Source organism: Vicia villosa, linkage group LG7 (genome assembly GCF_029867415.1).
Source record: "Vicia villosa cultivar HV-30 ecotype Madison, WI linkage group LG7, Vvil1.0, whole genome shotgun sequence".
In the NCBI taxonomy this organism is placed as follows: Eukaryota; Viridiplantae; Streptophyta; class Magnoliopsida; order Fabales; family Fabaceae; genus Vicia; species Vicia villosa.
In genome coordinates, this window is record NC_081186.1 from 127,743,235 (window position 1) to 127,815,323 (window position 72,089).

The following is a 72,089-nucleotide window of genomic DNA, read 5'->3' on the forward strand; positions in this document are numbered from 1 at the left end:
TCACTTAAGCATATGAGAATGCTTGAGCTCCTCAAAACCCTAATTTGCCTGAGCCTCTTGATCAGTCACCTACCTTGAGAAACAAACAACAAACAAAACACATTTTTTTTTTATATTTTTGGTTAGTAAATGATATATGAACAATGATGATGATGACAATGATGATGACGATCACACTATTCTCAAAATGAGGTGGGATCTCAGGGTCAAAAATTGGGGTACAACAAATGTCAACCAAGACACGGAAAAAATGTCCAAAAGGTCTATCTAAGAGGGGTTTGTTAGAGGATGAATCTATGCAAATAGGGGTGCCAAGGCTGTTGGCTATGGTGAAAATGATTTTGGGTATCCAGTATTCCTGCGCAAGACCATGAATGCGAACCCAGATCTACGCAGAGCTTTGGTTCATATTCGAAGGGACAAAATCTTTTGTCTATGGGAAAAGTTTAAGAATTTCAGGGTTGAGGTTCCAAGAGGGAGAGACATAGACTCTTCTAACATCTTTAATACTAGAGAAAGAAAATTAAAAGAATTCCTTACCTAGAAAGGTTACTCCCCACTTTGGAAGCGAGCTCCACAAAGCTTAAAGTTTAATCTTTAGCTATTGCACAGTAAGTGGGGTGGATCTGTTCGGCCAAAGAATCCTTCCATGTAAATTATGTTTGCAGGAATCCAGTCCCATGAAGTATTCATCTTTAGGAATTATGATAGAGAGTCTACCGCCCTAAACATAAGGAGTGAAAAGGTGACTTGTAGGGATGTTACAAACATTACCGATGACTTCAACGAATATTTTGTTGGGTTTTGCCAAATTAGCCTCAAAGCTGAATGTTTGAGAAATGTTTTTAGGATTGGTTATTACTTCTGGGAACAATGCGTAAAAATCTATGGAGAAATGACGGAGTTAGTGGGAGCCAGGGTTAACAATTTGGGGACGAAGAGGTTTAAAGAGAGGGCAGACATTCTCTCTAGAAAAAACATTTTTTTGACTTCAATCCAAAACCATATCAACTTTTTTTAAACATGACATTTATTTTTTTTCAATTTTGATTTTAAAAAACAAAAACTATTTTTAAAGACTTACTAGTTTAAATGTGAAAATAAAGTAAAAAGAGTAAAAAGTTGTAAGAACAGTGTTAGAAAAAAAAGAAGAGAAATAACATAAATTTAATATATGATTGTTAAAGACAAGTGTAAAGAAAGATAAATTTTGTATAAATGCTCTCTTTGTAATACATTGTTGATCTCATACTTTAGTCACGTATAAAATGGTGAGTTTTATATGTGTTTCATCTAATAGGAGAATGAATATATTTGTTACAACTTAAAAAAATGATTTAAATTTATATTTAAAAATATATATTTTTTATGAGTACTTATTTAAAAATAGTAGAACGTATTCTTCCTCTTAATTGGTGTACTTCTTTAATGCTCGCCAGTCTTTTCATGTTAATGATAGTGTGACACTTATTTATAGGGGTGTTTCAAAATGAAACCGGCCTAATAAAAAATCGTAAAACCGAAACCGTAAAAATCGCATTTGGTTCGGATGTGTTTGAGCCATTTTTTAACAAACCGCGCGGTTCGATTCGGTTTGCGGTTTGTATTTTACAAACCGAACCAAATCGCATTATGTTACAACCCCTAAACTTCAATTAACTTATATCCATCCCAAAATCAAACCTATTATGCCTTAGCCTTACGATTATGAATGATTTTCTCTTCCTCACACTTAAGGTTTCAGTTTAAGTCTTCTCAAATCTCTCCTAGCGGTATTGCGTCTTTTTCTCATTATTTTCTAATGTTTCATCTCTTAAATTCTTTCTTTTTCATCTTATTATTTTTATTCTACTGTTCTTTCTTTCAATTACGTTTTTAATGTTCCTCTTCTTATCTAATCTCTCATCTCTTCTACTCTTTCTTTTTCATCTTCTCTAATATTTTATCTCCTCTTTTTTTCTATTTCATTATAATGTTTTTGATATTATTTTATGCTACTATTTTATGTTTTTTATTCCACTTTTATCTAATTTTATTTTTGTATATTAAATGGAAAGCTGTTATCTAAATATGATGAATTTTGTTGTTATTTGATAACGCATAAATAACTAAATACAAAGTTAAGTTGTCATCAATACTAGTAACAAACCCGTGCGTTCGCACGTGTTCTGGGCTCTGTTTGGTAAGGCATAATTTTGAGCTTATGTCTTATAGCTTATAGCTTATAAGCTCATATGACAATTTAGACCTGTTTGGTAACGGTCTTTTCATCACGAGCTTATAGCTTATTTTACTAACTTATAGATTATTTTTCAGACGCTATTTCAAATAACGTTTTAGCTTATAGCTTATAGCTTATCATTTTTTTCCCTTTTTTATCCTTATTATTTTATCATAAACTCATTTTTATCCTTTATAATTTATTTTAATTTCAAATTAAAAAAATTATGTATTAAATCTCTTTTTATGTCATTTTACATTTATAAGTTACTTAAACCGCTAATTTTACCAAACACTTCAATTAACTTATTAGTTATCAGTCCCAATCATCAATCATAAGCTATAAGCTATCAGTTATCAACCATTAGCTATAAGCTATAAGCTATCAGCTAGCTTATCAGTCAACCACTATTTTTACCAAACAGACCCCTGATACTAGGGCTGGACAAGAAATTGTCAACCGACCAAATTCGATGCAGTCCGGGTGTTTTCTGAGTGAATGGATCGAGTCGGTTCGATTTCACGGGTGGTCGGGTGAATGAAATTGGGTTTAAGCAGACTATTTCGGTCGGTTCTGATAGATTTTCAAGGCCCATCGGTAACCGAAACCAACCGAACCCAATAAACTATTAGGGCCTTCCTCCAGTTCCAACAAGCCCAACCCAGTATTGATCTAAATCCTCACGCATTTCAGACCTAACTTAAGACTCTTTATTCAATTGTTTTCCTAACCCTAATTTCTTCTTCATCCTCTCCCCTTCGTCTGCGCCAATTGAAGGCCATCTTCAATATTCCTCTTCATCCATTTATGTTGTTCAAAGAATAACTTAAGGTTTGTTCATGTCTTATCTCCATCTTTGTATTCTTATCTCCATTTCACTTTATATCTCCCTGTATATTTTTTATCTATGAGTAATGTTCTTGATATGCAGTTTGCTAGGAAGTGGAACCATTTAATTAATGTTGCTTCTTGAGGAGTAACTCAATTAGATGCTTCGAGAGTGGAAAGCCAAGATCAATCTCTTTTGCAAAGGCATATGGAAAAGACACTCGCATCCATGAATGTGAAATATCAGAAGAAAGTGGTAACATTCAAGTCAGATCCACTAAGTTTATTCAATTTTTAAAATCATATTATGTGTTTGTGGAAATTTTTAGTGAGTTTTATTATTGTTATCATTATTGCATAAGCGCACTTTTTTGGTGGCAAGATAGCTCTATAAGTTTATAAAATCTGAAGTTTAAACAAAGCAATCAATTTTCTGTTTGTGATAATTACCTCTTAACTCATCTATCATGAAAAGATACACTTGGTTTTTTTTGCTGTAGCATGATAGAGTTTTATGTAGAGATTGAAGCTCACACTTGGAGGCAATGGTTTTCTCTTGGCACTACCTTCCTATTTTAGATCTAGTTTATTTTACATGAATAGTTATAGTATTTTGTGTGATAATGGAAGCATCTGTATTTTATCATTGTCCTTATAATTATTCTTTACTTATTTTTTCTTGCTTTCAAATTTAATCACTTCACATAGTTAATTTTTTTTTTTGTTAATTGCATAAATAAATGGCTCAAGAACAAATAACCTTTGTTAATTCTGGCAACGAAAGTAAGTAAATCTTTATCTACCATAAGGTGTATTAGTATTTCTAGTTGACTCACAATATGATCTATTAGTAACTAGAGAAGAGAAGACAGCTATGGAAACTTGTTGGTTGGTAGGTAGGAAATTGATTTTGTTATTTTATGTTTCTTATAAATAACATATCTTTTGTTCTAAACTTGAGGAGTAAAGGATTTTGGTTTGTTTAGAACTTGTTCATTTTCTTTTGTTTGTTTAGAACTTGGTTCATTTTCTTTTGCTTGTTTAGAACTTGTTCATTTCCTTTTGCTTTTTTAAAAATTGTTTATTATCATTATATTATAGTTTGACTATTGTCTTGTTGTCTATGCAGGCAAATCTTGTTTACAATATGAAAATTTTCCTGTACTGGATCCAAAATTTGTGTAATAGTTATCATGGACAAGTAATACAAACTTCAGTAATCTAACTTTTATAAAACACTAACAATTTACTGTGATTATCTATGATGGGTTATGTGTGACTGGGTATTATGAATGAGTTATGTTTCCAGCAATAGGGTTGAATACTTTTCTGGAGGAAATAGAACTAATCTTTGAGCATTTCATTTATTTCAGTGTAGGCATATTTCAGATCAACATTATTCCATTGTAAGTGTTTTAGTTTCTTTGTTTATTATCATGCTCATAGAATGTTCTCATAAACTACAACTCATTCTGCTGGAGATTATAACAGCTTTCTCACAAACTACTTCAAAGAATCATGTCCTCAAGCTGAAGAAATCATTCTTCAGGTAAATATAAACTCTGCACTCCTTAAGTACTTTTTTTAAAATATTTTTTGATTTAGAGTTGATTGATGGTCATACTTAGCAAAATCTAAATTAATGGTTTTATGTTAAATCAATAAATGTATTTTTTTTCCTGATAAATCATTTTTCTCATAAATAAACCATTACTCTTATTTATCCAGTTTTAGTGGATGATTTAACATAATTTATGAATTTTAATGTTGAGAGGCAAATCAAATATTGATCATTCATTCAATATTAATTTATCATTAATTGAGTTGTTTTTTTTGTTGACAAAATCATTAATAGAATTTAAATTATTGTTACTATTAATTGTTGATTAACTTTTGAATTTTATCATTAATATTGATCTTTTATTCTATTAATTTATCAATAATTGATTTTTTTTTTGTCAAAATCATTAAAAGAATTGTTATTATTTTTACAATTCATAGTTTATTTTAACTTTTGAATTTTATTACTTGATTTTTCATTTTTGATGACAGGTATTGCAAGAATGAGTTGGAATAAGTATGGACAATTGCATGAATTAGTTGGAAAAAATATGGACAAAACACTATCTCACAATAGGACTGATTTCAATTTTGAATAAGTTGTAATAATATTATAGATTTGAATATCACTAAATATTAAAATAATTTTAGTAAAAAAATTGGATTTATTAGCATTTTAGATAACTTTATTTTTAATAAACGAACTAGAGATATAATAGTGTCATACCCCAAATTTGTCCTACCCTTTAATTTCTAACTGGCTTTAGCTTCGCATTTCATCTGCATATCCATTAGGTCATTTAACATCACATACATCATTAATCAATAAATTTGGCAGGGGATCAAGGGTCTTGAAGAGTATGGTTTCTCTGTCGCTTTGGGGCTATAATCATAACCTAAGATTGTCTTGACTGGTTCATTCATCAATCAAGATTTTTGGAGCTGAGGTTTTGATTCATTGGTTATTGGAAGTTTATCCTTCATCAAGTCACAAGGTTATCATTCTTCAAAGTCTACTGAGGGCTGGAATCAGAGTTTTCAGAGTTTATTCCTCTCCTGTGATGTGAGTTACCTGAGAAGCATATCATCTGGGATGTATGAGTGTGCTAAGGTTCAGCTAAGAAGTAATTGGCTTGTATATCAAAATCTCCTTAATGATTCTTCAACGCATTATTGTGGTGGTGGTTTGAAATACAAACAAAAGGGCATGGAGAATTGACTTGTTCATTCATTTGGATCAATACAATTTGCGGTTCTCATAAGTACTGGTTACTTCAATGGAAGTTTGAAGGTGAAGATTTAATAAGTGAGCCAAGTTTTATTTGAGTTTGCAAGTGGATTTTTCATGACGTTATTGTGGTGGATTGGATTATGCCCATTGAAACTTAAAGTTGATTAAAATTCAAACATAATGGGAATAAAGCCACGATTCTCAAGTGTTTGTGTGTAACTTCTCAAGAGTTAACAGCAAGGCATGCTAGTGCAAATTTTGAAAGAGAATTGCAGTGAATATTGAGAATACATTCATTTGAAAGGAAAAGATCTCCATTACAACATTCCAAATCCAATCCATTACATAACAATTGTTACAAAAATTACACACAAAAAACATCCATTACAAAAACCAAAAGTCCATAAAACCCATTACAAAATTTCAACAAAAAGAAATCATAAACTATACCTACAGCCAGCTTCACTAGCCTTCCCTACCGATTCACACCTAACATTTCATTTAACTATATCCATAAACCACAAAATTCATTACCAGCCAGAAGACAGAATTACTAAACCTACAAAGTCAGCTTCTAAATACCCTGCAACCTCTCTCCATCTTCATCCTCGCGCTTTCACCAAGTTTCAATCATCCCAAGAACTCCTTCAAGAAACAAATTCCAAAAAAAACTGTAAAACAGAGACAAAGTCATGCCGCCGTGGGCCAAGCTTGGCGTAAATCAGTTCAATTCCAAACCATGCTGCCAATATTTCACCTTTCAACAAACCTGCAGCATACAAAAGAAAAGAGACTCAGCTCACATTAATCAAAACCAACTTGCAACTGACCTAACTAACTTCAAAATTCAGTTACAGAATCCAACTAATCCTAACAAACTAATTGCCAGCTCATCAAACTTATAACAGAATTTCAACAAGAAAAGGGAGGGAAGAGTCAAACCTGAACAGCTTTATATATGAAACTCTCCCAATCTTCAAAGGCTCTCCCTCCATTTTCACTCCACAAATCAATCTCCATTCAATCATTGACGCCATTTTTCACATCTTCAATCTTCCACCTTTCCATTCTCTCATTCTTCACACGATCATTTCCACCACATCACAATCTTCATCTTAATCTTCTTCTTCACATTCTCCTCTCCATCTTCAACCAACCGCCATTTCCATCTTCATCATCCATTCTCTGCTTCACCTTCAACACCTTCACACTTTCTCCGATTCAATTGCATCTTCATCTCCAACTTCGCTTGCTTCGATTCTGATTCCTCCATCTCCACCTTCTCTGCAAACACGTCCATTCAATCTTCATTACCTGCAAACAAACATCATCATCGCAACGGCAACAAGAACGGTGCAATCGCCATAAGAAAAGCAGAGAAAATCTCCATCTGGAAATTGAACCAAGGTTCAAAACAGAAAAGAAGAGGAAATTCGAAGAAGAAAAAAAAAAGATTCACTCACCTTCATATGCCGAGCCTTTGATCCTCAGCGAGTCCACGATCCACTTCACCAACGACTTCAACGCAATCGCCAACGATTCTCCATCAGCATCTGCAACGACAACAAAGCTCATCATTGATAGTCACCGCAACAATACAACAACATCATCATATGGAGTTCGCTGCAAACGAAAAGGAGAAGAAGATCGCGCGAGAGAGAGAGGATATCGAGAGCTGAGTCAAATCGGAGACGGAGAGAGAGGGACGATTTCGGATCGGAGAAAAATCATGTTGTCGCGTTTGCACCATCGCCGCCTGCCACCGCGAATCTGAGAGGAAAGGGAATCGGACGGCGCCGTTCACCGCGAAGGAAATCGGAGTCGAATCAGAGATTAAATCAGAGATATGCGAGAACGGTGAGGAAGAGAGACGAGATGATGATGATTGTTTCGTGTTCTTGATCCACGGTGGCCGGTAATGTGATCGGAGAGAAGGATTTGCGCCGCTGAGTTTGCAGAGAGAAGAACGTGGAACTTGAAAGGTCACAATTTCTTGACCTAATTCCTCTTTTATCCCAATCTGTATTAATGTGAATTTAATTGGGGCAGTTAACACCTAATTTGTTCATTAATCGTGATTAATTGAATTAATATGAGGCTTAATGTGAGTTGAATAATCTGAAATTGCTTAACACAAAAATCTGAAAACCATGGGCCTACGAATTTGCTATAGCACCCCCCTGTGGCCCATTACGCCATTTTTTGGCTAAAAAATCTGAACAATAAAATTCTGCTTGGGCTTCAATCCCTTGGGCCCTGCGCCCTTGCTTTGCTCACCATCACTTTTAACATACACCCCCTGACTCCATTGTTTTTCTTATTAGAATTTAAAGGTTTTTTGACATAGTTTTGCTCTAATTTTTTTAGGTAATAAAATCATCTTTTTTTTGTTAGTTTTTTAGGTAATTGTTCACATAAAGAAATTCCTAAAAATAGTAGATTTGAGGTTAGTTTTGACATTAAAAAAAAACTCATAAAAATAGTAGTATTTTTTTTAGTCTAATTTTGTACTAATACTTGAATTGCTTCTCTTATGCTTTTGTATCATTTTCATGCTATTTTGGTATAATTGTTGTGTGATTTTGTTACTTGTTTTTGGCCATATTTTTGGCCTACTTTGTTAATATCATTTGTAGCTCCTTTTAGAATATATCCCATTAGTATGTTAACATTAGACTTAGATTAGAATAACAATTAGGGTAGAATGCTTAGGTTAGTCTCCCCCATTTTCATTCTTTTTTCTATTTCAACTTTAATTCACCTAACAACTACTTGACTAATTTCCCATAAAAAACACCAAGAAAACTCATAAAAAATGACTAATAAATACTTTGACTAATAAAAAGGGAAATGGAAGCTTGTAACTTCTCTTGCTTAAGGGATGTTCGAGTGCTTGGAGCTCCCTTGCTTAAGGGTTCAATTCAGGCGTAAGTTCCCAATTTCTAAAAAACATAAACCAGAGAGTAACCCGAGTTTCCCTTGCTTAAGGGATTTCCTCGAAACGCTCAAAGTCTCTCTCTCACCTCTTTCTCTTAAGGGCATCGTTATCTCCGCTCCATTGCATCCTAGGTCGATCCCTTATGCAAGAGCGCGAGCGTTAACTCCGCCCAACTAAAAAACACAAAAACAAACGGAAAATCGTTAGCCGAGCTACGGTAACTCTGATTCCTGAAAAGGATACGTAGGCAGCGGGGTAGGGCCCGTGCGAGTACAATTCTTTTTTTCCCTACATTTTTGCATTCATTTCGCATTTAGACATAGACATAGTACACACCCTTTAGATAGAAGCAAACATAGGTGGATACCATCGAGTACGATGGGCGTGAGGGGTGCTAGCACCTTCCCCTTGCGTAACCGACTCCCGTACCTTGATTCTCTGGTCGCAAGACCCTGTTCCTTCCTTTGTTAGGTTTTCTGATATTCCTTTCCCTTATGGGATAAATATATTGGTGGCGACTCTGTTCATTTTTCCCGAGCGTGCGACAGCTGGCGACTCTGCTGGGAATGTTGCTAGACCTATTGCGGGTCCATTCTTAGCGAGTCGATCCTAGCCTGCGTTTGTTTGTTTATTTACTGGGTGTTTACTTGTTTTATGTCTATACCTTGTATATATGTTTGCATGCTTATTCTTTGCCTGCATATCATGTTTATTTCTGTTTGCACATCATGCATATGGATTATATTTTGTGTTCCCTGGGGTCTTCTGTTCTGTTTTGCAGGTGGGGGGTTTGTATGAGGTAAAAGGCCCAGTACCCAGGCCAGTGACACATAGGATTAGCGTGGATGCTCATGTCGACTCCCGTAGCCCTTGCTACGATCGAGCTTGACATGGGGTACCACAACTAGGCGAGGTTCTTTCATGGAACACTGTGTCTGGCACGCTTGTTGCCTCAAACACTTTGTACCCCGTGGGAACTGTAGACCCTGGTGACCATTAGGGACCACTTGTCCGTGTCTAGACTTTATACCCGTGAGATTGGGGTGGGACAGGAAACCTTGACTCCTACATACCATTGCTTCTTCATATTTGAGGTCGGACCTTTATTTGGTCTGTTCTCATGGTGCTTGATATTCTGGTATTCAAAAAAGGCGTCGAACCCTTGATCCTGTGACATTTGACTTATACAGAGGCTTCACATCAGTTATCCAGAGATTGCACAGATCATATGGACCTTGATCCCATGCTTTTGCATCGCATAACATCATTGCTTTATCCACTTCATTTGTGGGGGATCCTAAAGCCTATTTCCAAGAAAAAAAAACAAAAAGAAAAAAGGAAATAGAAAAGCAGAAAAAAGAAAAGAAAATATACTCCATATAAAACAAAGCTTGGATTCCAAAAGAAAAAAGAAAAAAAAAAGTGTGCGGAAAGACTTTAGGATCTCTCATAAATGAAACATGCATTCATACTATCATGCATTTCATGGTTCTTTCAAAGACTTATGGGACCCTTTCTATCCAGATTTCAAGATCAACAACAAATTGACTTCTCACCGCTATGTGCTTGAAAGTTAACAATGGAACAACTTCGTGGGGTTTTGACTGAGATAAGAACGGAAATAGGGTCTGGTATGAATCAGTGTACGGAGGTTATTCAAGCCTTTTCTCTTTGACAAGAAGAATTAAGACAAGTTCCTCAGAGGCCGAATGTCAATGTTAATCTCATCCATGAGAAGGTCTTATGAATCAGAATGTTTGAAGTATTGTTAAGATTCCTATTCTTGGTAAGGAGAATTTACATCATTGAAGTATTCAAGTTTCTGAGTATTGAAATTGACAAAAGGTTCCACCTCTTGGAGGAAAGTTGGGAAGCCATATAAGTCATGACTCTACTGATTCATATGTTGTTGGTTTGTGCCTAATGCCTGATATCAAGAAATGTAATGGTCATCCATTCTCACTCCTAATGATGGATATTGAAGCTAAATTGGTAATCATCTCCTGTGCATATGTGGAAGTTGCTTGGGGCTCCCGATCGAGGGATAAGCAAGACCTGGTCTATCTTGAGCATTGTGCCATTTGCATTGCTCGAATCCCTTAAGGCATTACAAATTCCTGGATGACTTTGTCAGAATCTTTCTCCGTATGGTAATCAAGAATGTTCTACACAACGCTTCTCATTCTCAAGGTTCTACTTCATATCTCAGTTGCCTCTTCTCAGGATTTCCTTCTTAATGGCCTTCGCATGTTAACAGAGACGAGAATAATATGAGAAACAAATTGATGTGATTCTATTGCCTCGTTCCCATTCGCCTCCCTGTTTGTTGGAACTTCAATTGGTTAAGATTCGAGTATTGGGTCCTCTTCACCACAAATAGATCTCTTCAATTTGATGACCATACAAGGCTTGGGGCTCCCGCACGAGGGATAAGCAAGACGTACTCTTATCTTGAGCATTGCATCACTCGCATTGCTCGAATCCCTAAAGCAAGGCAAAAGTTTACAACTCATGGGTGACTTCGTTGGAGTTCTCTTTTGGAGTAATTTGAAGTGTTTGGAAGGAACTGCAGAAAGTATTCAAGAGCAACAAGTCCAGACGGAGTCAAGTCTCCTCAACAATGGCATTCACCTAGTTTCTTTATTGCATTTTCATTTGTAACATTTCATTGTTTGTTTAAGCATTGCTAGCATGTAAAACTTGTTAATTTCTGAATGAAAAATCATAATACATTGTTTATGTTTGTCTTGAAGAAACCCATTCGTTTTCACTCATAAAATGTTTGTGGCATTACGATACCAACTTTACTAATTGCTTGCTTAGGCAAAAAGCCGAGGGAGAATGATGAAAAATAAAAATGCAAAATCTCTAATCGTGTGTTTTTGAATAAAACCCTACTGAGGATGTACAGGCATTATTTCAAATCCCCAAACACCGGAGATATAAGGGAGATAGACCCTCGTTAACCCCTTTGGGCCTTGAAGTAGGAGTTTCTTTTCTAATCATAAAAAACCCTTATTTTAACCTTGGGGCAGGGTAGTGTTCATTTAGCTTGATCAAGTGTTCAAAACTCTCCAAAAGGATATGCATCTAAGGATACAACAATGGTTATCCTTCAAAAGGTTGAGGAATGTCAAAACCGCAACGATTATCCTTATTCCATCAAGAGATCGAGAGATGACGATACCACAATGGTAATCCTTCATCAAATCAAAGGAGTGAGGCAGTCGCAATCACCTCCAACAAATCCAAGACTATGCGAGGTCACACGACTTGTTCAAAAAAAATGGCGAAAAAATAATGAAAATAAAAAGGATGAAAAGAAAATGGCAAAAGAAAAAAGATGATGAAATTGCCGAGCAAGAACAAAGTCGTGTGACAATGAATCAGAAGAATAAAAGGTGAGCGACCGCCATGTCCAAAGAACCTCATTGATTCCTCAACCATTTCAAATTCCTTGTGAGGGATGAACACTCGTGTCGAGTTAGTTGAACCTAGGAGTGGAGAACATCACGAAGGGGGTGGGCACCAAATAATTTTGAGCCTAAAAAAATCCTTTGTTCCAAAACCGTGAACCTGGCCAAGTTACAACCCTTAAAAGTCCTAATTGAAGTAGGGTTTATTTTGAAAGCGCACTCCGATGAGATAGCGTTTAACTGACTCCCAATGAAGCGAGACACATATCCATGTTGGTATCGTATGCTCGCTTTATCTTCCATATGCAAAAATCGAGGTTGTGTCGCAACCTCATTTCATAAAAAGTTTTAAAACTTCAAGACTAACATAGGCTTTGCATTAGAATTATCATTCTTAGAATTAACATTCTTTTGCATGCAAAAATATGTGCTTTACATCAAGGAAATTTTCAATGATGAGAATTAGTGAATGACTTGATCATGTCAAAGTATAAAAGACTTGAGAACTCCAAGGAGTAAAAGCTAATCATCTCAAATATTGACCATCAAGGGGAAGGTTCTCTGAAAAATCCGTTGGGCATGAACAGTTAATGCTTCCTTTGATTACCCTGAGAGGAAGAGTTTGAAGACTCCGTTGAGCGTGGTAAAGTTGTCTCCATGTTCGTCTGACTTCAAAACAAAGAAAGCTTGAGGATTCTAGTAAGATGTACCTAATCAGGGGCAATTGAATCGAGGTTTGACCTCTCAAATTCAGCATATCTGGGGCAATCACGCCGATAAAGCTCTTCAAGCGTTGATCAATCTGGGGCAATCATGTCGAGGAATCTCTTGAGTTCAACCAATCTGGGGCAGTTACGTCGAGATTCGACAAATCTCTCCAAGGATCCTTTGGGGCAAATTCCTCCATAAGTCACGAAGCTTGGGGCACAATTTTGAGTTTTTTTGTCGCTCCATGACCATAGGAGTTTTATTTCTCCTAGAAATTTGGTCTCTCCTCAAGCATAGGAGTTTATTTCTCCTAGGAGTCGTTCCACTTCCCTAATCAAGGCTCCTTATCTGGATCTCTCATCCCCAACATGGTGAATCGAGGGAATCTCCTCAAGCTGAAAATCCTCCAAGCAGTGGCATATGGTGAGAAGTCAGAATTTTTTCTTCAAATCAAAGAAGGTGCATCTTACAAATCAAAGTCCAATGTCTATTGGCACCTCCACATGATTCTTAACACTAAGGGGATTCTCCCTGATGTTTATCACTCATCAATGCCTTTATTTGGCACTCTGCAAATAGTATTCATTGCATATAACATTGCATCCTCAAAAGCGTAGCATATCCATCAAGTCGGATCATTACGCCACAGAAAAATTCAAACATGCATACAAAGCATAAGCCAGATAATACAAATCAACATTCAATAAAGACGATGATACATCCCCACAGAAAAGTTGTCCTTACAAACTCTGATTGATATCTGCTACTACATCACAAATCTCCTCAAACCATGGTGCCAATACCTGGTATTCTCAATCCCAAAAAGAAATCTTATCTTCTCTCTCCTGTCTTTCTTCGTCAGAATCGTTGTCTCCGAGGTTATTTCCCGTGTGCTGCGTGAAGATTAGAGTGTGAGTGAGGGTGGGAATTCAACCCACCTCATTTTCCAATCATTTGAATAACCATACTTGGTGTGTGGCAATTCGAACGATTGCCGCTCTTGAAGAGTTACACCCCGCCTTTGGCCTGAGGGATTAATGTAATTCTTATGCTTCACCAGCATCAACATCTCCGTGAATTGCCAATGTTTACCGATCAAGTCTAGTCGTCACTAGTCTTCGTGATCCCATCCCTCGTGCGGGAAAACTTTTAGATCCAACCCCCGTGTTGTGTATCCTTTGCCTTCCGTCCTGGCAAACCATTTCAAAACTAATCCCCAATTTCCAACCTCAGTGTTGATATTAATTCTTTCTTCCTTCGAACTCAGTGTTGATACCTTTCCTTTTTCAACCTCAGTGTTGACGCTTATCCTTTCCTTGTCCAACCTCTGTGTTGATGCCTATCACTCCTTCACCGACCTCTGTGTCGATGCCAATCGTTATTCACAACCTCAGTGTCGATGTTTATCTTTCCTCGTCCCAACCTCGGTGTTGATGTCCTCGACCTCAGTGTCGACGCCTTTCCTTTCACAACCTCAGTGTTGATGTCTCCCAACCTCAGTGTTGATATGCTCCAACCTCAGCGTTGACGTCCTCCAACCCCAGTGTTGATGTTTATCCTTTCTTTCAATTCTTATGGATCGTAGGTCCGTTGACCTTATCCTCATCTTTTTCATTTGTTGTGGATCGTAGGTCCATTGACCTTATCCTCATCTTTTTCATTTCTTGTGGATCGTAGGTCCGTTGACCTTATCTTCATCTTTTTCATTTCTTGTGGATCGTAGGTCCGTTGACCTTATCCTCATCTTTTTCATTTCTTGTGGATCGTAGGTCCGTTGACCTTATCCTCATCTTTTTCATTTCTTGTGGATCGTAGGTTCGTTGACCTTATCCTCATCCTTTTCAATTCTTGTGGGTCGTAGGTCTGTTGACCTTACCCTAGTTTCGAGTCATGGATCGTAGGTCCTACCTTTCCATCAAACCCGTATTTTCCAACCACAGTTTCATACAACAATCATTTCCATTGAGAACCTTGTATTGGCACCTTGGCTACGTTACAAGCTACCCCATTTCAACCCCTTACCATAAACTTTCCCATCAGAAAAAACAAAAATTTCTCTTTCCCCAGCAGATATCAAAAACAAAAATAAGGATAACACTTACACCATCTTCTCTTCATGACAAATTTCAGGTCTTGATATTTAATCATCTTCTACCTTGAATGTTCGAAAGGCTAACGCCAATCTCACCTTCAGGTTTAAGACGATTAAATAGGGGCAGCTGTCATACCCCAAATTTGTCCTACCCTTTAATTTCTAACTGGCTTTAGCTTCGCATTTCATCTGCATATCCATTAGGTCATTTAACATCACATACATCATTAATCAATAAATTTGGCAGGGGATCAAGGGTCTTGAAGAGTATGGTTTCTCTGTCGCTTTGGGGCTATAATCATAACCTAAGATTGTCTTGACTGGTTCATTCATCAATCAAGATTTTTGGAGCTGAGGTTTTGATTCATTGGTTATTGGAAGTTTATCCTTCATCAAGTCACAAGGTTATCATTCTTCAAAGTCTACTGAGGGCTGGAATCAGAGTTTTCAGAGTTTATTCCTCTCCTGTGATGTGAGTTACCTGAGAAGCATATCATCTGGGATGTATGAGTGTGCTAAGGTTCAGCTAAGAAGTAATTGGCTTGTATATCAAAATCTCCTTAATGATTCTTCAACGCATTATTGTGGTGGTGGTTTGAAATACAAACAAAAGGGCATGGAGAATTGACTTGTTCATTCATTTGGATCAATACAATTTGCGGTTCTCATAAGTACTGGTTACTTCAATGGAAGTTTGAAGGTGAAGATTTAATAAGTGAGCCAAGTTTTATTTGAGTTTGCAAGTGGATTTTTCATGACGTTATTGTGGTGGATTGGATTATGCCCATTGAAACTTAAAGTTGATTAAAATTCAAACATAATGGGAATAAAGCCACGATTCTCAAGTGTTTGTGTGTAACTTCTCAAGAGTTAACAGCAAGGCATGCTAGTGCAAATTTTGAAAGAGAATTGCAGTGAATATTGAGAATACATTCATTTGAAAGGAAAAGATCTCCATTACAACATTCCAAATCCAATCCATTACATAACAATTGTTACAAAAATTACACACAAAAAACATCCATTACAAAAACCAAAAGTCCATAAAACCCATTACAAAATTTCAACAAAAAGAAATCATAAACTATACCTACAGCCAGCTTCACTAGCCTTCCCTACCGATTCACACCTAACATTTCATTTAACTATATCCATAAACCACAAAATTCATTACCAGCCAGAAGACAGAATTACTAAACCTACAAAGTCAGCTTCTAAATACCCTGCAACCTCTCTCCATCTTCATCCTCGCGCTTTCACCAAGTTTCAATCATCCCAAGAACTCCTTCAAGAAACAAATTCCAAAAAAAACTGTAAAACAGAGACAAAGCCATGCCGCCGTGGGCCAAGCTTGGCGTAAATCAGTTCAATTCCAAACCATGCTGCCAGTATTTCACCTTTCAACAAACCTGCAGCATACAAAAGAAAAGAGACTCAGCTCACATTAATCAAAACCAACTTGCAACTGACCTAACTAACTTCAAAATTCAGTTACAGAATCCAACTAATCCTAACAAACTAATTGCCAGCTCATCAAACTTATAACAGAATTTCAACAAGAAAAGGGAGGGAAGAGTCAAACCTGAACAGCTTTATATATGAAACTCTCCCAATCTTCAAAGGCTCTCCCTCCATTTTCACTCCACAAATCAATCTCCATTCAATCATTGACGCCATTTTTCACATCTTCAATCTTCCACCTTTCCATTCTCTCATTCTTCACACGATCATTTCCACCACATCACAATCTTCATCTTAATCTTCTTCTTCACATTCTCCTCTCCATCTTCAACCAACCGCCATTTCCATCTTCATCATCCATTCTCTGCTTCACCTTCAACACCTTCACACTTTCTCCGATTCAATTGCATCTTCATCTCCAACTTCGCTTGCTTCGATTCTGATTCCTCCATCTCCACCTTCTCTGCAAACACGTCCATTCAATCTTCATTACCTGCAAACAAACATCATCATCGCAACGGCAACAAGAACGGTGCAATCGCCATAAGAAAAGCAGAGAAAATCTCCATCTGGAAATTGAACCAAGGTTCAAAACAGAAAAGAAGAGGAAATTCGAAGAAGAAAAAAAAAGATTCACTCACCTTCATATGCCGAGCCTTTGATCCTCAGCGAGTCCACGATCCACTTCACCAACGACTTCAACGCAATCGCCAACGATTCTCCATCAGCATCTGCAACGACAACAAAGCTCATCATTGATAGTCACCGCAACAATACAACAACATCATCATATGGAGTTCGCTGCAAACGAAAAGGAGAAGAAGATCGCGCGAGAGAGAGAGGATATCGAGAGCTGAGTCAAATCGGAGACGGAGAGAGAGGGACGATTTCGGATCGGAGAAAAAGCATGTTGTCGCGTTTGCATCATCGCCGCCTGCCACCGCGAATCTGAGAGGAAAGGGAATCGGACGGCGCCGTTCACCGCGAAGGAAATCGGAGTCGAATCAGAGATTAAATCAGAGATATGCGAGAACGGTGAGGAAGAGAGACGAGATGATGATGATTGTTTCGTGTTCTTGATCCACGGTGGCCGGTAATGTGATCGGAGAGAAGGATTTGCGCCGCTGAGTTTGCAGAGAGAAGAACGTGGAACTTGAAAGGTCACAATTTCTTGACCTAATTCCTCTTTTATCCCAATCTGTATTAATGTGAATTTAATTGGGGCAGTTAACACCTAATTTGTTCATTAATCGTGATTAATTGAATTAATATGAGGCTTAATGTGAGTTGAATAATCTGAAATTGCTTAACACAAAAATCTGAAAACCATGGGCCTACGAATTTGCTATAGCACCCCCCTGTGGCCCATTACGCCATTTTTTGGCTAAAAAATCTGAACAATAAAATTCTGCTTGGGCTTCAATCCCTTGGGCCCTGCGCCCTTGCTTTGCTCACCATCACTTTTAACATACACCCCCTGACTCCATTGTTTTTCTTATTAGAATTTAAAGGTTTTTTGACATAGTTTTGCTCTAATTTTTTTAGGTAATAAAATCATCTTTTTTTTGTTAGTTTTTTAGGTAATTGTTCACATAAAGAAATTCCTAAAAATAGTAGATTTGAGGTTAGTTTTGACATTAAAAAAAAAACTCATAAAAATAGTAGTATTTTTTTTAGTCTAATTTTGTACTAATACTTGAATTGCTTCTCTTATGCTTTTGTATCATTTTCATGCTATTTTGGTATAATTGTTGTGTGATTTTGTTACTTGTTTTTGGCCATATTTTTGGCCTACTTTGTTAATATCATTTGTAGCTCCTTTTAGAATATATCCCATTAGTATGTTAACATTAGACTTAGATTAGAATAACAATTAGGGTAGAATGCTTAGGTTAGTCTCCCCCATTTTCATTCTTTTTTCTATTTCAACTTTAATTCACCTAACAACTACTTGACTAATTTCCCATAAAAAACACCAAGAAAACTCATAAAAAATGACTAATAAATACTTTGACTAATAAAAAGGGAAATGGAAGCTTGTAACTTCTCTTGCTTAAGGGATGTTCGAGTGCTTGGAGCTCCCTTGCTTAAGGGTTCAATTCAGGCGTAAGTAACCCGAGTTTCCCTTGCTTAAGGGATTTCCTCGAAACGCTCAAAGTCTCTCTCTCTCACCTCTTTCTCTTAAGGGCATCGTTATCTCCGCTCCATTGCATCCTAGGTCGATCCCTTATGCAAGAGCGCGAGCGTTAACTCCGCCCAACTAAAAAACACAAAAACAAACGGAAAATCGTTAGCCGAGCTACGGTAACTCTGATTCCTGAAAAGGATACGTAGGCAGCGGGGTAGGGCCCGTGCGAGTACAATTCTTTTTTTCCCTACATTTTTGCATTCATTTCGCATTTAGACATAGACATAGTACACACCCTTTAGATAGAAGCAAACATAGGTGGATACCATCGAGTACGATGGGCGTGAGGGGTGCTAGCACCTTCCCCTTGCGTAACCGACTCCCGTACCTTGATTCTCTGGTCGCAAGACCCTGTTCCTTCCTTTGTTAGGTTTTCTGATATTCCTTTCCCTTATGGGATAAATATATTGGTGGCGACTCTGTTCATTTTTCGCGAGCGTGCGACAAATAGTAAATGTTTTTTTAATATGATAGTTGAGTGATGATAATTAACTACAAATTTTAAAATGTGAATGATTTTAGTGTGGGCCAATAAAAGAAATAAATTTTCATAGATTTTTTGGACTTAAAATCAAATTGACCCAGTAATTGGTTAATCGAAAAAAATCGACATTGTTAACCGAACCGTTCCGAACCCGAAAAAACCGATAAAAAACCGGTCGGAATTTGGGCCCAACCATCTCACCCGTGGATTGGTTCGGTTATGGAGTTTGGGCCCAAATCCGAACCGAACCGTTGTCCACCCCTACCTGATACGGGAAGTGCATTTGTTTTATATGTATATTTTTTAATAAAAAAATATTTGGTTACCCGTGAAAAAATAATAATTGAATGTATAATTAACAAAAAAATATTTTGATCAGTAACTTCATGTTCCCGTGTACAAATATTAATTTGATCAATAACTTCATGTCCCCGTGCACCTTAACAAATATTTTGATCAGTAACTTCATGTCCCGTTAATAATCAATATTTTGATTAATAACTTCATGTTTCCGTGTACAAAAGGTTTAGTAAAACATAATCTTGATTTTGCATCACATTTTATACACTAAAAGCAACTTAAAAAATATTATTAATTTCATTTTAGAAGCATAAATTTTCTTATATAGTATTTTATTTTTAAAATTCAAAATTGTAAAAAATATTTATTAAAAATGATCTATTATAAAATCATTTACTTAAATGAGAATGTTAGCTAAGTTTATTCTGTCACCAAAATACTCATTAAATGACTATTAAGATAGTGAATGATAAAAAATTTAAAAACAATCATTAATTGTAGAAGGTAAAGTAAACCGTTTTAAATATTAAAATAAATCTTTTAATTATTCCCCTCATAAAGTAATAGAAATATTTGAATTTAATTAATTAAAATATTTTGATCGGAAAGGTTGAGTATGAGGTTAGAGAAAGTTGTATTGAGAAGGTAAATGAAAGGTGTAAAAGTGTGATATAGGCATATTCCATACAAATGTGATATAGGCTAGCAAATTAGCTCACAACAGCCAGCCACTGTAATGTCCTGCTTTTACTGCAATAGTACATAGTTACGACAATTAACAATTAATGCATAGGAGAGTAGCAATACATACCTATTAAACAATTAAACAAATTTAATATACTTCATGCTACTTTTTTTTTACTAAAACTAGTAACAAACCCGTGCATATGCACGAGTTCTGTTCTGTTACACGCATTTGGATACATCATTTATTTTAAATAAAATGTTAAAAAAGAAAAAAAAATTTAGATAACTAATTGATTATTTTGTATATAAAAATATTTAGATCATTAATAAATTTGTTTCCGTATACCATTTTTGGATAAAAAATATTTGACCATAAATACCATTTCTCGTATATAAAAATATTTAAATCAATAATATATTTTTCCCGTATACAGACTTCATTTTTGTTTAGGTATCATTTACAAAAATATTTGGATCAATAGTAAATTCCGTATATAAAAATATTTAGATAAATAATAGATTTTTTTCTCGTACACAAACTTCATTTTTGTTTAGGTATCATTTACAAAAATATTTGGATCAATAGTAAATTTCGTATATAAAAATATTAAGATCAATAGTAGATTTTTTCCCGTATACCATTTTTGAATAAAAAATATTTGAATCATAAACACCATTTTTCGTAAATAATAGATTTTTTTCGTATACAAATATTATTTTTGTTTAGGTATCATTTACAAAAATATTTGGATCAATATTAAATTTTCGTATATAAAAATATATAGATCAATAATAGATTTTTTCCCGTATACCATTTTTGGATAAAAAATATTAGATCATAAATACCATTTCTCGTATATAAAAATATTTAGATCAATAATAGTTTTTTCCCCAATTCAAATTTATTTTTGTTTAGGTATAATTTGCAAAAATATTTGGATCAATAATAAAGTTCGTATATAAAAATATTTAGATCAATAGTAAATTTTTTCCTGTATACCATTTTTGAATAAAAAAATATTTGGATCATAAATACGAATTTTTGTAAATAATAGATTTTTTTCCTATATAAATATTATTTTTGTTTAGATACCATTTACAAAAACATTTGGATCAATATTAAATTTTTGTATATAAAAATATTTAGATCAATAATAGATGTTTTTCCGTATAGCATTTTTGGATCAAAAATATTTGATCATAAATATCATTTCTCGTATATAAAAATATTTAGATCAATAATAGATTTTTTTCCCGTATACAGACTTCATTTTTGTTTAGGTATCATTTACAAAAATATTTAGATCAATAGTAAATTTCGTATCTAAAAATATTTAGATCAATAGTAAATTTCGTATCTAAAAATATTTAGATCAATAGTAAATTTGTTCCTGTATACCATTTTTAAATAAAAAATATTTGGATCTTAAATACCATTTTTCGTAAATAATAGGTTTTTGTCCGTATACAAATATTATTTTTGTTTAGGTATCATTTACAAAAATATTTGGATCAATGTTAAATTTTCGTATATAAAAATATTTAGATCAATAATAAATTTTTTGAATAAATTTTTCCCGTCTACCATTTTTGAATAAAAAATATTTGGATCACAAATATTATTTTTCCTATATAAAAATATATAGATCAATAATAGATTTTTTTGTGGAAAAAAGAAGTGAGAAAGTGACGAAAGAGAAAAAAAATAGAGAATAGAGAGAGATTTGGTAAGTCTGATAAAATATGAAAATTGTATTATTTTAATAATAAAGTTAAGAACTTTATTATGCAAAGACCAAATAAAGGCAATTTTAATGTGGTGGCTGTCGCGGGGAAAAATCGTTTGTCTTTTTTGGGATGAGACACCTGATGCCTTCTTTGGGCTCGAGTGCTCAAAAAATGATTTTTCTTTTGTACCGACCAAACTTTTTATTATTTCCAAAGGAGGAAAAGGAAAAAAGCTGCAATAACCTAAAAAGTGGGGGGAGAGATCTTGGGTAAGAGGGTTGGTTATACGAAGGGAAGGTATTAGCACCCAACGTATCTATAGTACTCTATAGGTTTCTTTATTTTGTTTTTCATCCTTTGTGGTGGAGGTTCTTGTGAAATAGGTGGGACCTAAGGTGTTTGTTTGATTATGCTCGCAAAGATCATCGCGATCCTCTGCATACATATCCCTTAGAGGGAATCAGAGCATCTGTAGCTCGGGGTCTACGGGTGCTAAGGTTTGAATGGTTTTTTGTTTTTGTTTTGCTCGCCAAGGATCGACCTTGTGCCTACGTATTCTCAAAGGGATGTTGAGAAATTCAGAGCAATCGTAGTTCCCACTTATGCTAGTGGAAGCAAAGGATAAGAGACAAATGTCATCTAAATGTTCGATGTATCTAATCTATATCATCACATACATCTGTTTGATTTTTGTTTTGAAAATCTTTTCATTATAAGCCCTGGGCCATGCCGCTTATGGTGCTTAGAATGATAAAGATGTTTTTTAGCCAGCCTTGTGGCAAAAACTTTCAATGAAGTCAGCCTTGTGACAAAAGGTTTTGATTAATCAGCCAGCCTTGTGGCAAAAGTTTCAATGAAGTCAGCCTTGTGACAAAACTTTGATTAATCAGCCAGTATGGTGGCAAAAAAAGTTTGATTGATTAGCCAGCCTTGTGGCAAAAAAGTTTAATTGATTAGCCAGCCTTGTGGCAAAAAAGTTTGATTAATTGTTTGTGATGATATAGAAGAGATACTCCTATCATAGAGATGATAAATGTCTAATCTCCTAGGGTATTTGATTTGGATATTGGGGATGCTTATAAGAAGCCCGTGGGTCCTTGTACGAAGCCCAAGAGGAGGCTATCCGAGGGTCCTTGCATTGTAAGCCCAAGAGGAGGCTATGGGAGGGACAATCCAGGGTCCTTGCATTGTAAGCCCAAGAGGAGGCTATAGGAGGGTCACTCGTTTGTACAAAGCCCAAGGGGAGGCATGGTATAGTTGGTCTGAGCTCTTAGAGCGATTTCACCGGGAAACCATACTCTATGTCCTAACCTAAACTAGTGGAGATTCTTTGCACGAAGCCCAATAGGAGGCTATGGGGAACCTGGTGTTGTACTAAGTTGAACAAGCACACATATCACACATATGAACAAACATGAACAAGTATGAACAAATATGAACAAACATGAACAATTATATATATGACAAAGTGTGTGTATATAATGGAGTTTATGAAGGAAATATACCTGTAAGCATGATCCATTTGTATACACAGGGGCTCGGGACTTACACTCGGGGAGAGGTCCACTTGAGTTTATTCAAAGCTATGTAAACAGGTATTCACAAAAGGGCTTGGGACTTATACCTACATGGAGGCCCATGGTATTTTTGAGAAGATTTAAAGAAACCTTCATTTTTGGTTTGTTATTCAAAGTTAAAAATCAAATTGATTAAGATATGTACAAAACGGTGTGTGTACAATGAAATACCCAATTTCATGTACAAGAATGGGTATGCACAAAAGGGCTTGGGAGTTATACCTACGTGGAGGCCCATGTTTTATTTACAAAACATGGTTGATTGTTTTTATTTACAGACGCGAGGTTTCGCTTTTGAAAAACTGTTTGAAGATTTGTTTGAAAAGTTTATTCTTGTTTGAAGAAAAATTGTACAAAAAGAAAAGAAATGGGACTTACACTCTCTAATATTCGAGAGGCCCCTGTTTTATTTTCATAAAACAGGGTGGATGGTTCTGAAAAAAAAGATGTGAGATTTATTGTTTTAAAAACAGTTTGAAAAGTATTGTTTTGAAAAAGTTTTCTGTACAAAGAAAAACTGTAAAAAGGAAAAAGAGTGGGTCTTATACTCTCTAATATTCGAGAGGCCCCACTTCATTTTGAAAATCAATTGATCAATTAAAAGATTTAATCAATAGTTTCAAAAGGAAATGGTTTATCGTTTTTGAAAAGAATTGTGATCGCTCGTTTTAAAACGATTTGAATATGAAAGAAATCAACTTAATTAAGTTTAAAACAAGTTTTAATGCTTAATTAAGACCTAAGTGATTAGGGTTTGATCACAAAATATTTACAAGTGATTAGGTTTGAAAATTAAATGAAAAACAAATATTTAAAGTATTTAAAAACACTTAAAAATATGTCATTTTAAACCTAATTAAAAACACATTAAATAAATCTTTTTTTGTGATTTTTTTTTGATATTGTCAAAATATGTATATTAAATAAGAAGTGTTTAAAAAATGAAGGGAAAATAAATTAATTTGAATGGTTAAATTAATTGGTGAAGTTGTGAAGAAATTGAAGAAAAATAGTGATAAAAAATTGGTTTTGGTCCCTAAGGGTGTTGAACCCACGACCTGGAGGTTACTTCTCAAAACAAAAGCCAACTGAGCCACGCTTGTGGCTTGTAACATACACGCGTCCATTTAGTTATATTAACAAACAAGAATTTGAAATTTCTGAACCAAAAAACGCGCCAAGAACACCAACCCCATTTGAATTTGAAAATCTTCAAAACTGAACCAAATTGATCAAGTGAAGGGTGTATCTTACTCGTTTTTTCATAAGGAACATGATGGTACCATTTAATTCCATTTATTTTCACTCTAGGGCCATTGATTCTCTGATGAACACGAAGAACCCTAATTCTATAATTCACTCTGAAATTGTGTATAGTTGATGAATCATGAAATTGATTGAGGGCTATTGATCAGTGATAGTGCAGAAACAAGATGGTAAACCAGTTTTTCATTTATGATGCATGTATGTATGAGTTTGAAGTTGATAGGCACTTACCTCAAAAATGCCAAAGCTGGAGATCGAATTTTGCAGTAGAGGAGTTCCAGTTGTTATTTCTTGATCTGAACAGCATCAATGGACCTTATGGAACATGTTTGAATGCTTGGAACAGTTTGAATTCACTTGAGCAAGGCCATGGAACCTGAACTGCAGCTGCTTGGAGTGAGAATCGAATCTGATGATTATGAGGTTACAGATCATATGTGAGTGCTTGGATAGTTCATATGTGATGTATATGAGGTGTTGGAAGTGTTAGTTTGGACAGAAATGTTCTTGAATGGATTTTGACATGATAAGGCTCAATTTTGGTTCATGTGGAAGTGAGATGATGATTTTGAGTTTTCAGGTGTTTTGGGGTGTATGAGTGATTCAGACACATCATATATGACATTTAGAAGTTGTGGGAAGCATCACTTTGTTCAGAACTTGCAAGGTTTGGAGGTTGAGTTTTCTACCTCACTTTGAAACACATGACTTGTAATTCAAGAAAGAAGAGAGAAAACCTATAATTGTGAGGTTTTGGTGTGATTTGCAATGAAGTTTGGACCTCTATTTATAGGCCAAAGTTTCTGAATACAAAGCTTTGCAAGTTGATCAAGAATTGGTGATTTGGCATTTGAAGATAAAATGGAATCTTTACATTTAATGCACATGGTTAAAAATGATAACCATGGTTAAAAATCTCAAGTGCTTCTTATCTCTTTCTATTCTGATCTCAAACCAGAAATATCTCACAATTATTGGTGGTTTATGTCATTGCTTGCATCATTAGGCAAAATGGCTTGAAATTTAGTGAAAATGGCTTGAAATTCAAGTGAAAATGATCACTAAATGCATAATTCAAAACCATAGCTATGCTCCATATTTTTTCATGCTCTTGGACATTTTGGAAAGCTCATGTTACACACTTCAAAATCCTAGTTGAAAGTTTCTTCAAGACCTTTAAGGAAATGGGTGAAAAAGATCCATGAACTTTGAAGAAAATGAAGTTTTAAGTGAAATTTTCAAAAAGTACCAACTTTGAAGCGCCATATCTCTTAAATGGTTGATCTTATGGAAAAAATTTATATGTGTCAAAGTTGTTTATTGGATCAAAATCTACAACTTTCATGTTGGAAGTTTTTTTCAGTTTGTAGGTGAAATTTTGAGAAATTCCCTTCCAAAGTTTGGAAAAAACCATTGAAAAACACTTAGAAATTTTTCTAAGTATGAAAAGTCAAACTTTTGACTTTTGATTCTTGATTGATTTTCTTGATTTTTCTTGATCAAATGACTTCATATATCACATATTGATGATTTAAAACTTCAAAAGTCATGGTTGACCAAAATTCCCCAAAAGTCAATGGTGATCTTGTACAGCTGACTTTTTCAGACGAATCGCGTTTCTGGAGATTTCAAATGAAACAGGCTATCCTCATCAAATGAATGGTATGAATGGATCATATTGAGGCATTAGAGGATATTGAGCCATGGTTTGAGTTGTGGCACCATGTCCTGATTAAAAAGTCAGTTGTTCAGTGAATTAGGTCAAAAACCCTAATTGTCGATCTGATGAAATTGATGACTGTGGATCTTGAATTGAGATACAATTTCCATTGTATATTGTCATAGGGATTATTTGAGGATGATTGAAACCTTTGATTGACTTCCTGGGGATTTTTAGGGTTTCCCAAATGTGATCCCTGATTTTAGTCCCTGATAGTTCAAAACCCTAATTCTGATGATTTGAAATTTCTCTGTTGATCAATCCTTGTGTAGGAGATGTCTTGAGCCAATGGATTAGGTCAAAATGATATACTTGGGGTCTTGAGGTCATGTCCCAAGTCATTAGGTCAAATTCTGAGCAAAAGTCAAGAGCATGCTGTCTTCAGTCAAAACCCTAATTCAGTCGATTCAAAGCTGTTGAGTTTGTTGAAGTGAATCTCTGAGGACCAAATGTTTTTTGTTGATGCAGATGATTCATTTAAAATGAAGGGAGAACAAAACCTTAATTAATCATTACTTGTACTGATGAGTGATTTCCTGATTAAATCCTGCTGAGTCACAAGTAACAAACACAAGCTATGCAATTTGTTAGAGATGCAAATGATGCATATGCTATGATATGAGGTGGTATCTTAGGTCAAAAATTGGGGTATGACAGATGCCCCTATTTAAGTTTCTTCAACCTGAGACATGAAGATTGAAAATCTTTATTTTGATAGGGTGGAAGAGACTTAAATATCAGAAGACGCGAATTTTGGACCTAAGATACCAAAATTGCGAGTGATGCAAGGATATCTTTACCGAGGGAATATCAAAACTGACTCCGCTGGGGAAAAGAGATCGGGAAGGATGTCTCAATCCGTTTTAGGAAGAGAATCCGTTTTATCGGGAAAGCAAGTGTATGCTTCACCGGGGAATGATAGCTTTGTAAGAAAAGCTTACCTATCGACATTACCGACTATCAGCATGGGGATAGACTTGTTTAATAATGCGAAGGTGAAAGGTATGAAACTGTGTTACCGACTACCAGCATGGTGATAGACTTGACAAGGTAAAAAAGAGTTTCAAAGGTTCGGTTAATATTACCGACTATCAGCCTTGTGATAGACATGTTTAATAATATAACCAAAACAAAAGGTTACCGACTACCAGCCTTGTGATAGTGGTTTTGAAGACATGATCAATTATCAGCCAAGTGATAAAATGATCTTGGAGACTTCGCTAGGGAAATTACTGGTTATTCAGCCTTGTGAACAGTAATAAGGCCCTGATTGTCAAATGGTCTTCATGATTGATTTCCTTGAGAGGAAAAAAGCTTTTGAAAGAGACATAAGCTGCTCAGATGATGAGGCTATTGCTTATTGTCTGTTTTTCACGACTCTGTTTGAGGAATCGGAACTTGAATCTTTGGTAAAGACAAGGTTCTAACCAAGAATGAATTGGAAAGAAACAATCAAACAAGATTTTGTACCCGTGAGGAATGAACTCAACTGGGGATTTCCTCCTTTATTTTGAGAGGAGAAACTGAAGCAACCTTCTTCCACAAGGAATGATCTCAGTGGGGAACTGGAGAAAGAATATGTTCTTTTCTGCTTATGGGTGACAACCTACTTGGAGAGATGACACGCCCATATTTGTTTCTTTTTCTTTTTCTTCTTTTTTTCTTGAGGATAGATATATCCTAAACGAGTGATTTTAAAGCAAACATTGAAAAATGCAAGAATGCATAAATGATGCAAATATGTATGAATGATGAATGTCATGAATGTCGCATGCATGCTAACAATACTGACAGACAAAAGAGTATATATTGGAGAGGGACCGACGTCGCAATACAACCAGATACTTGGCAAATGTTCTTCAACACGGTGTAGATAACACAGGTGATGAATGGTGTTGCATGTTTTAAACTTCTCTGGGGAAGATAAGCATCTTTACTGGGATGGAAGAGCTTCTTCACTGGAGATTGGAAACCTTCGTCACTAGGGATAAAAGACCTTCTTCACTGGGGATAGAAGAGCTTCTTCACTGGGGATAGAAGAGCTTCTTTACCTTGAGGGATAATTGCTTCAAGAATTCTTTTATGGGACCAGAATACCGTTGTCTCAACAATTTTTCAGGGAGAATCCTTTTGTTCATCCTATGGAGACGACTGCTGATGTTCCTTCCGTTGTTCACAACTCAAAGGAAAATTTCGCTTTTATTTTGAAAAAGAAAAGTAAATTCATTTAAAACTTATTTTTTTTTCTCTTTTTTTTTGTTTCAAAAGCGAATAACACAATTAAAGCGTCATTTTGCAAGCTGAAAGAAATTAAAGATTGCAAACAAATGGGCACAAGGCTCAAATTTATTTAATAGGATGGAAATCAGCTAAAGGCGTGATTCCATAGAGTATTTACAAAAGTTGGAAATGGTAATTATGCGGAAAAGGCTACATTGAAAGCAATAACCACTATTCCCTCTAATAACTTTGAGTTCCAACTGTGCTTGTCGCTTCAGATTGGCGATGATTTGATCGTAGACCCTTTGATGGAAAAGATGATTCAGGTGACGAAGTAAGGACTAATGCAGTTACTTTGTCATAAATCCCTAATTTTTGCCTAGATCGCCCTTTCGGGTTTTCAGTCCACCGAGACGCTCATTTTTGCCTAAGTCGCCCTTTGCGGGTTTTCAACTTACCGAGCTGTTCTTTTGTTCTTTTTAGACAAAGTATTTCTTGACTGCATCAGCATTCACAGGATGTGGGAGTTCATCACCATCCATAGTTGCAAGAGTCATGGCGCCGCCAGAAAATGTTCTTTTGACAACATACGGGCCTTCGTAATTAGGAGACCATTTGCCCCTAGAATCTGGTTGAAAAGACAAGATCTTTTTAAGCACGAGGTCGCCTTCTCGAAATTCACGAGGTCGAACCTTTTTGTTGAAGGCTTGTTTCATCCTTGCTTGGTACAACTGTCCATGGCATAGAGCAGTCATACGTTTTTCTTCGATTAAGTTCAACTGATCATATCTGCTTTGACACCATTCAGCCTCTGATAACTTAGTCTCCATGAGGACTCTCATTGATGGTATTTCAACTTCTACGGGGAGCACAGCTTCCATGCCGTATACTAGAGAAAAGGGAGTTGCCCCTGTTGAAGTACGCACTGAAGTACGGTACCCATGTAAAGCAAATGGCAGCATTTCATGCCAGTCTTTGTAAGTGACGACCATTTTCTGGACAATCTTCTTAATGTTCTTGTTGACGGCTTCAACGGCGCCGTTCATTTTTGGTCTGTAAGGAGAAGAGTTATGATGCTCAATCTTGAATTCCTCACACAGTTCTTTCATCATTTTGTTGTTCAAGTTTGAACCATTGTCAGTAATGATCTTGCTGGGAATACCATATCGGCAAATGATGTTGTTCTTGATAAACCTCACAACCACTTGTCTTGTAACATTGGCGTAAGATGCTGCTTCGACCCATTTGGTGAAGTAATCAATTGCTACCAAGATGAAACGATGACCGTTTGAAGCTTTCGGTTCGATCATTCCAATCATATCGATACCTCACATGGAAAAAGGCCATGGAGATGAGAGAACGTTGAGTAGAGTCGGTGGCACATGGATCTTATCTGCGTAGATCTGACACTTGTGACATCTCTTCACGTGTTTGTAACAGTCTGGTTCCATTGTCAACCAATAGTATCCTGCTCTTAAGATCTTTCTGGACATTGCATGCCCATTTGAATGAGTTCCAAAGGACCCTTCATGCACTTCATGCATTAACATGTCTGCTTCGTGTCTGTCCACGCATCTGAGCAAAACCATGTCGAAGTTTCTTTTGTATAGAACATCTCCATTCAGGAAGAAACTGCCAGAAAGTCTCCTTAGAGTTTTCTTATCTTTGTTTGATGCCCCAAGTGGGTACTCTTGAGTTTGAAGGAAGCGTTTGATGTCGTGGAACCACGGTTTATCATCGATGACTACTTCAGTTGCAAACACATAGGCGGGCCTTTCAAGGCGCGTAATTCTGACTTTAGGCACATCATTCCAGTGACTGACTTTGAACATGGAAGATAGAGTAGCCAAGGCGTCTGCCATTCGATTCTGATCTCGAGGTATATGATGCAATTCAACCTTGTTGAAGAAAGTCAACAGACGTCTTGCATAATCTCTGTAAGGAATCAAGTCAGGGTGGTAAGTTTCCCACTTGTCTTTGATTTGGTTGATCACGAGAGCTGAATCTCCATATATGTCGAGGATCTTGATCCTTAAGTCAATGGCTTCTTCGAGACCCATGATACAAGCTTCATATTCTGCGATGTTGTTGGTGCACTCAAACAGCAATCTGGCGGAGAACGGGATATGAGTACCCTTGGGAGTGATGATGATTGCCCCAATTCCATTGCCAAAAGCGTTTACTGCTCCATCAAAAATTAGGCCCCATCTTGATCCGGGCTCAGGACCTTCTTCAGGTAACGGTTCGTCACAATCTTTCATCTTCAGGTACAAGACATCTTCATCAGGAAAGTCAAGCTTGAGAGATTGATATTCATTAATTGGTTGATGCGCCAAGTGATCGGCAAGAATGCTTCCTTTGACCGCCTTTTGAGCACGGTACTCAATGTCATACTCGGATAACAGCATTTGCCATCGGGCAATCCTTCCTGTTAAGGCAGGCTTTTCAAAGACATACTTGATCGGATCCATTTTGGAGATTAACCAAGTAGTATTGTTGATCATGTATTGGCGGAGACGTTTTGAAGCCCAAACCAAAGCACAACATGTTTTTTCGAGCATGGAGTAACGAGACTCACAATCTGTGAATTTCTTACTCAAGTAATAGATGGCATGCTCCTTCTTACCAGTTTCATCTTGTTGCCCAAGCATACAACCCATGGATTCTTCCAACACGGTAAGGTACATGATTAGTGGTCTTCCTTCAACCGGAGGAATCAATATTGGTGGTTCTAACAGGTACTCTTTGATACTGTCGAACGCTTTCTGGCAATCTTCAGTCCATACAACCCCTTGATCTTTGCGGAGAAGCTTGAAAATTGGCCCACAAGTAGCAGTCATTTGAGAGATAAACCTGGAGATATAGTTCAACCGTCCAAGAAATCCTCTTACTTGCTTTTCAGTTTTTGGTACAGGCATCTCTTGAATAGCTCTTACTTTGTCGGGATCTACTTCGATACCTCTTTGGCTGACAATGAAACCCAAGAGTTTTCCAGATCTAACCCCAAAAGTACATTTGTTAGGATTCAAGCGAAGCTGATATTTCCTTAGTCGTTGAAACAACTTCAAAAGGTATTCAATATGTTCTTCTTCTGTGCTGGACTTGGCTATCATGTCGTCCACGTAAACTTCTATTTCTTTATGCATCATGTCATGAAAGAGAGTAGTCATTGCCCTTTGGTAAGTTGCGCCTGCATTCTTCAATCCGAACGGCATCACTTTGTAGCAAAAGGTACCCCATGGGGTGATGAAAGATGTCTTCTCCATGTCTTCGGGAGCCATCTTGATCTGATTATAACCGGAGAACCCGTCCATGAAGGAAAAGACGCTGAATTTAGCGGTGTTATCAACCAGCATGTCGATATGTGGTAATGGAAAGTCATCTTTTGGACTGGCCTTGTTCAAGTCACGGTAGTCAACACACATTCTGACTTTGCCATCCTTCTTTGGAACTGGCACTATGTTGGCCAACCATTGAGGATACTCGGAGGTGACAAGAAAACCTGCGTCGAGTTGCTTTTGAACTTCCACTTTGATCCTGTTAGCCATGTCAGGGTGAGTCCTTCGCAATTTCTGCTTAACCGGCGGACATTCTGGCTTTAATGGCAAGTAATGCTGAACAATATTGGTATCCAACCCAGGCATGTCTTGGTAGGACCAGGCAAACACGTCAACATATTCTTTGAGAAGGTCTGTCAACTTACTCTTGATATCAGCATCAAGCAGCGATCCAATGGTCACTTCTTTTTTGTCTTCTTCAGAACCCAAGTTGATCTTTTCTAAAGGCTCTTTGTGAGGCAGAATAGCTCTTTCCTCGTGCTTAAGTAATCGAGAGATCTCGTCTGGGATCTCCTCTTCTTCCTCTTCTTCGGCTTCGAACACAGGAAACTCAAAGTTGGGAGAGGGCATAGGGTTATTGCATTCAATGGGTTTATCAATAGTAAATCTGCACATGTGATTTATATTTATTTCAGAAAATTTATGAATGCAAGAGTGTATGCAGATTTTTTTGAAAATTTTTTCTTTTTTTTATTTTGGTTTTTTAGGATTACCATTTCCAGAAAAAAGCAAAAAATAAAACATATAATGTAGGGAATTCAAAATGACACTTTATTTATGATTCATTTTTGAAACAAAGCCCTAAACACAAACTCATTTGTCTTGGGCAGGACAAAGAGGGAAACTTTTAAAACAAAGCCCTATACACAAAGTTATTTGGGCGGAACATTTAAAAGCAAATCCCTATAAAACATCTCTCTGCTTTGGGCAAGGCAGGAGGTCAAAATAACAGCGAGGTGATTACTTTGAGCGGCGAACAACATTCGGAACGTCGACAGCTTTCCAGTAGCAACGAACTCCTCTGTGTATTATGTATTCAGGAAAATCCTCCCTAGAATTATCTTCAGCATTGACATTGACCGCTGGTCGAGCAGGATTTGAAGGTCCTGGTTTGTCACTCTTGTTCTTTGTAGAGTCGAAACGGTCTTCTTCTACTTCTTGAAGAGCATAAGATGAGTCACAATCTTCAGAATTTTCAGGATGTATTTCCCAATCTTCAGGATGAAGAGACTCATTGTCAGCGACACTTTCTGAGTCAGTTGCGGGGCCATCTTCCCCTTCATCTTCAAAAATGGCATTTATGTGATAATAACCATCTTCAGGATTATCAATCTTGGCAGATGCATCGAAGCCGAAACCCTCAGTAACTTCAGGCTGCTGAGAAAATTGAGAGCATTGGTAAGCCTCTTCTGGTTGACTATTATATTCAAAGGAATCTCCCCATCCAGTTGGTTGGATATCCTCAATCGCAATCTTGTAACTTTCAGGTGCAGTATATTTCACCATATAATCAAATTTTCCACTTGGTTGTCCCAAGGTATCCCACATTTCTGCAGGAATAGGCTTAGTTTCATTGCCTTTGGATTTCTCTGACGGAGGATATGGTTCTTCCTGAGATATGTATCCCGAGTCATTGAGATAACATTTCCATTCTTCTTCAGGATCGGGTAAACCTTCTTCGATGCATTCTTCGATAAGGACATTAACCTCTTGAGGGATTGGATTAAGGAACCCTCCACTAATGAACGTTTCTTTGATCGGACGAAGGGTTTCATCCTTCTTAGTGCAGTTTGAGAATGTTGGTGAACATCCGAGACCTGCTCTAGTTTCATTCTTGGTCGGGATCACAACTTGCCCCCAGCCAATGGTAGTTCCATCTTTCACTACTTTTACCGCCTCTTTGTAAGAAGAGATTGATGCTTTCTTTTTGGAAGATTCGTCTTCTAAAGAGAGACCTTGGAACTGCGTTCCTTCCACATCATCGGCACTGATAAAAGAGAAATTGGATAAATGGCTCACCATCAAGGCTTGTTCTCCACTTATCGTTACCAATTTTCCATTTGTTACAAATTTTAACTTTTGATGGAGCGTAGAAGTTACTGCCCCTGCTTCATGGATCCATGGTCGTCCTAATAGACAGCTATAAGCAGCTTGAATGTCCATGACCTGGAAGGTGATTTGAAATGTATGTGGACCAATTGTCATGGGAAGGTTGACTTTGCCGATAACAGATTTTCGCGATCCATCAAATGCTTTGACTACCACACCACTGAATTTCATAGGCATTCCTTGGTAAGACAAGCGAGCAAGAGTTGTCTTTGGCATCACATTCAAGGAAGATCCAGTGTCTACCAACACATTGGACAAAGAGTCTGACTGACAGTTCATAGAAATGTGCAAAGCAAGATTGTGATTTCTACCCTCCTCGGGGAGTTCTTCATCACAGAAGCTTAAATTGTTGCAAGCTGTTATGTTGGCTATTATCCCATCAAAGTGATCAACAGTCACATCATGATCCACAAAAGCTTGATCCAAGACTCTCATCAGGGCTTCCCTGTGTGCTTCAGAGTTTAACAGCAATGAAAGTATTGAGATCTTTGAAGGAGTCTGCATAAGCTGATCCACAATCTTGTATTCACTTCTTTTGATAAGCTTCAAAATTTCATCAAAGTCAGGATTGACATTGGTTCCACTGGACTGACCAACATCAGTGTTTGTATTACTGACAGGAGTTTCCACAGGATTCCCCACTGGTGTATTAACAGGATTTTGTCCGGTTGCAGGAGCAACAGGCTGCTTTGAAGGTAGTGGAGTATACACACGTCCACTTCTTGTTACTCGACTCACATCAGCGATATTCACGACAGATGAAAGAGTAGGTAAAGGAACTTCTTGTCCATTCTTTATCATTGTTGTATTGTAATTGTATGGAACTGCCTTGTCAGAGTTATAAGGAACAGGTCCAGGTAGACAAATGATCAAAGAATCAACAGGAACCTTCGGCTTGTTGTAAGTAACTTCCATGCGCTCAGGCATGTTGAAATGAGGAATGATGACGTTAACTGTAGGCATTTCCGAGTTGATATCTGAGACTAAAAGCTCATGCGGATAGCATCCTATCATGTTAACTTCATTTTCATCCCTATTTCTGTAGATCTGAATAGTACCATTATCCAACAGTACTTGGAGATCTCTTCTCACAATCGAACACCCGTGAGGATCCACACAACATATTCTACAGGAACCGTATTGATGCTGGCGAAAATTCTGCCCTCGACAGAGAGTGGCGTGCATTTGTACCAAATCGGCTCTTGAGAAATTGATATTATAGACTCGGTATTGGCCAGGACATCCATATACCATGTTTACAACATGCCCTCCATGATTGGGCAGCGGATTTGCTTGCACATTAGGATTCAAATTTCTGAAAGAGAGGAGATTAGATCTTACCAACCTCTGAACTTCATGTTTCAAAGCTATGCAATGCTCGAGATCATGGCCAGGTGCTCCTTGATGATAAGGGCATGAGACCTCAGCTTTGTACCACCATGGGAGTTTCTCAGGTACTGGTGGTGGTGCTTTAGTTTGAACAAGACCTCTTTCAATCAAAGCAGGATACAATTCTGTGTAAGTCATTGGAATCGGATCAAACTGTGGAGCTCTTTGTACACGATTCTGATTATTGTTAAACTGCTGAACCTGTGGTCGAGGCTGTTGCTGAAACTGCGGAGTAAAACCCGGATTCGGTGTTGTATTAACGGCTGGTGCGATAGCAGCTACCTGTCGTTGACGATTGACATTTCCTCTTGGCTTTCCTTGGGATACCATATCAACACTTTGTTCTTTCTTCTTTGGGAAACAACTTCCAAACTTTTTGGTTCCACTTGAAGATCCACCTTCTTTAGTCAGACGTCCAGTTCGAACTCCTTCTTCTAGACGCATCCCCATGTTTACCATCTCAGTGAAATCACTTGGAGCACTAGCAATCATGCGTTCATAATAAAACGGGCTGAGAGTATTCAGGAAGATCTTTGTCATCTCTTTCTCTTTTAACGGTGGATTAATCTGAGCAGCAGTTTCTCTCCATCGTTGGGCATATTCTTTGAAAGTTTCATGGTCCTTCTGAGCCATGGATCGAAGCTGATCTCTGTCCGGAGCCATATCCGAGTTATACTTGTATTGTCGGACAAAGGCCTCACCTAGGTCATTGAATGTTCGAATATTAGTGCTATCCAAGCCTGTGTACCACTTCAGTGCGGCACTAGTCAAACTGTCTTGAAAGTAATGGATAAGCAACTGATGATTATCTGCATAAGTAGACATCTTTCTGGCATACATCACAAGATGGCTTTGTGGACAAGAACTTCCTTTGTATTTCTCGAAGTCTGGGACCTTGAATTTAGCTGGTATCTGTACACTGGGAACCAAACATAGCTCTTGGGCATTCTTTCCAAACAAATCTTTTCCCCGAATAGCTTTGACTTCCAGCTGAGTCTTGTTAAACTGCTCTTGGAGATCTCCCACAAGATTACGCTGATTTGTGCTATCACCTTGATCATGATAAATCTCATTGTCTCCGTAAGGAATAGTGTGAACCATAGGAGTCGGAACTGTCATAGTGGGCTGAGAAAGTGCCATAGTGACTTGAGAAAAAGTTACCCCCTGATTTGGAGTAAACTGTGAACTTTGCGCAGCAGGCGCTTCAGTTGTGGCTGTTTGAACCCCAGAGAAATTATGGCGAAATCCTGTACCAAAGCTGAAAGGCGTGCCCCAACCTTCTGGCATGGAGAAAGATGGAATACCGAATGCAACTGTAGAAACTGGAGTAGTGACTTCAGATGTTACCGTCGCTTGGCTGTTGGGTGGCGGCGGCTGATTCTGTGCGGCCATTAAGGAGTCAACCAGAGTAGTGAGACTTTCCAACTTTTCCTGAAGAGTGGTTACCGTACCACGGAGCTCAATGTTCTCTTGTTCAGAGTGTTCCATTACTCTTCTTCTGCTTGAACGAGTATTGTATCTGTGATCTGATTGCGAGCGCGGTCGAGAAACTTTGAGACGCGACAGCTTGACGATCTATTGGAGAAAGATCCAAAAGATAAGACTCTATACAACAGACTCGATATGCAGAATGATGTATGCAAAAAGAGATTTTATGATTTTTCCAAATATTTTAAAGATTATTTCCTTGCAAACATTTGAACACAAACAAATCTTTTATTCATTCATTTTTTTTATTACAATAATGGGAAACGTTACAACATTGGAGCGTAGCTCCTTACAAAAGCAAATGGTAAATAAATAAAAAAAAGCTAAACAAATCCTAAGCATCTTCATCAGACGAAGAACCAAATGCATTGTGCAGCTTGAGCTTCATGATTTCTTTCCCATAGTGAGCTTTCAATTCGGCCTTTTCAGTCCTCAGCTTGTCAACAATATTCTTCCAATCATCAGGAGTTGGAGCGTTGCTGGTTGAACCTTCAAGATTCTTCTTGCTTTCTTTGATGTACCTTTTGATTGCAGCGTCTTTCTGACGAATCTTCTCATCTTTACTCATGAGCCATCCATCTTGATAATAGAGAGTTTCTTCGTGATCTTTCACCCTTTTCTTCAACTTTCTATTTTCCACATCAGTTCTACGAAACTTTTCTTCCCAAGCGTCTTTTTCTATCCTCATCTTGGCTAAAGTGTCTTGGTATTCCTCCATAGTGGGAATGTTGGGTCGTTGAGACACTGCAGGAAACATGGGTTTTTCATAAGCATAAGGCATTTGAAACTCTTTTGCTCTTTTCTTTACCCAGCAAGTGTAGGCGTCCATGGCAATGCAATTTCTTTCCTCGCCTTTTTCTTCCCATCGGACATCGTACCAAGCTCTCACCATTCTCGCTTTCAAACTTTTAGGATTATCCCCTTCTCGGTAGAAGTAGCCTTCCACTGTAGGACCAATGGGTTTAACTGAATTTGCATACCCGAGTTGTCGTCGGGCTAGGACCGGATTGTAGTTAATTCCTCCTTGCGTACCAATGAGGGGTACGTTGGCGAACTCTCCACAACTATCAATGGTTTCTGTACCACAGCGAGCCAAGGTATACCAACGGATATCATTATTAGTAAGAGACATAAGTCTTCGAGGCCAACGCAAGCCTTCTCGGTTTTCCGTGAAAATAGGAGACTGAGGTAAGTGTGAAACAATCCATTTGAACAACAGAGGTGCACAACATACAATGATTCCACCGCCTTGGCGATTCCTATGATGGATAGAGAAATACATGTCACCAAGCAAAGTCGAAACAGGATTTCCAATCAGAAAGATCTTTATGGCATTGATATCAACAAAGTTGTCGACGTTGGGAAACAGAACCAACCCATAGATGAGCAAGGCTAGTGTAGCTTCAAAAGCTATCATGCTACCAGTTTCGATGAAATCAAAGGCTTTCTTTACCAGGAAGTGTGAAGTTAACCCCAGGAGGTTTCCTTTGGTAGTCCAATTACTCTCTACTTCAGACTTTTTCATGTGGATACTTGCTGCAATGACGTGTGACTTAGGAATGGCTTCCAAACCATTGAAGGGTATCTTGTCAGACATAGGAATACCTAAAAGATTGGCATATTCTTCCAAGGTCGGTACCAACTGGTAGTCTGGAAAGGTAAAACACCGGTAGACGGGATCATAGAACTGAACCAGAGTTTTGAGAAGTCCTTCATCAACATGAGTGTTCAAGATAGGCAAAAGCTTTCCATAACTTTTCCTAAAACTACAAGGATCTTGTACAAAAGATGCTAACTCTATCAGTCTTTCTACATCAGGCGCTTTGAAACCGTACTTTTTGGTATACCTTTTTTCCATAACTTAATCCTATAATGTTTGCAAAGAAAATTCTCTAAAATTTTTTGGAAAAATCATGTTTTTATGGAAAAAGATGGGGTTTTTTTTATGAATGTATGAATGCATGGATGCATGGATGCCACATATTCAAACATGGTAAAGCAAACATGGTAACATTAACATGGTATACAAACATGGTGACGCAAACATGGTAACGCATAGGTTCACAGGTCCAAAGTCACGAGCATGAGGTCAGAGAACCAAAAATGGGATAGTTCTAGTTAATCACCTGCACAACATGTTCTACTGATACGTCAGAGTCTACATTTTTCTTTCGGATATTACCGGCCTTCCACAATTAAACTCATGAGCCAGTAATATTCTCAAGAAAAACTCGTCTGAGTGTGGTTCTCCGCATGACAACTAATCCAAGTCTTCACCTGAATAGTTTCTGCACCACAACCTAATAAGGCCAGGATGGGTTGGGGTTCTACGGTCTCTCAGCTTCTACAGTTCAATGAAAGTAATAATGTCTTCGCTACGAAACATGCTAAACATATATTACCAACAAGGAACCTCCACTGAGCGGAAGGATTCTCAAGTGCGCCTGCACATGACTATACCCTCCACCTAATTTCTTATGTGTACTTAATCCGGGTTAGGATTTGTCCATAATGTATCACTTGTAACAGAACCACGCAAGTAACAGAACCAGAACCACACATATAACAAAAAATGAAATGAAAAAATAAAATAGAATTAACCCTTCCTTTGGAAACAATAAAAAAGATGGTCCCCAGTGAAGTCGCCATTTTTTCTGTCGCGGGGAAAAATCGTTTGTCTTTTTTGGGATGAGACACCTGATGCCTTCTTTAGGCTCGAGTGCTCAAAAAATGATTTTTCTTTTGTACCGACCAAACTTTTTATTATTTCCAAAGGAGGAAAAGGAAAAAAGCTGCAATAACCTAAAAAGTGGGGGGAGAGATCTTGGGTAAGAGGGTTGGTTATACGAAGGGAAGGTATTAGCACCCAACGTATCTATAGTACTCTATAGGTTTCTTTATTTTGTTTTTCATCCTTTGTGGTGGAGGTTCTTGTGAAATAGGTGGGACCTAAGGTGTTTGTTTGATTATGCTCGCAAAGATCATCGCGATCCTCTGCATACATATCCCTTAGAGGGAATCAGAGCATCTGTAGCTCGGGGTCTACGGGTGCTAAGGTTTGAATGGTTTTTTGTTTTTGTTTTGCTCGCCAAGGATCGACCTTGTGCCTACGTATTCTCAAAGGGATGTTGAGAAATTCAGAGCAATCGTAGTTCCCACTTATGCTAGTGGAAGCAAAGGATAAGAGACAAATGTCATCTAAATGTTCGATGTATCTAATCTATATCATCACATACATCTGTTTGATTTTTGTTTTGAAAATCTTTTCATTATAAGCCCTGGGCCATGCCGCTTATGGTGCTTAGAATGATAAAGATGTTTTTTAGCCAGCCTTGTGGCAAAAACTTTCAATGAAGTCAGCCTTGTGACAAAAGGTTTTGATTAATCAGCCAGCCTTGTGGCAAAAGTTTCAATGAAGTCAGCCTTGTGACAAAACTTTGATTAATCAGCCAGTATGGTGGCAAAAAAAGTTTGATTGATTAGCCAGCCTTGTGGCAAAAAAGTTTAATTGATTAGCCAGCCTTGTGGCAAAAAAGTTTGATTAATTGTTTGTGATGATATAGAAGAGATACTCCTATCATAGAGATGATAAATGTCTAATCTCCTAGGGTATTTGATTTGGATATTGGGGATGCTTATAAGAAGCCCGTGGGTCCTTGTACGAAGCTCAAGAGGAGGCTATCCGAGGGTCCTTGCATTGTAAGCCCAAGAGGAGGCTATGGGAGGGACAACCAGGGTCCTTGCATTGTAAGCCCAAGAGGAGGCTATGGGAGGGTCACTCGTTTGTACAAAGCCCAAGGGGAGGCATGGTATAGTTGGTCTGAGCTCTTAGAGCGATTTCACCGGGAAACCATACTCTATGTCCTAACCTAAACTAGTGGAGATTCTTTGCACGAAGCCCAATAGGAGGCTATGGGGAACCTGGTGTTGTACTAAGTTGAACAAGCACACATATCACACATATGAACAAACATGAACAAGTATGAACAAATATGAACAAACATGAACAATTATATATATGACAAAGTGTGTGTATATAATGGAGTTTATGAAGGAAATATACCTGTAAGCATGATCCATTTGTATACACAGGGGCTCGGGACTTACACTCGGGGAGAGGTCCACTTGAGTTTATTCAAAGCTATGTAAACAGGTATTCACAAAAGGGCTTGGGACTTATACCTACATGGAGGCCCATGGTATTTTTGAGAAGATTTAAAGAAACCTTCATTTTTGGTTTGTTATTCAAAGTTAAAAATCAAATTGATTGAGATATGTACAAAACGGTGTGTGTACAATGAAATACCCAATTTCATGTACAGGAATGGGTATGCACAAAAGGGCTTGGGACTTATACCTACGTGGAGGCCCGTGTTTTATTTACAAAACATGGTTGATTGTTTTTATTTACAGACGCGAGGTTTCGCTTTTGAAAAACTGTTTGAAGATTTGTTTGAAAAGTTTATTCTTGTTTGAAGAAAAACTGTACAAAAAGAAAAGAAATGGGACTTACACTCTCTAATATTCGAGAGGCCCCTGTTTTATTTTCATAAAACAGGGTGGATGGTTCTGAAAAAAAAGATGTGAGATTTATTGTTTTAAAAACAGTTTGAAAAGTATTGTTTTGAAAAAGTTTTCTGTACAAAGAAAAACTGTAAAAAGGAAAAAGAGTGGGTCTTATACTCTCTAATATTCGAGAGGCCCCACTTCATTTTGAAAATCAATTGATCAATTAAAAGATTTAATCAATAGTTTCAAAAGGAAATGGTTTATCGTTTTTGAAAAGAATTGTGATCGCTCGTTTTAAAACGATTTGAATATGAAAGAAATCAACTTAATTAAGTTTAAAACAAGTTTTAATGCTTAATTAAGACCTAAGTGATTAGGGTTTGATCACAAAATATTTACAAGTGATTAGGTTTGAAAATTAAATGAAAAACAAATATTTAAAGTATTTAAAAACACTTAAAAATATGTCATTTTAAACCTAATTAAAAACACATTAAATAAATCTTTTTTTGTGATTTTTTTTTTTTGATATTGTCAAAATATGTATATTAAATAAGAAGTGTTTAAAAAATGAAGGGAAAATAAATTAATTTGAATGGTTAAATTAATTGGTGAAGTTGTGAAGAAATTGAAGAAAAATAGTGATAAAAAATTGGTTTTGGTCCCTAAGGGTGTTGAACCCACGACCTGGAGGTTACTTCTCAAAACAAAAGCCAACTGAGCCACGCTTGTGGCTTGTAACATACACGCGTCCATTTAGTTATATTAACAAACAAGAATTTGAAATTTCTGAACCAAAAAACGCGCCAAGAACACCAACCCCATTTGAATTTGAAAATCTTCAAAACTGAACCAAATTGATCAAGTGAAGGGTGTATCTTACTCGTTTTTTCATAAGGAACATGATGGTACCATTTAATTCCATTTATTTTCACTCTAGGGCCATTGATTCTCTGATGAACACGAAGAACCCTAATTCTATAATTCACTCTGAAATTGTGTATAGTTGATGAATCATGAAATTGATTGAGGGCTATTGATCAGTGATAGTGCAGAAACAAGATGGTAAACCAGTTTTTCATTTATGATGCATGTATGTATGAGTTTGAAGTTGATAGGCACTTACCTCAAAAATGCCAAAGCTGGAGATCGAATTTTGCAGTAGAGGAGTTCCAGTTGTTATTTCTTGATCTGAACAGCATCAATGGACCTTATGGAACATGTTTGAATGCTTGGAACAGTTTGAATTCACTTGAGCAAGGCCATGGAACCTGAACTGCAGCTGCTTGGAGTGAGAATCGAATCTGATGATTATGAGGTTACAGATCATATGTGAGTGCTTGGATAGTTCATATGTGATGTATATGAGGTGTTGGAAGTGTTAGTTTGGACAGAAATGTTCTTGAATGGATTTTGACATGATAAGGCTCAATTTTGGTTCATGTGGAAGTGAGATGATGATTTTGAGTTTTCAGGTGTTTTGGGGTGTATGAGTGATTCAGACACATCATATATGACATTTAGAAGTTGTGGGAAGCATCACTTTGTTCAGAACTTGCAAGGTTTGGAGGTTGAGTTTTCTACCTCACTTTGAAACACGTGACTTGTAATTCAAGAAAGAAGAGAGAAAACCTATAATTGTGAGGTTTTGGTGTGATTTGCAATGAAGTTTGGACCTCTATTTATAGGCCAAAGTTTCTGAATACAAAGCTTTGCAAGTTGATCAAGAATTGGTGATTTGGCATTTGAAGATAAAATGGAATCTTTACATTTAATGCACATGGTTAAAAATGATAACCATGGTTAAAAATCTCAAGTGCTTCTTATCTCTTTCTATTCTGATCTCAAACCAGAAATATCTCACAATTATTGGTGGTTTATGTCATTGCTTGCATCATTAGGCAAAATGGCTTGAAATTTAGTGAAAATGGCTTGAAATTCAAGTGAAAATGATCACTAAATGCATAATTCAAAACCATAGCTATGCTCCATATTTTTTCATGCTCTTGGACATTTTGGAAAGCTCATGTTACACACTTCAAAACCCTAGTTGAAAGTTTCTTCAAGACCTTTAAGGAAATGGGTGAAAAAGATCCATGAACTTTGAAGAAAATGAAGTTTTAAGTGAAATTTTCAAAAAGTACCAACTTTGAAGCGCCATATCTCTTAAATGGTTGATCTTATGGAAAAAATTTATATGTGTCAAAGTTGTTTATTGGATCAAAATCTACAACTTTCATGTTGGAAGTTTTTTTCAGTTTGTAGGTGAAATTTTGAGAAATTCCCTTCCAAAGTTTGGAAAAAACCATTGAAAAACACTTAGAAATTTTTCTAAGTATGAAAAGTCAAACTTTTGACTTTTGATTCTTGATTGATTTTCTTGATTTTTCTTGATCAAATGACTTCATATATCACATATTGATGATTTAAAACTTCAAAAGTCATGGTTGACCAAAATTTCCCAAAAGTCAATGGTGATCTTGTACAGCTGACTTTTTCAGACGAATCGCGTTTCTGGAGATTTCAAATGAAACAGGCTATCCTCATCAAATGAATGGTATGAATGGATCATATTGAGGCATTAGAGGATATTGAGCCATGGTTTGAGTTGTGGCACCATGTCCTGATTAAAAAGTCAGTTGTTCAGTGAATTAGGTCAAAAACCCTAATTGTCGATCTGATGAAATTGATGACTGTGGATCTTGAATTGAGATACAATTTCCATTGTATATTGTCATAGGGATTATTTGAGGATGATTGAAACCTTTGATTGACTTCCTGGGGATTTTTAGGGTTTCCCAAATGTGATCCCTGATTTTAGTCCCTGATAGTTCAAAACCCTAATTCTGATGATTTGAAATTTCTCTGTTGATCAATCCTTGTGTAGGAGATGTCTTGAGCCAATGGATTAGGTCAAAATGATATACTTGGGGTCTTGAGGTCATGTCCCAAGTCATTAGGTCAAATTCTGAGCAAAAGTCAAGAGCATGTTGTCTTCAGTCAAAACCCTAATTCAGTCGATTCAAAGCTGTTGAGTTTGTTGAAGTGAATCTCTGAGGACCAAATGTTGATTGTTGATGCAGATGATTCATTTAAAATGAAGGGAGAACAAAACCTTAATTAATCATTACTTGTACTGATGAGTGATTTCCTGATTAAATCCTGCTGAGTCACAAGTAACAAACACAAGCTATGCAATTTGTTAGAGATGCAAATGATGCATATGCTATGATATGAGGTGGTATCTTAGGTCAAAAATTGGGGTATGACAGTGGCAAAAAATCAGCTAAGGGTATTTTGCATTTTTCCACAGCCATTAATTTTCTTATAATATAGATTAACAAATAAAAATTAATTACAATAAAAATTTTAAATTAATAAATTAATAATAAAAATCTAAAATCAACAAACATATTAAGTCAAGATAATGATAAATTAAACTATAAATTGAATTATTAATTTTTTTATTAAAGAAAAGGTTTGTAAAAAATAAATATGTTTTTGCATAACCTTTTATACACTAAAACTAACTCCAAAATAAAAATTATTTTCATTTTGAAAGCATGAATTTTCTTATATATTATTTTCTTTTTAAAAGCAAGAATTTTGAAAACTATTTATGAAAAATTATTAGTCATAAAATTGTTTAATTAAATCATAATTGTTTACTTAAATTATAATGTTGGCTAAATTTATTCTCTAAAAAATTATTAGCTTTAAAATTATTTACTATGAAAATTATTAAAATAAATATTATGACACTGAATAATAAAAAATTGAAAGCCAATGAAATTAAACGATTTAATTGATACTCCCTCCATTCTTATTTTTAAGTAAATTTTAACTTTTTTACATTCATTGAATAAATGATGTATCTAGTTATTATATCATCCAAATACAATATTTATTGAATGAATCTAAAATGTCAAAATTTGCTTATAAATAAGAATTGAGTTATTATTAGCTACCATAAAACAAAAGAATGAAAAGTTATATAAGGGTAGAATGAAAAGTAATGGTAAAATTTGATATTAGGATTAATTATTAACGGTTAAATTTTTTTCTAATTACTACCCATATAATTAAATATTATCATAAATTAAAAAAATAGTAGAATAAAAAATAATATATTTCAAATAACTTTGGTCATTGATAAATGGAAGCATAAGTGAACAAAAAAAAGAAGGTAAATAAAGAGATACTGTAGCAGCATAAGCGAACAGGGAAAGGAAACAATATTATAAAGAGATATTGTAGAAGTAAAAAGTAATATTATACTGAGCAAACATGATGGCCATCTAAAAAGCAAAATAAAGAAGCAAATTGGAAGGAGGCATGTGAAGGCATTCACGTGGAAGCCTGAGGAAGCAGTAGGGCAATTGAGTAATTTCCAGATCATTTAACTTTCTTATATGATAGATGTGTATGTATGGCTCAATAATTTTTTGTAAAAAAAACCGAACCAATCCAAACCGCATTGATTTGGTTTGGTTCAGTTTTATTTATGAAAGTCAACCGAACCAAACCGAACCGCACACTTTTTTCTCTTGCGGTTCGGATGATTTTTTATGTCAAAACAGCCCAAACCGCACCGCGAACACCCCTACTTATTTAGGTTTGTCCTGATTCCTCTATTAGTCAATATAAACTCAAAAAATGTATCTTCTTGTACTTCTAAAGAACATTTGTAGAAATTCATATACAAATATTGACCATTTGTATAAGTACTCAGATTAATGAAGTATACACACATTCTTTATTTTTGGATAAATTTTCTCACCATTATCTTATTTTCTAGCTAGGTGGATTACTTTTATCATTTTTATGAAGCTATGTCCTTTGAATTATTAACCTTATCTAATAACTCTTCTTCTATGTAATCCATGGACTCTCCAAGCTTGGTAGCCTGATGAGCGTGCTTTCCCGATTATATTTCCTTCAAATCTTTAACAACGCATACTCTTATTTCTCCAAAATCCTCACGAGGTTCCAAATTGGTCACACCTTGTGCATAATTGTTGTTGTGCGAAGAGGACAATATTTCCTTTTTGTTTGTTTAATCTTTAGGTTGCCTTAGAAACAACATCTAGCAACCTCCTAGTCCTCATTAATATTCCTATAGGGGTGGAAATAGGTAAGGCCGATAACAGGGGCCTATAGGCTAGCCTATATAGGCTCAGGCCAGACCACACATTATTTTTTAAATAGAAAAGGCCTAGGCATTTTTATAAGCTTATTTATTTAAAAAGGCTAGGTCTCGGGCCCTTAAAAAAATCTTTTAATCCTATCATGTCGGCCTTTTTAAATAAATATGAATACTTTTTTTATTATCATTATGTTATGTTTTGTACTTTGAATTAAAATACATTAATAAATCTTAGTTATCTTGAAGAACTTGTGAAAATAAGATGAAAACACCTAATGTACATTGTTCCCATATGTTCTTTTAGTTAGTTAGTCTAGTTAAACATTATTTTAATTGCTTATTTATATATGTCTAAAACAAATAGGCTTTTATGTAGGCTAATAAGATAACCAGGCCTTCGAAAAGGCCAGACTCAGGCCTAAAAAAAAGCCTACGACAGGCTACAGACCAGCCTTAGGCTTCAGTTTTTTTTACAGGCCAGGCTTAGGCTTGGCAAAACCTAGCTCGGCCTAGCCTATTTCCACCCCTATATCCCTATGCCACTATTATCTGTTGGTTGCTTCAATTTTAAATATAAATTGGAAAGAGTGGCTCTTAACACGTTGAACGAGAGACACCCTATGAAGCAGGGGTGGTCCTGAGCACGGGCTCGCGGGGCGGGAACCCAAGGCCCCATAATTTTAGGGATACCAAAATTTTTTTTTACCCCTATATATATTAAAAGAGAAATTTCTATTAAAGAAATACTTGCTAAAAATATTTTTTTTTAAAAAAAATACTGGTTAACAAAATTATAGGGGCACTACTTAATAAAAGAATGTAATTTCTCATAAATAAAATATAGAGTAGAATAAAATCAATTAATTTCTCTAAAATAAAATCAATTAATATATCCATAATTTTAGCAACTAAAGAGTTTAATTGAGATACTAAAATTAATACAATGATATAGAAAATATTTTATATTATTGATTCCTAAAGTAAGAATGAAGCACTACTTCAACTAGCTGAACAAGATAATGATCCCTAAAATAAGAGTGAAGTCGAATCTTTAGCAACTCATGAAATTGGAAACTTTGAATTTTTAGTAGCTATGATTATTTGGTTTGAATTGTTAACTATTGTTAATGAAATTAGCAAAAGTTTGCAAAAAAAAAAAAAGAAAAGACATGTGTATTGATGTGGCTATAGAACTAGTAAAAGGTTTGATCAAGTATTTGAAAAAGTATAGAGAATTTGGATTTGTAAATGCTAAGGCTAGTGCTGAAAAGATTGAGAATGAAATAGAGATTAAATGTGTGTCTATTCAAAAACGTCAAATTAGTAGAAAACAACACTGTGATGAAAATCCATCTCAACCCACACAACTGAATCTTGAGTCTACTGAAGAGTCTTTTCGAAATCATTATTTCTTATATATTGTAGATCAAACAATTTACTCACTTGATAGAAGATTTTAGCAGTATAGCACATATGAAAATATTTTTGGATTCTTGTTTAGTATTGAAAGGCTTAGATCATTATTTGATAGGAACTTGAAAGCATGTTGTAAACATCTTGAAACTTGTTTAAAACATGAGGATTCTCTTGATCTTGATGGTGAAATTTTGTTTGAAGAATTGAAAGTTATTAGAGAAGTTTTAACTTTTGAATCAAAATCAAGCTATTTGATATTGAGTTCTTTAAAGACTTTTAATTGTTTTCCTAGTGCACGGATTATAGAGTAATATTGACTATTTTTATCAGTATAGCATCTGCCGAAAGAAGTTTTTCTTAATTAAAATTATTAAAATCTTATTTGAGGTCTACTATGTCACAAGATAGATTAAATAGTCTTGCGTTTATGTTTTTTAAAGACGGGATCAAGAAGAAGCGGAATAATAAGTCTCTTTATAGTGGTTTATGTTTTGATGTAGTATAAACATTGATTCAAAGATCTATATTTCTATTCTTTTTGCACAATGTCAAATGAAAATGTGTTTTTTATCCAATTATTTCATTTATTCTTATGTATTAATTGTTAAAAAAATTATAGGGGCACCACTCTTTTGATTCGCTCAAGGCACCCAAATTCAAATGACCGACCCTGCTATGAAGTTCTTGTAATATAAGAATGAGATGCATATCACTAGGAAACACGCCTTCATTGCGTTGTCCTTATGTCTAGGGTGTATGTGGAGCGGTTTGAGTTGGGTTTGGACAAACTTAATACCCAATTCATATAGGACACTTTAATTTGAGCGAGAACTGAGGTAAAATAACTACATGTTACACCAATGAGCCGGTTTGGACAAATCCATTAATTTTGGAGTTGAGCTGAGTTGAGTAATGAGTTTCCCAAATAATTTTTGTGCTTTATTAATATTAAATGACTAAATGATGAGTCATCATATTTTTTTCATAAAAATTACTCAATACTTTTATCTTATAAAAAAATTAGATAACATATTTTTACTATCTTTTAGCATCATTAAATAATAAATGATAACACCAATTAATAAAACTATCATAAAATATTAGCAACAAACAAAATTTGCATGACATATAATTATATTAGTATCAAAATAATCAAAGAGCGAAACATTCAAAATTAATAAAAGTCACGTTCACAGTCTAAAATTGTAACAACTAAGTTAATATTAATCAAAATCATTATTATTGTAACAATAAATGTTTGATTAGTGAGCCAGTGGATTTTTTGTGTTCGATTCTAGTTTTACCCTAAACTCATGGTTTTTTGTTTTTAAACTCAATTACCCGACCCAACCCACTTTTTTTGGTGGATTTGACCGAGTTTTGTGGGCTGACCCAACCCATGTACACCCATTATCCCTACACCAAACATTGTGTTGAGGTTTATGTAGCCCTTTATATTTTACTACTCATCTAAACTTTTTTTATTTTGTGACGATAAATCTGCTACGATGTTTTAATTAAAAGGTTGAAATATAACTTGATGTGATTGTTGAATTGATGTAACCCGTGTTACAGAGCAAGATTGTTATTATGATGTATTATGTGAAGTGTGACACCCTTGAGTTGGTTATTTTATTTGATTTATTTTCGTAAATTATATGCGAAATACTTGTGGGTTTAGAAGGGTGTTACAAAATAGATGTATAAATATAAATATTAATGCCAACACGAGTATGAGTTTAGATGCGAAATTTTTTTAAGTTGCATATATGGGAATAAAGTATTATAGTACTATACCTAAACGATTCATTGTCATCCCTAGCCATGAAAGAATAACACAAGCTAATAAAAACAAAAATAATTTATTATTAAAATAAACACATATTTAGTCTAAAATAAATAAATTTCACCCATTTGGAATTTGAGAATCTCTTACTACACCCCTTGGATCTCTTAGGCACCATGTGCGCTTCCAATGATGCCCTTATGCTTTCGTAGATCTACCTCCGGAAGTATTTTTTTTACATTTGCGCGAAAACCATCCGTAGATGCATATATGGAACAATTCCGTATGCATACATACGAAACAATGCAAACACAAAAAACAAGGAAATCAACATTGCAAAGGGGTATAAAAACAACATTCATAGATTAAAATCGACATTACATCGATAATTTCAACAACGAATTAAATATTACATCTCAATAGCCCGGTGGACGCTTGCACATCTCTAAGATTTTCTCGACCGTTCTTTGCACTGTCGCTACGAAGTCGAGTGGTATTTTTTCTTCGAAACTGAAAAACATTCGCCACATCGCCAAAACATCCTCTCGGTTCTTGAGCTCAATGTTGCTGTAAGCGACGTTCCCTCTATTGTCAAAAGAAGGTGAACGATACTCGAGCTTCATAACCTTCCGTTTGTCATTGTAAGGTAGGCGGTAGTGAATTTCGTCAATGATAACATCGACCAAGGTGTACTTATTGAGTTTGATGGTCCGCTCGGGTGTTCTACCTTCGGAGTAGGAGACACTTGTGACATACCTACGGACGTTGTACTCAAATTGAGACATTTTTGTGTCTGTGTGAAATACAACATTAGAAACCTCAATTTTATAGAAGACCTAAGTGAATATGGACCACTCATTTTCTGTCACAGCACGTTCCGTAGATATATCTACGGAAGGATGTTAGATATTTTGCTTCCGTAGATGTATCTACGGAAAAAACCTATAAATTTCCAATTAAGAGCCTTCGGCAGATACTTCTACGGAATTTCCCTATTAGTTGTTTTAATAGAATAGAATTAAGTAGCAGTAGTGAAAGAAAATACAAAATAAAAAGTACAATGTTTATAATTGACAAAAATTGATTATATCGCAATGTTAAAGAGTGCATATATTACACTTTGAAACTAGAAAATACATCAAAAGAACTATCGCCGACTAAATCTATTGGTGGTTCCAATTTTGAATTTTCCTTATTCGATTCCTTTTCGATGTTGTTCAATCTTTCGAATTTGTGCACCCTATCAACAAAAATATCCGGCCACGTAACGGCATCTTCGGTATGATGAAGTGATCATTCCAGTGACGTAGGTGGTATGGGGCATCCCAGTTTCAAGTAAACTTGCATAAAGTGACTCACTTGTGAAAGCCATCCAATACACATGATGTAACACCCTTCAAAACCCCGCGACAATTAATAAAATAATCAGAGTAAAACATAAAAACAAGGGTGCCACAATTAATTTAAACTAAACATGTGTCAAATGTCATGCATTATTAGAAAACGATTTATCAAATAAACAACATCATGTTTAACACAACAGAAAGTACGCATAACCAAATACAAGTAATGAAACAAAACCAAAACCATTAAATAGAGTACGTAAGTTAAACTCTAAACTAAATCGTTCCCAGTGTTACACTATCAGAGCATGACTGACACGACACCAAACTACCGGATGAGCTCTACAAGCTATCCTCACCGAGCAATAAGCTGCTACTCCTCAATCTGAAAATATTAACATGTAAGGGTGAGTATCATTCATAATTAATAAATATTGTGCATTCATAAGCAACAAAACATCATAATATATCATTCACCCAATTTGCAATATATTCATTTTCAATTGTCATTCATCAACCACAACAAATACATCACCCAACATAACACTGAAAATCCATTCAATCATGTTATGACAAAATGCATATGAACCAACTGATACTATGCATGTGGTACCAATAAGCCATGGAATTAATCCACCTGACCGATCTAAACATCACCGAGATACGGCCCTACCGGCACAAATTCCACATAATGGGAATTATGCCCACCATTGATCCAAACATCACCGGGATCCATCACCAAAATGATTTATGAGTGAATGCACACATATGACATACTTACACATCACTGATCCGACGAAATACATTGCCTCACCATAACTCACCATTATCATCACCAACAAGTATGCACATTCTTCCGCAATCATTCGGTGATTTATACATTTGACGCAAAAAACAACACAATAACCAAAATTCATCCATCATTACACCAATACATTTCTATACTCACAAAATCAAACACACACACACACACACACACACACACATATATATATATATATATATATATATATATATATATATATATATATATATATATATATATATATATATATATATATATATGCACAATGTTTCATTTTACCAAAGTAATTGAATCGGTTTTAAAAAATATAAAGTCGGGCCACTGCCCATCTCACTAAATTATCATATAAAACATTCAATTAGCTTTGCAACTCCCAAAACAGCACCTAAAAAGGATACACGGTTCAAAAGATACGCTGTAAGTTTAGAAAATTTCTGCACCGCAGGGTCCGCTTAGCGACCCTCCAGCACGCTTATGGAATCAATTTTTTCAATAACCCTGCTTCAAGCGGTCTATGACAGTATCTAACTACGTTGGGACCTCCGCTTAGCGGGCTAGGTCCGCTTAGCGAGCTCAATTAATTTTTGAAAAACGAACAACATCCGCTTAGCGAGCCAGAGGCTGCTTAGTGGACGTGCGATTATGCAGAATTTTCATCTCTATGACAGACTTGCGATTCCATACATCCTTCACCCAAAATCCTTTCTCAACATCGATTAAAGGCATAAAATCATCATATACACCATCACACATCAATAAAAACGTATTTTCAATCAATAGTTCATGCAATTTCATTAATTACCCTAAACTATGACATTCCCAAACCTAACAATCTCAACCTCAATATATAGAATTGAATCAAACCATATCTGAATTAATTATATCACCTATAATCACATAATAGATATTAACCGGAAGAGTCTCCTCTTACCTTGATTCAAAGTTTCTTGACAGCCCTCTTCCTCTTCTGCTCCTCTTTCACGTGTCTGCTTCTCTTCTCCTTTTTTTATTTTCTCTTCTCTTTTTCAATTCTCTTGTTTTATAAAAAATAAAACATAACTTAGTAAAAAGGCCTAACAAATTAGCACCCCCCTTTCACTAAGCACGACACATGGCCCAATAACTTATATTTCACAATTCTCCAGTTAAATCCAATTAAAATACCAATCATCCGAATAATTAATTTAAATCTCAATTAAATTAATAAATAGGAAATATGGGGTGCTACACATGAAGTGATCATTTGGATTTGTAGGCAGTGCGAAGTGGTAAAAAGGTTTTCAAAAAACCATAATGCGTCAAGTCAATGCACAACTTATCATACGCGCATGCAATAAGATGTCTCATTTCCAAGAATCTCATTCATTTTGACACCGGGGCGTAAGCGCCCGAACAAGTAACAAGAGCTTAGTTGATCCCTTCAAATTTAACTTCCTCTCCATATAACCATGTGTACGATGATTGAATTTTTGGCAGAATAGATGTCGGAGGTGGTTTGCCTATACGAGCTCCTTTGTTTGAACTTGTTTGATATTTTTGAGATTTTGGAGTCGGTGAGTTGGGAAAAAGTTTATCGACGTACTCACAATACGAAGGAGCCCGTGTAGTTGAGGTGTCTTTGGGTGTAGGCTTCAATTTCTTCAGAGCACCCTTTGTCTTAATCGGTTGAGAAGGCGGTTTCATGTCGGTTGTTTCGTGATATCTAATCTTCCGTAATTGTTCTCTAATGTGAAGTTTGATGTTGTCAGCGGCCTTCGAAAACCTCTCTTGTATCGCTTCTAATTCGGAAGTAATAGAGATATTCGATTTGTCTCCTTCGATGCAACCATCATCATCAAAACTAAGTCTTTTCAAATGAGGGATAACTTAGTCCATTCTTATTGGCTCACCTAGTCTCACCTTTTTAGCAATAAAACAAGCACACATGAGACCATATGTTCTAGTAATAGTGCAACCGCACTTTGTGCTATCGGAACCGACAGTTTGGCCTCGTTTGGCCTCCTGAAAAATATAATTCAACCTGGCCTGAGACATATTTGTTATCATCCAACATCTTCAATAGTTGTTGCATCTCACTTCTATCTCTCCTAATCGCCTTATTATTGCGGTACAGAATGTTATACACTTGTCTTATATTTGATACGTTGTCGGGTTCGTTTTGTTTCAATGTGGCAAGTATATTTTTCGGTTGGACAAGATTCAAGGACATGTCATTAATACATGTCTTCTCTTCCGGATTGAGCCGACATACACTTGGATGACCTTGTAATTTTCCGCACATGTCATGGTTATGCAAACCACAAATAACACTAAATATCCACTTCTTGCTAGCCACCATGTAACCACGAATTTTAAATGGACACTCACATTTTCTAGTATCCGTGTCGTCTCTTATAAACTTCCTTAGAGGAGGATGGTATTTCCCGCTTCTTTCGCACATTATTGTTACGAAAGCGTTTCTTCTTGCCCTACCATTATCCGATCTTCCTATTACCGCACCAAAACCAATGTTAGTTGCATTCCTACGAATCCATGTGAGCATGCTTTCATGATCATCAAGCTTTTGCTTGTTATTAAAGTCACCGCCGAAATCTACCACCTTTACGACTACCCCTTCAATATTCGGAGAATTAATTGCGGAAGGAACTAATTCTCTTGAGATATTGTCGGGGTGCACCATACCTATTTATAAACAAAAGCACAAATTACACAGAATCATAAGAATGCTGGAAAAAACAGCACCGACACGTTCCTTAGATGCACCTCCGAAACATGTTCATCTCAACATGTTCCGTAGATGTACCTACGGAAGCAACATTACATTTTTTTACAGAAATTTGATTGATAATGTGAGCAATGCAACAGATAAAGATGAGTGTTTACCTGAAATTCTGTCTTCTCTATCTCCCTTTGATTTGTTGCACCAAAAAGTTGAAGGTTTAGAGTGAAAAATGATATTGATGGTGTAGGGTTTTTTAGGGTGGTGAGAGTGAGTGTTGAAGAAGAAAGGTAATAATGGGGGAGTGATCATACTGGTTCAAACATATCAAAAACTTCCATAGATATATCTACAGAAAATTCTGACGTTAAGTTGTTCCGTAGATGTACCTACGGAAAATTTGCTGAATTGAAATAAGGATGTAATTAGATATTATTTTTTTTAGTTAACTAATCAACTAAACATGATGATGACTCATGGATCTTTTATGTCTAATTCATCTATTATCTTATTTTCATTATTTTATTTATTTTTCCTTTAAAATATAGAGATCCCCAATTTTTTATGAACAGAAAATTGTGAAACTGCCATTTGGTTGGGTTTCTCTCTCTCTCTCTCTCATTTTCCATTTTCTCACACTCAAACACACTTCTGAAACCTTTGTTCATCACCCTTCTTCTTCAAACGCTGCTCATTGCTTCAATCACTTGCTCAAAACTTTCAGATCGGTGTTTTTCTCTCTGTGGCAAACAAAGGTTCGATTTTTTTCATTTTTTATTACTTAGAGCACACTCTTTCCTATCCATGGTGTTTTTCTCTTCAAATTTGGTGTTTTTTGTCATTGCATGTGAAAACAAAAACTGGGTCTGTAATGGGTTTGATTTTGATCTCATTTTTATGTTTGGTTGTTGTGGTGTTTTTTGTGGTTCAACAGTGATGCTAAATTGGTTGCATGCAAATGGGTTTTCTTTGAAGTTGTTCATTGAAAGTTTCTGTTTTGAATTCTGGGTGTTTTTCTTCATTCTCTTCTGTGCATGAATTGATTATTGGTGGATTTTGGTTCTTTGTGTTTTATCCCATTTTATTGCTATGTAAAATGATGGAAATGGTTTTGGGCTGAAGTAACAAAGGAAAATTTGTGTGTTTTGAAAATGGGGTTTTGAATTTCAATGGAAATTTGATTTAGGTTGATGTGCCTTTGACCTTGCATGCAAAGGAATCAATGTTCTAATGAACCTTTTTGAAGTAATTTGAAAAGAAATGGAAAAAAAGTATACTTTTAGGTCTTCATTTTTCATCCCTACATTTGTCCTATGAAGTATACACCCCGAACACAACACTGACACGCTATACCTGTGATAATTTAATAAATTAAACTTAATCACCAGTGTCGTGTTCACACATCTTTTTCAGAGGTGTCTGTGCTATAGAGTATTTGTCTATTATTATAGATCCTAAAAGCTTATGGATAATCACTTTTTTGGGGCAGGATTGAAAGTTTTGGTCAAATGGTTTTGTTTTCGGCTAAAATAGTTGAATGTGTGATGTGAAGTGAATTGCTAACAGTGGAAATTGGTAAATGGGGATCCAAACAATGGGGTCTCAAGGAGGTGGAGATGGTAATGGAAAACATTCACAACTCCAACCTCTTGTGCGGCAAAGTTCGGTATACAGTCTCACACTTGATGAAGTTGAAAATCAGCTGGGTGATTTGGGAAAGCCACTAAGTAGTATGAACCTAGACGAGCTTCTTAAAAATGTATGGACTGTTGAGGTGAACCAGTCAACGAGTTCGGACAATGAAGGCGCAGCACAAGCTAGTGAAGCTTCTCTACAACGTCAAGCTAGTCTGTCGTTAAAAGCTGCGTTAAGCAAGAAGACTGTGGATGAGGTTTGGAGAGATATCCAACAAAAGAAAGACAGCGACGAGAAGAAGTCGCAGGAGAGACAGACTACTTTAGGAGAGATGACATTGGAAGATTTCTTGGTGAAAGCGGGTATTGTTGCTGAAGCGCCTTCTAATAAAACGAATACCGATACTACTGTTGGAATGGATTCAAATGTAGCAGTATCACAGTTTCCGCAATCGCAAGGTCAGTGGATTCCGTATCCGCAATCGCAACCACAATTTCAGCAGCATCTACAACAAAGCTCAATGGGGGTTTATATGGCTAGCCAGGGTATGGCACAGCCGTTACACATGGGGGTTGGTGCGTCGATGGAGATTCCGTTTGCAGATAGTCATATGGCACTGGCTGCACCTCTTATGGGAACTGTGTCGGATACGCAGATTTCCGGAATGAAAAGGAGCACTCCTGAGGATATGGTGGAGAAAACTGTTGAGAGAAGGCAGAAAAGAATGATCAAGAATCGGGAATCTGCTGCCCGGTCAAGAGCAAGGAAACAGGTAACCACTTTCTTTGTCCTTGCTATTTAATTGGTTTTTGCTGAAATGAGAACCCCAAATCTGATTAATAACTTTTATAAACAGGCTTACACAAATGAATTGGAGAACAAAGTTTCGCGCTTGGAAGAGGAAAACGAAATGCTGAGGAAACGAAAGGTTAGATTCTGTTTCAAAATTTTAAGTTTAATCGCTTTAAGTTTGTCTGGTTAATGAAGCAAATTCCTCAAATACATATCTTCAGTCCTTAGATAGAATAGTTTGTCAATTCGTTGATCATATTTTCAGCTTCGTATCTTCTGGAGATACGAAACTCTGCATATTATGTTTCTGTAACCGAGATCTGAGCATGTGGCATTTGGATTATCAGATTATGTTATTAATTTATTTTTTGTCTTCAACATGCAGGAGCTAGAGACTATGTTGCCATGCGTACCGATTACTGAACCTAAATACCAGCTACGCCGAATAGCATCATCTCCATTCTGAGTTTTGTGTAGCTATAAGTAGAGGTTTGTAGATATGAGAATGAAGGGAATCTTTGGTTTTAGTTTTAATGTGAGGTTGAGACACATGCGTTGTGGTATCTCTGAAATATGTAATGCTTTCTAACTCCTCTGTTAAGTTCTTGAGTAATTAATCATGATAGGCAATGTTGTAGTTTCAGCATTTTTACAGTCATTTCAATCATGGATTGGTTTCATTTCAGTGTTTTGGGATGGAATATATGTTGGGTCTTACCATTTTTGTTGTCATGGGAAAGTAGAACCACTCTCAATGAGTCGGAATCACGTACTTTCAAGTCTTTTTCTTTGTGACGCACCATTAAGCACCGATGAGCCAAATCATCTTCGTCTGAATTTGAACTAGAGGAGGAAGATTCTTCGTCTTCTTCCCAATCAATGTAGGCTCTTCTTTGCGACGCATCGTTAAGCACAAATGAGCCAACTCATATTCTTTCCAAACAATGTAGACTCTATGATCTTCGTCTTTATGGCCATTCAATATTCTACCAATGATGTCCCTATAATCGTGTGTCCCTGTTTCTATGCATTCACTGGTTTTAAATGCAAAATTGAATGTCATGTCAATTTTTTTTTGGCTTTAAACCACCGGTTTAGTCCGGTTCGGGGGCGAGTTCTGGCATCAAGTGGTTCCATCCCCCTCCCGATCGTAGTTGCGGGGAATCGAACCGTGGTTCGACCTACCAAGTCCAGCGCCAATCACCACTGAACCAACTAACGATTGGTAATGTCATGTCAATTTGGTACAGGCATTTTTATGTTCACCCCCAAAAATATTTGATTTTTCTTGGTTGGATCATATTTTTCTATATCTGTAGTAAATAATCATTTAGCAGTAAAAAAAGTACAAAAACCAATAACTATCTTTGTGATAACAAATCCATATCTTTAATGAGCACGCGTGTATATATGCACAATAACACTTGTTTTGTTTATTTCGAGAATAAAACCATTTCTATTTTTTTTACCAAAAAAAATAATAAATCATATTTTCTTATTGAAAAAATTTAGGTAAATTGGATAAAGAGATTTTAAGATTCAAATAATATTTACCCATTCATAAAAGGATTCTTAAATTGACATGAGGAACAACTTAGGCAATGATGTTAATGAAGATTGGCAGGCCATTTGGACAACTGCGTGTACATTATATGTTACTGGAGAAACCAGCGAGTACATGTAGCTGACTTCATAATGCCACAAAATCTGCCGCATGAGGTTAAAGGTGCGTTTGGTTCAACGGAGAGGAAAGGAGGGAATAGAGGGGAGGAGAATGGAGGGGAAGGGAGAGGAGGAAATTTAATTAGAGGAGAGGAGAGAATAGAGGGGAGGAGAATGGAGGGGAAGAGAGAGGAGGAAATTTAATTAAATATATGTTTGGTTCAAAGAAGAGAAGGGGAGAGGAGAAAAGAGATTTGTATGTTTGGTTCACAAAGAGAGGGGAGGAATTTTAAAATCAATTTACTTTTTTATCCTTATAAATATTATTATTTGGATTTAGTAAAATAATTCTAAATAACAATAGTATTGAGTAAATTTCACAAAATAAAAACTTGTTTATTCATAAACCATAATATAACAATAAATAATAATACACATAGTTGAATTATATATCTTTAACACAAATCAAACCATTATCTATGATTCATCTAATTCAATAAAATAATTTCTATAATTCAAAATAGATAAAATAATGTTAGAATTTTAAAAAAATTGAACAAATAATATTAGAGTTAAAATATTTATTTATAACATAAATACATTATATTTGCATATTTTGCATAGTATATTATTATTATAAAAAAAATAATATAATATCAAAAAGGGAAATCCAACAAAATAAAAAGAAAAAGTTCACCAGAGAGCAACAACGCACAAATAGCAACCGCACAATAAAAAAAAATAAACGTGAAATAACATAGAAAAAAATCTAGTCCTTGGAATTACTATCCCCGGAAAATATATGTAGAAATTTATTCCAAAGAATTCTTTTGAAAAATTATTTGGCAAATATTTTATCATTCCTAGGAAAATGTGTAGTTTTAATTAATTTATTTAAAAAGCATATAAAATTTCATGGGAATCCACTTTCTCATCCTTTAACATGGGAATAATTTCATGGGAATAATGAAAGTTATAAGAAGTTATTTTATTCTTTGAAATCTTTATACCTAGGGAAAAAAAATTCAACCTTGTAACAAACATGGGTATCCTCACTTTTTATCCATGTATTCTTAGGAATGAAGTTTCTAAACTTGAAACAAACACACCCTAATAATTCAATAAGGATAATCTTTGAATTAAAGAAATAATTGAGGTTAAAATAGGAAAATATCTCCTATCCTCTCCTCCATCTACTCCCAACCAAACGCACCCTAAGTTACAAGTCAAGAGCTACAACATGAGTATGAAATTATAGAACACCTTTACAAATCATCAAAGACTGACGATGCAAATCTGTTGGACACCACCTGGGGAGGAATGGATTAGTCTTAATACAAATGGAGCGGTTCAGGAAAGGTTGGGTATGGCACCACCTGAGGAGAAATGGATTAGTCTTAATACAAATGGAGCGGTTCAGTTTGAAGGAAAGGTCACCACCTGAGGAGGAATGAATTAGTCTTAATACAAATGAAGCAGTTCAGTTTGAAGGAAAGGTCGGGTATGACACCACCTGAGGAGGAATGAATTAGTCTTAATATAAATGGAGCAGTTCAGTTCGAAGGAAAATGCTGTGCCATTGTGGCAGAATTGTGGGGAGTTTTGGAAGGACTAAAGGTTGTTCAAGATAAATGTTATAATAAGGTGGAGGTTCAAATTGATAGCAAGGAGGTGTTTGATGCAATAACAAAGGAGACCCACAAGATAGATACAAGTTTGAGATTTATTCGCAGAATTAAAAGTTAAATTCCGTGTATCTCACATTTATCATGAAGCAAACAGGTGTGCAGACGCTCTTACAAAGTTAAAAATTAATCACAGTGAAGATTCTATTTATTATGAGGAGTACCCTGAACACATGTATGATATCTATTTAGATGATCTTACATAGACTTTTTTTAGATAAATTCTTATAATGAAGTTTTTCTGTTTTTGCGCTTAGGTGCTCTTGAATAAATAAAATTAGTCAGGCCTTAAATGATTCATCTTTTCTAAATTATGTACATCTTCATTGACTTTATTCTCTAAAAAAAACTTTTTAATAAACTTGTTTTTGAACAAGTTTGCATATAAAAATAAAATATTAGACATCTCTTAAGTAAAGCCACATTTCTAGTTTCATCTTTTGTTTTATACTTTAGCAAAGACACATTTCTAGTTTCAATTAGGCCAAATCATAAACCAGCATAGAATAGAATGCAAAAATGTAGCAGTTGACTCTCTCTTTGTCCATTCTAAAACACCTCTTACCACCCTACTTAATATTCCCTTCTACCTATCTTAATTTATTTCATAAACTAATCCAATTATCTTATACTATATTATTATAACCTAATGTCTATTTCAACCATTTCAATAACGCGTTTTTATATCTTCATTATTGAACATTGAACATATTATTATTATTACATATTACATACCCTCTTGTTCTTTTCTTCTTCATACATTTTCTAACTCTTCAAAATATATTCCATTTTTTTTTTCAAACTCTTTTGTTTTTGATAATTTTCATTATCATGGGATATGGAACAAGAAAACTCTTAGATGAATATGATGTTTCAGAGATTCTAGGTAGAGGTGGATTTTCTGTTGTTAGAAAAGGTACAAGAAAATCAAACAATGATGATGAAAAATCACAATCAGAATCAAAATCACAATCACAAGTAGTAGCAATCAAAACACTTAGAAGATTAGGCACTTCAAATAATATACCAAGGAAAAAAGAAGGTGGTGAGAAAAGCACACAAACCATGTTGAACTTCCCTACAATGAGACAAGTTTCTGTCTCAGATGCATTACTAACAAATGAGATACTTGTAATGAGAAGAATAGTCGAAAACGTTTCGCCGCATCCGAACGTTATCGATCTTTACGATGTTTATGAAGACACAAATGGTGTTCATCTTGTGCTTGAGCTTTGTTCGGGTGGCGAGCTTTTCGATAGGATTGTTGCGCAAGATAAGTATAGTGAGACTGAGGCTGCAACTGTGGTTCATCAGATTGTGGCAGGGTTAGAAGCTATTCATAAGGCTAACATTATTCATAGGGATTTGAAGCCTGAGAATTGTCTTTTTTTAGATGTTGGGAAAGATTCTAGTCTTAAGATTATGGATTTTGGGTTGAGTTCTGTGGAAGAGTTTACTGATCCTGTTGTTGGTTTGTTTGGATCTATTGATTATGTTTCACCTGAGGCTCTTTCTCAAGGAAAGATTACTACTAAGAGTGATATGTGGTCTCTTGGAGTCATTCTATATATCTTACTCTCTGGGTATGTTTTTTTCTTTCCTTTCTTATGTTCAAATTCTTTAGGTTTTATGTTTCAACGATGTTCCGGTTAAATGATGTTCGGTTAGGAACTAGAAATAAAAGATGAGATGGTGAAATTGTGTCTTGCTGCGATGAAGCAAGTACTTTCACTGCGACAGAACAGGGTGAACCTGCAAAGTTAACACTTTACCGTCCAAGTCAATGAGAGAAATTAGAAGTAATGTGTGAGAATGAATTTTACTGTCTTAAATGATGCGCTTTAGCCTTATACATCAAGAGCGGTTGAAACCGCTCGCATATGAAGTCATGTGTTGTGCGGACAACTATTAGATTGAATCGGGCTGTGTTTGATGAGTTGAAGGACAGAATTGTCTGCTTCTGATTTTAGCGAAGGTCTATATGTTCTCTGAGCCTTTTGACTCGATATTCACTCATGGGCATTTTGCTATAGATCTTGTGAACGGTTCAAGATAGATGTGTTTTTGGTAGAATCACGATGCGTAAATGTGTTTTTGACCGAAGCTATACTTTTAACATTGATATGCTAAGTTGAAAGAGATTCCTTATCTTCGCTCTTGATTGTTTTATAGGTATCCACCTTTCATTGCTCAAAATAATCGCCAAAAACAACAAATGATATTGAATGTAAGTAACATCTTACACATAACAAGTTCATTCCATAGTTTTTTTTCCGTACTAAATAAAATGTTTTGGAACAGGGAAATTTTAGTTTTTATGAGAAGACTTGGAAGGGAATTTCACAATCAGCAAAGAACTTGATTTCAAGTCTTCTAACTGTTGATCCTGATAAAAGACCTAGTGCTCAAGAGGTATTCTAATTCTACACTTTTCATAACATTAGTAAATGAAAATATTGAAGTTTTTACAATTTTTTGTGTCATTGGAACAATTGGAACAGCTTCTAAGTGATCCATGGGTTAAAGGTGAGAAAGCCAAAGATGATCAAATGGACCCTGAAATTGTCTCAAGGCTACAAAGATTCAATGCAAGACGCAAACTTCGCGCGGCTGCAATTGCTAGTGTTTGGAGCTCCTCAATCTTCCTTAGAACTAAAAGATTGAGATCATTGGTTGGATCATATGATCTCAAAGAAGATGAAATCGAAAATCTCAGAATGCATTTCAAGAAAATGTAAGTACTGTATTCCAAATTTTATTTAGTTTTAAAAAACGGACCATGATCGCATTTGTAACGTGACATGAACTTTTTTTAGTGTCATTGTCCGTATTAAATATATGACATCAATTTTTCAATGATAAATGATAAAAACTGCGACGCGGATTGAGAATACTATTTAAAATCTTGGTTCCAGCTGTGATTTTGATTTAACTAATGGTGTTATGGTTGTTAACAGATGTGCAGATAGAGACAATGCGACTCTTAGTGAGTTTGAGGAGGTGTTAAAAGCAATGAAAATGCCATCATTGATCCCTTTTGCAGCTCGAATATTTGATTTGTTTGACAACAACCGCGATGGAACAGTTGACATGAGAGAGATTCTTTGTGGCTTTTCGAGTCTCAAGAACTCCAAAGGAGAGGATGCTCTCCGTTTGTGCTTCCAGGTAACGTTACAGACTCTATCGATAGTAAGTAGTTATATATAGAAACCGACTAAGAGAAATCTACACATGGCCTCAAAAAACATAAGACGGCCATGTCAACATGTTAACGTGATTTTGCATTTCTGATTTTATTTTTGTTGGCAAATAGATGTATGACACAGATAGATCAGGATGCATCAGCAAGGAAGAAGTAGCATCTATGCTAAGAGTAATGCTCATTCCCCTCAATGAATTTGCTTTATATTTTCACTTTCATCTATTAACAAAAGTATATAAACAGGCATTGCCATATGACTGTCTTCCAACTGATATCACTGAGCCTGGAAAACTGGATGAGATTTTTGACTTAATGGATGCTAATAATGATGGAAAAGTTACATTTGATGAATTCAAAGCTGCTATGCAAAGAGATAGCTCTCTTCAAGATGTAGTTCTCTCTACTCTTCGCCCATAATTGTTTTTTTAATTCATGATGTTATGGTGTTTTAATACTTGTACTTTTTTTTGTTGTTGCCCTTTTGAGGACTTTTTTATTTATGAAGTTTTCATTCCACAAAGTATATTATGTACTTTGTTTTTTTTCTTGAGGAATTGTTTTTATGAAGTTTTCATTCCGCAAAGGCACAAAGCAAACATTACTATTATAGAAGAGTAACAATGTTTTTGGATCTACCCGGATAATTTTGGCGTATGAAAAATTAATATAATAGTATCTTATGATCATATCATTAGAATTGTTTTGTTTATGTATGTTATATTGTAAACTTATTAATAGTTTATTTATAAAGTTTATTTGTTATAGATTAAAATATAAATAATTTTTGAGTTATTCTGAAATCATTTGCTACTAATTTTTGTTAGCGAGAGAAATACCATCACGAAAATATAATTTGTGTTAATTAATGATAAAGGGAACAATCGTAGTTTGAAGATTCTATTATGATTTTTTTAGTGTTGCACACTAAATTTTTTAATGTACCCCACCATAAGTAGATTTGTCATCTTCTCTAGAAATGGTAGCAAGGTTTGAAGTTTAATAACCTGAAATTCTGGCACTTTTAAAACATGTCACTGTTGATGTCCCAACATCGGAACATGATGTCAAAATAGATGTTACAACATCTGTTGACAGACAAAGCAAAACAGAATAAACCAAACCAGACTGTAAAATATATAGAAATAAATTGTCGAATGGTAAATCACACAGTCAATTGTTAACTCAGTTCGGTGCAACGTCGCCTACTTTGGGGGCTACCAGGCCATGAAGGAAATTCACTATGATAGTATTAGTTCAAAGCCTAAATAATTCCAGCTTACAACTTCTCGCCTAATCCTTACCTTGAGCAACTTTTACCTAGAAACCTCCTAGATATGAGATCTCTCTCTCACTTCCTACAATAAATCACCTCAATGATTAAAACACTCTCTAACCTAGGTACTGTTTCAAAACAAATCACAATTCTAATGACAAAACTAGTCTCGATCCCAGTGACAAAACCAGTCACAATCCAGTGACAAAAAGAAGATTACACTTCAAATACAAAATCACTTAGTCTTGCTTAAAAGCTTCAACCAAGAACAATACTTAACTCTATGCTTAAAAGCCTCAAGAGTGAGAACAATAACTTGACAAATAGTCAAGTAACAATCTACCTACCACATGGTATCAAAATATACATGGGTGACTTAAAACACACCTGAGATGCATATCCCAAAGTATATTCTCAAGCCACCAGGCGACTTAAACGCTTCGCCCTTCTCAGGCCTCACGCTTGGGGGGCTTATGTACATCCAGGACGTACACCCCAGAACTTAAAACCCAACCGACCGTGAAGGTTTGTGAACATCTAGGACGTTTATCCCAGATTAACCATACATCTAGCCTCAACCATACATCTCGCCCATTATTACAAAGTCGTCCCTGTTTGTTCCTTCTATCAAGTCGCCCTTCAATGCAGAAGACATCCTCATTAAATAGAGTTCAATAACCTTTATGGCTTCCTAGGAGACAAGGGAACTATTGCAATTAAGAGTTATGGATATGAGATAATTCCATCATTAGACAAGGACTATAATAAGAGTAGCCTAGCTACATTAGAGGATGTTAGGTACCAAATTATGTTAATATGTAGTATAGTTTTTGGTACCTTTCAATTCGTTGTATAGCGTTTTCGTATTATTTCCCTTACTTTGTGATAATATATGTTAAGTTTAGTAACTATATTTATATTTCCTTCTAATCTTCTTTTTAGGTATTTTTATTTCAGGTTTTTACTTTTTGAGGACTTAGAGCTTGATGGAAGATATGTATTTCAAGAGGAAAAGATAAAGTTTTTGGAAGCTTTAAGGGCGTGTCGCGCGGCCTGGGGCATTTTCTTGGTTTATTGGTAGAATGTTGCTCGCATCGCAGAAAGGAGGGCGCGTAGCGCGCTTTAGGTCGTTTTGATCAATTAATGATAGCGCGTATCACGCTAGAGGGTGCGACGCGCGCTCTGCGATATTTTTCTACTCTATATAAAGACCAGTTCTGATATTTTGAGGGGTTACTTTTGAGATAGAAACAGAGCAATATACCACTGTAGTAATATAGAATCGAAGATCTGAAGCATCAATCATCGAGAAATCATCGTTGATGCTTGATCATCTTCATCTATTCCTTCTTGTGCAAGCTACCATGTCAATGGATAGCTAAATCACTTTGGTATCAAGACAAGATGTAATATTCCTTTCATTTTGTATGTTTTTCTTTTGAATATAGTGTATGAACAAGTTATGAATCAATATAGATGATATAATTTGTTTATTCTTGGATTTCTATGGTTTAAATGTTTGTGTAATACAATATTTATATCTTGACCTAACTTTATCATCTATCAAACATTAAGTCTAGACATGAAATTAGTGGTTGATATTCACTTTGTATCGGTTTATAAATGTTATTTGAGTTGTTCAATCGATTGAGAAATCGTTGGTTGAACAATACGGTAAAATTTGCTATAACATTGCGGAAATGAACAGTATAGACGAACGATACGTGATATTATTGATTGATAACGAGTTCATATGCATGATTATATGAAGACATACAATTTAGGTTGATGAAATCAAGTCTTGATACTTCTTTAAAACCTTAAAAATTTCCTAATTTTAATCTTTGCTACTAAAACTTGTGAATGAACTTTGACAAAACAAAACTCAAAGTAACTCTATCTCACGACACTATAAACTATAGAACAGCATAATGTCTCATCAATCCTTGTGGAAACGATAATTAAAAAAGTACTCCAATATACTTTCAATAAAGGACAAGAAATCCTGAATCCACAAAACTCAATATTCAATGCGTTTTCTCTCGACCAACTTCGGGGAAGTCATCACATTGTTTTTTAGGAACAGTTGGCACCCACCGTGGGGCCTGGTAAAAACTCTCTCAAGCCGCACACAATTGCGAATAGACAGAAAAGAAGTAAGGTCAACAACAACAATCAGGGATCCAAAGCTATGGAAGCACTGGTTTCCGATGTGGAGCTCTTACACTAGCAAAACAAACAATTACAAAACATTACAACTGAACTGCAGGAAAATCAGCCTAAACCTCGCCTAAAAGGACAAGGATCCTGACAATTCGATTGACACTCAACCACTATTGAAAGAAATCTGGAATAATAAGGTTCCCGATAACTTCAAGCCCCATCAACTCTCCTCATTTAACGACAAACACGATTCGCAGGAGCATATTCTAACCTTCAATACTCAGATGACAATCATCAGAGCTAGCGAGTCACTTAAATGCAAACGGATGGCGGGGACCTTGAAGGAAGCCTCCATACGTTGGTATATGAGGTTACAAAAACATTCGGTATCGAGTTACCTAAATCTAGCCAAGAAGTTGATACACCAGTTCTCCGCCAGCAAGCACCGAAAGGTCTCGACCACCAGCCTTTTTAATGTTCGGCAAGGGCAGAACGAAACATTGTGGGAGCACGTGGTGCCCTTTAATGAAGAAACCATAAAGGTCGCTCATCCCAACTAGGAAATGTTCGTAGGGGCTTTCCAAAATGGATTGAGGGCTAGACACATCAACAAATCATTGCCCTGAAACCTACCACCTCCATGGATGATATCACCACTCGGGCGGAATGTTATATTCGAGGCAAAGAAAGCAATGCTGAGAAAAAGTCCAGATACGCGAGGTAGAAGGGCCCAACCTCCCGATATGAAGGGTTGGGATAGAGGAAACAAAAAGAGAAAATGTACAGGAGAAATAAATTGCCTCGATCGAGAAGGTTCGATAAGCGGCCACTAGAGCATTTAAATCCACTGAACATCTGCAGAGATAGAATCTTACAGGAAACCTACACAACTCGGGTCATTTCAAAGGTAGTAACCATAATATGAAATTAATAACTAATGTTTTCAATTATAATAAATGAAATATTAATATCACAATTTCTCGAAAACCCTAACAATACACAACAGGTTTTTTAAAATGCTGAGCTTTAACAATACACAACAAGTTTTTGAAAAGGCTGAGCTTTAACAATATACAACAAGTTCTTGAAAAGGAGCTAAGCTTTAACAATACAAGGAAAATGTGACATGTTAAGCTTTAACAATACAAAGCATGATTTTTTTTTAAAAGTTTTGAAAATGTTGAGCTTTAACAATACACAACAAGGTTTGATTTTAAAATGGTCGAGCTTTAACAATACAAAACTAGGTTTAAAACAGGGGAGGTACTAAGCTTTAACAATACAGAGCACAAAGTAAAAGAGGAGGAAAAGTGGTGAGTACCTTGACAATTTTAGTCAATACTATCTTATTCCTTTGGATTATAAACAATAACAATGAGGAATCGTACATCTCAAGCAAGCATTAAGGGTAAGCATCTCAAATGGTGCGTGAGATATGGTATGTGTATCATAAACACAATCAAAGTAAGTTAAGATATCAATATACAAATAAAATCAAGTATAAAGGGTTGATGAATAAAAGGGATGGCATACCTTAAGGCCAGTGATATCATGTATGCATGAGTATGATGTATGATAAAATTGGATGAATATCTCATGTATGTGGGGTTAGTCAACAATGTATATATACAAAGTTAATAACATAATAAAAGTATATGATACAAGCATGTAAACAAACAAATGTGTATACAAGTGAATAACAAGGTATAATCAGGGCTACAAGTCCATATTAACATGGTGTTACATCAAGAATCAAGGGGAAAGATCAAAGGATAAAAAAAATTAGGGTTTTAAGGATATAAACAAAGTTCATTCATTTGGAAACAAACTAAACCCTAAGTGAGAACTAATGAGGATTATATTATCTTCCATAAAAGAGGCTAAAGTTAACTCTAGCATGGTCACACAAGTTTGATTAAATGCTTTTAAAAGACATTAAAAAGTACTATTTTTATTTAATTAAAAGATGATCAAATAATAATATTTTTTGAGATTTTAAAATATAGTCTAAAAATATATAAGATAAATAAAGAGTATACAAAATCAAGTCAAAATAATTAAATTTGCTAGGTTAAATAAATAATCAAAGTTGTAAAGAAAACCATGAAAAATAGTGGTAAAAGAAATAAGGTTTTGTTGCTAAAGGGTCTTAAACCCAGAGCCTTCTCCTTACAAGCCAAAACAATGACCATCAGGCCACACGCTTGTGGTGATCATAAGGTGCATTCAATGAATAAAATATCAAAATAAGTCATAAATGATGAAAAAGTAAAAATGCACAAAAGTCTGGGGCGAGGGGAATTTCAATCCTAAACCTTGGGCTTACAAGTGACAAGAAGGCGCGCTTTCTACCACTGGGGTGGCTATACATCCAGTGTTAGAAACTCCTTCCACTAAATATATTTTAAAACTTGTTCAGAAGTCAGGTTTTCACTTCATCTTCAACCTCAAGATAAACCATGGATTACAAATTCGAATTTTCTTCAATTCTTAACCAATTGCAGTGATGTAAACATGAAAGTTGTGTATTTTTCTATCACGAATTCAACCATGTATCACTCATCATTTTATTCAAACTGTATCTCCTCGATTTTGTAGAAAAATATATGAACCCTAATATTTCAAAATCAAATTAAATGATGTATAACAATGATAAATGGAAACCAGTTGAGGGCTTTTGATCCTCACATTGTAACAAACATAATAGAATCGAGTTTTTTTAAAGAGGATACACAAATGGTAAAGCTCGAAAGTGGAGAAAATTTACCAATTAAAGAGAGTCCAATGACCCTTTAGTCAACTTCCATAACTGATATGATGATATGGAGAGCTTCCTGGGATCCCTTTGAAGCTATTTAAATGCGCAATTGGTTTTGGAGATGCTTAAACTCCTCTGCTCACTTCAAGTTGCAAATGGCAAAAGTTGTAAATGGTGGATGTGGTTGAAGCTATTACAGATTCACAAGTTTATGCAAGTTGGGAAAAAATTGAGTTTTGAGTAAGAGAGTGATTTTGAGAACTTTTGTGTGTTTTGATCAAGAGAAGGGCCTCTATTTATAGGAACAATTTGTGAATTATGGAGGGAAAAATCTGATCAAAAAGATGTCCCAAGTTCAAATTGGCTTTGCTTGCTTCTTGGTGAAGAAATGTTAAAGTTATGGTTCCCATGGACTTAGCAAGCTTTATTCATGAACATAAGGGGTTCCTCTGATCTTTAGATGGCTGCTTGTAGGTTTTGTGATGCTTTTGTATTCAGAAGCAACAATGTATAGGCTCGAGAACAAAGTTTTGTGATTAAAGCTTCTTTATGAGAATAGAAGTCACAACTTTATGCTTAAAATGGAATGAATCAATGGATAATGATCAAATCAGTTGGATAATGCTTGTTAGACATGTGTAATATTGTGAATAGAGGGAGATTTTCAAGCAAGAGGACCTGAAAAAAATATTTGGTAGGCTTGAGTGCTAAGGCCCCAAGGTTTCTTCATGGAAAATGACCTCTAATTCAAGGTTTGGACCTCAACTTCATTTCTTCGAATCTCTCAGCTCACGAATGCTATGGACGAGTTCTTGTACTTTTTGAAAATCCCAAAACATCCTTTACAACTTTCTTGTTTGGTATTTTCTTGAATTCATAAGGGATCATTATTGAAAATGGCCTCCAAATCATGCACTTTCTAAGAAACAAATCTGCCTTGAAAATTTCTAATTGTTGGTAATTGAGACACCAACTTCATGGCTTCATAACTCAAAATTTATGCATATTTTGGGAATTCATCCTCAAGGAAAAATTTGTTGCATGTAATTTGCTCTTTAATTTGATCTTTGGAGCATGAAAAATTGTGACTTGGTGAAGAAGTTATGAGCTTCCAAAGTTGAGTGTTTGAACATGTAAAATCTTCATAACTTAGAAAAATTTCCAAAACCCCAAATCTTTGACTTTTGAAACTTTTGATTGATTTCCTTGATTAAACTTGACAAAATGATTTCAATAGTCATATTTTCATGATCCTTGATCTTAAAAGTCAATGTTTGACCAAAATTCCTAAAAGTCAAAGTTGATCACTGCATCGTTGACTTTTGTCAATTGAATTGCATTTTTCAATTATCAATTGATTAAGTTCTTCTAGTCAAATGGATGATATGAGTGGATCATAATGAAGTATTTGTGATCCTTGAATCATGTTTTGAACCATAATACCACGCTTTGACCAAAAGTCAACTTCCTTTGAGAATTAGGTCAAAACCCTAATTGGTGTACCAGATGAATTCGAAAGTTGTTGATCTTGATTTGAATCATTATTGAGCTTGAATTTGGGTGATGGGAATCACTTGAGAATATTATAAGCTTGTGTTCCTTTGAGAATCTCAAAAACCCTAATTGCCCAAGCCTTTTGATAAATCACCTACCTTGTGAGACAAGCAACAAGCAAACACATTTTGTATATTTTGGGCTAGCAAACACTGTATGAATGATTTTATATGAAATGAATGATGAAAATGAAGTGGGATCTTAGGGTCAAAAATTGGGGTTACCATCTTATCTTCATCGAGAACAAACACTCCCTAGTTAGACGAAGGTTCCACCTTGATGAAAGCACAGTCCAAACCACCCCCAAAGACGAAAGTAGAGGCGGTATCAAACTTCTCTTTATCCACCCACACTCACGAATTGTCCCTTTTTGCCTTATGAAGCATAATAAATGGAATCCCCATTTTGATGAATATTGTCAACACATAAGAGACAAATATGAAGAAACGATGCAATACACAGATAAGGGTAAAGATTTAGCACTTCGTTCAAACATGTCAATAACATAAGTTAAAATATCAGAGACCTCAGAAACCTCGTTTCCAAAAATCCTAATGATAAAGGAAACAAAAGTAAGAATAAAGATATAGATCTTATCTTAAAAGAAATGAGTTGACCGTCTATGTGTCATAGGTACCATATAATGAGACGTCGTAGAAGAATCTAAGCAAAAAATCAGTGCAAAATAGCTC

The 72,089-nt window shown here is 35.7% G+C and overlaps 2 protein-coding genes across 2 annotated transcripts; both read left to right on the forward strand.

Moving 5' to 3' along the window:
• Positions 1-55,240: 55,240 nt before the first annotated feature.
• On the forward strand, positions 55,241-57,820 carry LOC131618532 (ABSCISIC ACID-INSENSITIVE 5-like protein 2). The gene is made up of 4 exons (XM_058889738.1): positions 55,241-55,428; positions 56,163-57,080; positions 57,165-57,236; positions 57,486-57,820. The coding sequence occupies exons 2-4, from the start codon at positions 56,253-56,255 to the stop codon at positions 57,564-57,566; spliced, it is 981 nt and encodes a 326-aa protein (XP_058745721.1). The 5' UTR covers positions 55,241-55,428; positions 56,163-56,252; the 3' UTR covers positions 57,567-57,820.
• Positions 57,821-61,160: 3,340 nt separating this feature from the next.
• On the forward strand, positions 61,161-64,449 carry LOC131618533 (calcium and calcium/calmodulin-dependent serine/threonine-protein kinase). The gene is made up of 7 exons (XM_058889739.1): positions 61,161-62,030; positions 62,620-62,674; positions 62,749-62,859; positions 62,949-63,181; positions 63,405-63,612; positions 63,761-63,820; positions 63,893-64,449. The coding sequence occupies exons 1-7, from the start codon at positions 61,279-61,281 to the stop codon at positions 64,064-64,066; spliced, it is 1,593 nt and encodes a 530-aa protein (XP_058745722.1). The 5' UTR covers positions 61,161-61,278; the 3' UTR covers positions 64,067-64,449.
• Positions 64,450-72,089: the final 7,640 nt, after the last annotated feature.

What these genes read in the sequence shown, in the direction of transcription:
- LOC131618532 (XM_058889738.1), top strand. Translation starts at nt 56,253, where the DNA reads ATGGGGATCCAAACAATGGGGTCTCAAGGAGGTGGAGATGGTAATGGA. An exon ending in GGTCAAGAGCAAGGAAACAG is followed by an intron (nt 57,081 to 57,164) that starts GTAACCACTTTC and finishes TTTTATAAACAG; the next exon opens with GCTTACACAAATGAATTGGA. An exon ending in AAATGCTGAGGAAACGAAAG is followed by an intron (nt 57,237 to 57,485) that starts GTTAGATTCTGT and finishes TTCAACATGCAG; the next exon opens with GAGCTAGAGACTATGTTGCC.
- LOC131618533 (XM_058889739.1), top strand. Translation starts at nt 61,279, where the DNA reads ATGGGATATGGAACAAGAAAACTCTTAGATGAATATGATGTTTCAGAG. An exon ending in AAAGACCTAGTGCTCAAGAG is followed by an intron (nt 62,860 to 62,948) that starts GTATTCTAATTC and finishes CAATTGGAACAG; the next exon opens with CTTCTAAGTGATCCATGGGT. An exon ending in AAGTAGCATCTATGCTAAGA is followed by an intron (nt 63,821 to 63,892) that starts GTAATGCTCATT and finishes GTATATAAACAG; the next exon opens with GCATTGCCATATGACTGTCT.